The sequence below is a fragment of the Vitis vinifera genome, chromosome 11 (genome assembly GCF_030704535.1).
Source record: "Vitis vinifera cultivar Pinot Noir 40024 chromosome 11, ASM3070453v1".
Classification (NCBI taxonomy): Eukaryota; Viridiplantae; Streptophyta; class Magnoliopsida; order Vitales; family Vitaceae; genus Vitis; species Vitis vinifera.
Window position 1 is genome coordinate 9,826,305 of NC_081815.1, and position 72,089 is coordinate 9,898,393.

A 72,089-nucleotide genomic window follows, 5' to 3' on the forward strand; every position below is an offset into this window, starting at 1 on the left:
AATAAGACAAATTACTATAATATACAAAGATTAATTTATTCAACCTATCTAGGAATGTGATAAAATCAAACCAAAATTTGAGAAATCATTTAGGATGTCTAGATCATGTAAAAAAATAATTACAAAGCCAAAACACTTACGGATAAACCTAGAACTTGAAAAAAATTTCATCGCTACGAAACATAACTAGTGCAATAAGTCTAAAAAAAAAGAATTATTTCTCTCAATTAGAAAATCATTTCTGAGTGTCACGAGGTTCTAAAGTATTTTTCAAGAAGTCTATTTTAATATATATATATATATATATATAGAAGAAATAAAGAAACTCGAGCTAATTTAATTTTTTTTAAAGATTTCAAAGGTTCAGAATAGGGTTGAAATGGACATATTAGAAAACTAGTTTGTTTTTCTTACTTGGAGAAATGTTTTGAACCCAAATAAAACTTGTTACACATATTTAAGGAGTTGATAACATCATCCAAGCATGGGAAAATTTTTTAAAAACCTCTAACAGTTCAAATCCAATTTATTGTTTTGAAAGTTCAATGAATTAAAAAAAAGTGGCAATAGGATATTAAGCGTTTGAAAATCTTGAATGTAGATATTCACCAAATCCATATTTGATGTCCATGAAAGTATTCACGCTTCACTAACCTCATGTGATCATGATTAAATTCACCAAAGCCAGGAATCACTATATTATTATGAAGTTATGAATTTATTTCATGTGTAATAAGAATTGAAAATCATTGAAAGCGGGGCAAAAATGCATTACTAAATGAAGCATGGTAGCATGATTTTTTAAAATGAATTTTCAATCCTAAAGATGACTTAAGATGAATTTTAAGGGGATTGAAAATCAATTATTTTTAGAGACAATACAAAGTATTTTTAAAACACTAAAGTCACATAAAATCATAAAATGAAAACAAGAATCTAAACCTAAAAAAATATAAAAAATAAAAAAAATGTAAGTATGTGCATGTGCTGAAGTTGGTGGTGTCTTCCAAGATAATGCCACTTTCCTCTAAAAGAAAACCAAGTTGTTTAGCTCTCCACTCACTATCCACTATTAATCATTAAAATACTTGAATTTCCAACCATAAAGTTCTTCATATGCAATCACTTAAATCTCATGAATTCACTTGAATTTCCACCACCAAATTATCCATATACATAGCCACTTAAATCTCATGAATTCACTTGAACTTCCACCATTGAATTCTCCATGTCTATTTGAATATTTTAGCCATTAAAAATCATTTTTAAAACCATTGGAATCACTATGAATTTCAACCATAAAATCACCTATTGAAATCACACTTCTCCATTGAATTTTCAACATAAAAACTATTAACACACAATTGCACCAAATCATCATGAATCTCCACACAAAACTTTCAACATCAAACCTCCACTAGCAACCACCAAACTCACCATTGCACAGCCATACCTAAATTTCTTTAATGCATATGAATTTCATCCTCAAATTTTCATTGAAACTTCACCAAATTCTACTTGTGCTTGCTTCAAATCTTCACCATTTCATCAAGTCATGTATCAATCATGTCGTTAAAATATTCAGCTTCAATCTATATGCATGTGTGTTGCAAGTGATAATGCATCGAGTAGGAAAATTGTGTACTAGATTGCGTACTAAAGAGGAACCGCCACTACAACATGTTGAGGGGTGAGTGAGTGTCATGTATTGCACACTTAAAGGACATGAAATTACGCATCAAGTGTACACTAAATGAGTTGAAGCACACATTACAAACTCAAGTGAGAAACTGTGCAAATAGCGCACTTAAAATGCACAATTAAGAAGCTAAAAAAATATGTAAAAAGTGCATTCAAAATGTGCACAACAACACATTAAGGAGCTATAGATGTGTGCACAAAGAATAGTGTTCATATGCATGCACAAGGAGTAGAATGCACACTAAAGTGTGCATACTAAGGTGGTTGCAACAAGTGCCCAAAGAAAAATCCCATTGTCATGGCCAAAATGTGTAAACATAACTTCTTGTGCTAAGAGTCATGCACACTCAAAGAGCATAATAACACATGCAAAAGAATGAAGGGAAATGTATTTTATATGGTGTGCGATATCACATTGCAAAAAGAAACAAAAATCCGATGGTACAACTTCTTGTGCTAAGAGTCATGCGCACACTTAAAGAGCATAATAACACATGCAAAATAATGAAAGGAGAGATATCTTATATGGTGTGTGATATCACATTACAAAAAAAAACAAAATCTGGTGGTACACACAAGTAATGCATGTTGATGGTTTACATCAATTGGTGTATAATGGTGAGAATGAAGGTTGCATTGTGTGCAAAGCCATATGCACTAAGGAGATGTTGTGCACTAAAGAGAACCAAAGTGCTCTAAATGGAGCTTATGCACTGATGATTAGTTACACATAAGGATATAGCACACTAAAGATTGATGTGTAGACAAGGATACCAGAAATATTGAGGATAAAGAAAAACATAAAAGAAAATAGAGTAAACTCAAAGAAAAACAACCTAGAAAACAAACCATCAACAATCAAGCAAAACCTCATTTCATATGTTATTAATAGGTTTGATATAGATGAGAAAAGCAAAATTAGTTTAAAGTTAAAATGAAAATAAGATTTCTAAATGTCAAATAGCGGGGATGAAATAAAGCCAAAATATTCTCAAATAAAACTAGAAAAGCAATAAATGAACCAACTACAATAAGTCTAAAATCAACTTAGAAAACAACAAAATGAACATGTGGTCTCTAATATCCACACTCAACCAACAAGCAATTCTCAGCAAAAACAAATAAACGAGAAAGAAAAGAGAACTAAGTATGGGTTTCACAATGTAAAGTTTACCTCAAAGAGTTGTGAAGATGAATCTTTTCTTTCTACCTTTGGTTATCTACTTTCCTTAGAACCTTCTAACGACAAAATATTCTCTCTGGTTTTCTTCCTCACCCTCCTCCAAAAAAGATAAATGAGAGCCCAAAAATGATCCCTACAAATGGCCAAAAGAGCCTTTTTTTAAGATGAGAGTATGGATGTTGTCCTCATCTCCACCTAAACCCCAAAAGCCCTCTAAAACCTTTCTTAGGTTCGACCTAACCCAAAAAAACAAACAAAGGCCTTAGGCTAATACAAACGAGATTACTCTCCTATTGAGCCCTAAAGGCCACTAGAAGTCATGCTAGAATCCACAAAAACTCCCTAATGGTCTCCAAAAAAAAATATTCAAAAATCAAGAATGAATTGAATAATAGTGGACCACCAAGGAACAAGATGAATGACTAAACAAAATGATCCTAGGTACGTACTACAGGGGAGCACAAGAGGGGAGAAAAATGAACACGAGATGAAATGTGTTAGGAGAACAAAATAAAGGTGTGGACCCGCATCTTTCACGTGCGCCCCCACTCGATCGGCGAGACTCGCTTTTTATTCGTGAAAAATAATTTTTGGAAAAGTCGGAGTCGCCACTTATTTTATTTTTATTTTAAAGGGAAAATAAAACAAGAAAGAAAAACCCTAAAATGTGACTCCATAATTTTTGGAAAAAGCATGTCTTTGAAAAACCCGAGTCTAAGTCCGGGGATCAGGTTACCTATTGGGAAGGTACCTTTAAAAGGTAGCACCCCTCTAAGCCCTATAAAGGTCTCTACTAACTAAGTTAAGGGGAATGTGGTAATTAATAGGTTAATTATGGGTACCTAAGTAGGCTAGATGGTTTCAAAGAATAGCATGCCAAACAAGATCAAATCATAATAAAGGAAGGTTAGGATGCGTACCCAGACTGCTTCTCAAGCGCTATCATAAAACATCGATGGTTAATTTAAAAAATATATCATCCAGCATGTGCTTTATTAGAAATAATCAAACAATGAAACATGTATATCAGAACACTCAAGCATTATTAGACATAAGCATTATTTCATAATGACAAGCATATTCACAGAATTTAGAAGGTAGGTGATAGAGGACATAACCTAGATAGCATAGATAATTTGTAACGTGCTTCCTCAAGTTGTAAGGGGTTAGATAAATAATAAAATATAGAAATCCTAGCATGCTTGTTGTCTAATTAGCATAGCAGAAGTGATCAAAGTATACAAAATCATCAATTATCACATACATCTTGTATATAATTCCTAAAAAAAAAAAAAATAGATATGATTTCAATAAATGGCAAGGGTGACAGTAAAGATGAGTTTTAAAAAGATGATTTTATGTAGGGGTTTCACCAATTCCCCAATTGATATACACAAATATAGCTTGGAATTAAATGTTATCACTTTCATAAAAAAATAAAAATAAATAAAAATAAAAAATAAAAATTCATGGGTATTAAAAAAAACATTTTTTTTTTTGCTAGTTTTAATGAATTGTATTTATAAAATAAAGTTCTGATTTACTTAAATAAGAAGGCTTTAATTTCATGCAAAGAAAATATTTTTTTTTAAAAAAAGTTTGTTCACAAGAAAATAAATGTTTTCACTTTTATAAAGGAAATATTTCATAAGTATTAATAATAACAATAATAATAATAATAATCGATTCCATAGTTTTAATGAATTTTATTTATAAAAAGAAGCTTTAATTTATTAAATAAGAAGACTTTAATTCCATGCAAAGAAAATGTTTTTAAAAAGTTCATTCACAAGAAAATAAATGTAATCATCACTTTTATAAAGGAAATATTTCATAAGTATTAAAAATAATAATAATAATAATAATGATAATTGATTCCATAGTTTTAAAAAAAAAAAGTTTTAATTTATTTAAATAAAAAGACTTTAATTCCATGCAAGAAAACATTTTTAAAAAGTTCATTCACAAGAAAATAAATGTAATTATCACTTTTATCAAGGAAATATTTCATGAGTATAATAATAATAATAGTAATAATTGAGTTCATAGTTTTAATTAATCTTATAAAAGAAAGTTTCAATTTACTTAAATAAAAAAAGCTTTAATTCCATGCAAAGAAAATGTTTTATTGAAAAGAAAGTTTATTCACAAGAAAATAAATGTTATCACTTTTATAAAGGAAATATTTTATGAGTATTAATAATAACAATAATAATAATAATAATTGATTCCATAGTTTTAATGAATTTTATAAAAGGAAGTTTTAATTTATTTAAAAAAAGACTTTAATTCCATGTAAAGAAAATGCTTTCAAAAAAATCATTTACAAAAAAAAAAAAAAAGAAAAAGAATAATAATTAATTAATAATGGTAATAATAATAAAACCTTATAAAAAATATATTTGATGATTTAAAAAAAAAAAATTTTTATGTAAGAATATCTTTTATAATTTAAATTTTCCTTTAATAATTTTTTTTTTAACTTTATTTTATTTACAAGAGGATGATTTCCACAACTCTTTATTTAGAAAGCACAAAAATTTTTTTTATTATTTTTTTTTTAAACATAATAAATTTTTTTTAAAATAAGATAAACAATTATTTTATATTTTAATCCAAGAGAACAAAAAAAATATTTGAAATAATTTAAATATTACAACTTTTTATTTTTTATTTTTGAACAAAGCTATCATAAAAATTATCAAAACACTTAAAAATTCAAACTTTTTCATCATCATCAGGAATTATCCCAAAACTAAAAATTAAGCACAATATAAATTTTCATTAATATCCAAATTATTGAAAACTAAAAAAAAAACTTGCAAAATATTTCAACTTTTCATTAACATCACAAAATTATCCAAAACGAATAAAACATCTAATTTTTAAATTATCATCCCGAATCATCCAAGACAAATGCCTACAAAAAGTAACATGAGATTAGCAATAATAATAATGATAACTAAAATAAAATAAACAAAATAAATTCAAAAAACCAAAAAAAAAAAAGAAACACTAAAAATCCTGACTTGATTTATATTTTATTCAAACAATCATCAGGAATTATCCCAAGGCTAAAAAATAAGCACAATATAATTTTTCATTAATATCCAAATTATTAAAAATTAAAACAAACTTGCAAAATATTTCAACTTTTCATTAACATCACAAAATTATCCAAAACGAATAAAACATCCAATTTTTAAACTATCATCCCGAATCATCCAAGACAAATGCCTACAAAAAGTAACATGAGATTAGCAATAATGATAATGATAACTAAAATAAAATAAATAAAATAAATTCAAAAACAAAAAAAAAACTAAAAATCCTAACTTGATTTATATTTTATTCAAACAATCATTAACACATCTCATATAAATACATTAAATCCAACAAAACACTCACCGGAAGACATTAAATCCTATTATAACCGTCCATGATTTCATTCCCTTTCCTTTAACAAATAAATAAAAACATGCCAATAGCATCATTCACATCAGGACTGACCATATATTCATATTCGTTTGCATTTTAAATCCAACAAAACGAAGTCAAAGAACACTAACCTTGCTTACAACTACCCTCTTTCACGGTTGTGTCACTTTTTCTTCTCAGTCTAGTTGTGTCTGCTTCTTCGATTTGGCTCGTGTGTTCCTTCACCACAAAGAGTCCCCGAATCAACCCATGCGTCCTTTAGAAGTTCCACCCGGAAATGTGATCTCCATGTCTACAATTTTCTTCTGAATCTCGTTCAAAAAATCAACCAAAATTCCTCCAGAACTCTCTTTCTTCTTCCCTCCCTAAGATGTCTCCCCTCTATCTTCAAGCTCTCCTCTAAAAAAAAAATCCTCTCTCTCCTCAATTGTCTTTCTGATATTCCCTAAAAAAAAACCTAAAATCCCCTTCATCACGCCTCTCCTCCCTTTTTTGCATGTGAGTTGACTTTTCTTTCCTTCTATGAATTCCCCCTGCTCTCTTTCTTGCAAAATACAATCTGTCTATTCAATATGCCACCTCAATTCTTCCTAAAATATATCATCTCTTTTTCTTTTCCATTTAAAATATGCTTTGACCCAAAACACTACTGAATCCTCCTTCCATCATCACGTGATTCTTTTTCCAAAAGACAAATTACATTACCTTCTTTGCTGCTCATCATTTCTTTTTTCATACATAAGCTGAATCTTCCCCATAACATGGCTCCATTCATTTTTTCCATATGTCTACTCTTGGAACCTATATGGTAGCTACCCACTCCAAGCTTCACTTTCTATTGGTGGACTTCCTGCAAAATTTCAAAGTTAATAAAGTAATAGTAATAATAATATTAATAATAATGAAAACGTTTAAACAAAATTATTAAATTAAACTAAATAAGTAAAGACAAGTATATTGGAAAAGTGATAAAATAATAGGAAAATAAAATAAATGAAGAAATATACAAAATAATAAATAAAATAAAATAAACAAAAATGTAAAGGTAAAAAAAAAAGTCAAGCAATGTGATTTTACAAAAACGAGTCTTGCAAGTCATACAAGCCATGCAACCATGCAAACCATGCCCATGCAAAAAATGATCTAAATGGGCCTAAGGTGCCTAAAAGGGCCTATGGTGCCTAAATTGACTTAAGGTGCCTAAGTGGGCCTAAAGTGCTTAAGGTGCCTAAATGGGCCTAGAATGCCTAAATTGGCCTAAGGTGCCTAAATGGGCCTAAGGTGCCTAAATGGGCCTAGGGTGCCTAAATGGGCCTAGGGTGCCTAAATGGGCCTAAGGTGCCTAAAAGGGCCTATGGTGCCTAAATTGACTTAAGGTGCCTAAGTGGGCCTAAAGTGCCTAAATCGTCCTAGGGTGCCTAAGTGGGCTTAGAGTGGTGCTTAAGTAGGTCTAAGGTGCTAGGGTGTATCTAAGTGAACCTAAAGTGCCTAAGTGGGCTTAGGGTGACGCCAAATGGGTTAGGTGCGTCTAATGTGCTTAGGGTGTACTAAGTGGGCCTAGGGTGCCTAAATGGGCCTAAAGTGATCTAAGTGGGCCTAAAGTGTCTAAATGGGCCTAAAGTGATGCCTAATGAGCCAAGTGTACCTAAATGGGCCTAGGGTTACCTAAATGGGCCTAAAGTGATATAAGTGGGCCTAGGGTAACTAAGTGGGCCTAAAGTGTCTAAATGGGCCTAAAGTGATGCCTAATGGGTCAAGTGTACCTAAATGGGCCTAAGGTGGCTAAATGGGCCTAAAGTGATCTAAGTGGGCCTAGGGTAACTAAGTGGGCCTAAAGTGTCTAAATGGGCCTAGGGTAACTAAGTGAGCATAAAGTGGCTAAATGGGCCTAAAGTGATGCCTAATGGGCCAAGTGTACCTAAATGGGCCTAGGGTTACCTAAATGGGCCTAGGGTGCCTAAATGGGCCTAAAGTGATCTAAGTGGGCCTAGGGTTACCTAAATGGACCTAAAGTGATCTAAGTGGGCCTAGGGTAACTAAGTGGGCCTAAAGTGTCTAAATGGGCCTAAAGTGATGCCTAATGGGCCAAGTGTATCTAAATGGGCCTAAAGTGATGCCTAATGGGCCAAGTGTACCTAAATGGGCCTAGGGTTACCTAAATGGGCCTAGGGTGCCTAAAAGCTATCCTAAAAAAAAGCAAGAAAAGCCTAAGTCTAAGTTAAGGCTGCCAAGGGTCACAATAAGGGGTCAGATAATCCCTCAACCAAAGTCTCCGAGGTGGCTTAGAAAAGATAGGTTACACGAGTATTAATGGGCTACCAGGGAATTGCTATAAACGACATGTGCGAGGAAGACAAAATAGAGGGTCTACAAAAGGGTCTATACTTGGCCATTTAAAATATATCATAATATTTAGATTTTTGGATAATGGTGCAAATATATAAAATCAGAGTACAAACAAATGGGATCAAAGTATAAAAGAAAAAGATAAAATTCACACAAATGAAAAAAAAATGGGTCATAAAATGATGAGATCAAATTGAATACGTGATATATTGGAATTGGTGTCACTTCTCGATAGATACCAATTCAATATTGTAGCAAGACCCTTTGAGTAAAGTCAATTTAGGTTAGGTTTTTGTTTGTCTCTATCAATCAAATTTACATTTATATATTATCGTGTTAAGGGAAAAATACATTTAATAGTCTAATTTTTATTTGGTTTTACACTATCTATGGGGGGGTGTTTTCTTGCACATGTATACTTTGCAAAAAAAATAAAAAATAAAAAAGGAAAATAAACATTTGGATGTGTTCCATATTTCTTTATTTTCATTAAAAATGATAACTTATGGTAATCCATGGAGTGTGTACTTTTATTTTCTTAGGAACCAAAATTTGTTCTTGAATGCCTTATTTAGGATAGCTTCTTAGCACGTAGTTTAAGATTAAATACAATTCTCAAACATGTGTGTAAAATGTATTTCTTAATCTAATTTACTTATGTTTTCAATATATATATATATATATATATATATATATATATGAAATTTCCTATATTTTGTCAAATATAATTAATGTTTATACACAAATAGATTTTCATTTAATTAAAATTTTTAAATTTATTAAAACTATTATTACTTTTAACCAAAGCATTTTTAAATTACAATCTATCAACATAAAATCACCTAACTATTTGTTAGGAAGCAGAAACTATATAATATAATTAGAAATGAACCTCTAATACCAACATCACTACAAAAAAAAGAAAAAAAAAGTTTTTAATGACGAATCTTTAGTCACAACCACAAATATCATGACCAAAGATATCATTTTATCACAGCTAGGGTAAAATTGTGACTATATACATTAATCAATTCAGGGTGGAAAAAACATGTTTAGTCACAGTGATTTTATCAACCGTCACCAAAAGGATTGATGAGAAGGTATTTTAGTCACAGATTTCTTTGAAACCGTGACTATTTGTAAATTTAGGGAAGGGAATTTTGGCATCAATAATTTTAGTCATGGTAATTTTATCATTCATGACAAAAAGTGTAATGAAATGATGTTTTAGTTACAATTTTTTGTAAAACCATCACTATTTATATATATAGATTGTGACTTTTAATCACGTTATTGATTGACCATGACTGTATGGGAACCTATAGTCACAAATTTCACATTGACCGTGACCAAATGCATAGAGGTTTATTTTAAATATTTTGAACCTATGGTCACGGGATTCACACAATCCTGACCAAAGTCTATTATTTATTTTAAACGATTTTTGGGTTACCTATTATAATTTTTTAGAAAATCTAATGTATATATGTATGTATGTATGTATGTATGTATATCATAGAAATTATTATTAATAGTAGTAATAATAGTTCTTATTAATTATAAAAAGTTTAAAGTTATATTATTATATTTTTTGAAAGTTAAGAAACAAATTGGTGTGTTACATATTTTTCTTTAGTTAAAATTATTTAATTTCCTTGTTATGATTAATGTTTTAATAAGAAGTAAAATAAAGTTTAATATATTAGTTTAAAAATATGATGGCTCAATTTGATATTATTTGATAAAAAGTTTAAATACAAGTGAGTTAGCAAATTAAAAAACAATTTTGATTTTATATATGATAAATAATTCTTATTTTATTTAAATTATCAATAAAAGTGATAACTAAATTTTACTATTAACAATTAAGATCAAAATAATCTTCATAATAGGTTTATTAATAATAGGTTAATGATAATAGGTTTTATATTGTTAATAATAGGTTTTATATAAAGACATTAAGAATTTGATTGGCCATTGATATGTTTTTTTAATTAGGATGATAGTAAGACCAGTTATTATAAGAAGATTTTATTAAATTTTATCATCATTAATATTATCTATCAATTTATAGTAAGTCAATTAAAATTTATCTCACTATGTGGTTATTTCTTGTTTTAGTAAACTTAAATTTACTAAACATGTAACAAGAATAATGTTTTAGTTAACTATTAAAATTTTAAAATATAGAATTTGATAAATTTCTAATATAAGATTTTAAAATTTTTAAAATTTTAAAACTTGATAAGCTTGATAAAACTTGATAAAATTTTTAAAATAAAACTTTGAAAATAACAATTTTAAAATATAAAACTTGATAAATTTCTCATATATGTTATTATAAAATTTAAAATTTTAAAACTTGATAAAAAAATTTAAAATATAAACTTGATAATTTTAAAACTTGATAAAACTTAATAAAAATTTTAAAATAACACTTTGAGTAAAACATTGAACTTTCAAAATTAATTTTAAATTTTAAAAACTTAATAATTTTAAAACTTGAAAAACTTTCAAAATTAATAGTTCAATATAAAGTCCAATATAACATTGAACTTTCAATGTTACATTTTAGTATAACATTTTAACCATGAATATTTAAAATACACTGCATGCATAAATGTAAAACAAATTCCTAACTGCATCTATATATAAAGCCTTTGTACCCACATAACACTCATTAATAGTTGTACCACACAGCCAACAAAACAAAACCCACTTTCTCTCCCTCTCCAAAACCCACAGCCATACAAAAACAGGGCACCATTTCTCCCCCACATAACCTACCCACAACCCCCATTGCTTAGAGGAAGTCATTGCTGGAAAAAGCTTATGGAAGCCATGCCAAAGAAGCCCCATGGAAGCTATGGTCGGTAAAGCCGAAGCCACCTCCAAGAAACTCCCTTAAAAATCATTTCTCTCTAGGTTTTGGTGAGTTTTGGGATTTTTTTTGTTTTTTTTGTTTTTTTTTTTTTTTTTGTGGGGGGGTGGGGGTTTGTTAGTTGGTATTTTGGAAATGTTTGTGATTAGGTTTGAGATTCCATTGTTATTGGGTTTATTTCTTAGTTGGTGCTTTTGGAAAAAATGAAAATGATATATGTTGTGAGTGTTTGTGGAAATGATTATGGGTTTATCTCAAATGGAAATGTTTTGACAATAACCTCCCTCACCATTTTGATTTTATTCTCATTTAAACTTATATCTTCCATTGTTTGGTTGCCTAGAAAAAAAATAGGAAAATGAGTGAAAATCTACATTATTTGGAAACCCATTCTGTTATTTTCCTGTAACTTTTCATCCACCATTTGAGAAATAAAAAATAATATGCAACATGCCTTAATTGACATTTGACTCAATATCATTTTCCTTTAATTTTTCATTTTCCATAATTGAGGATAAACAATTTCAATTTGAAGTGAACATCAAGTTGCCAAAGAATTTTTATAATGATATATGGGGAAAAATAAGTATTGTTTTCCATAATTAAGTATTATTTTTATGGGAAAAATAATACATAAATTGATTTCTTATTTTTGTTTTGTTTTTTTTTTTAATTGGAATGTGATTTGGAATCATGATATGTATAGAAGTCCACACCACACATTCACATTATTGGAATCATAATTTGCATATACTTTCTATTTTTATTATAAACAAACAATAATAAATTATATATTAAATGTAAGAATTCTTTTATAAAACTATGAAATTATTTTACATTCTTAAAAATTAGTTTTAAAAATTTTTAAATTTGATGTAGTAAAAATGATTTGCTACCTTAATTTTTTAAAATTGTTTTTAAAAAAAATATTAATTTTTTAAGATAAGCCTTTCAAAGTTTATATTTTATGTTAAAATTATTATTTTTTTAAAAAAAAAAAAAAAAAAAGAAGAAGCTTATTTAAATAACACCTTCAAGATTAATTTTTTTTTTTAATTAGCATATGATGATATTAACATTTTTAATTATTTTCAAAAGTAAAAAATAAAAAATAAAAATTTTAAAAGTGATACAAGTAAAATTTATTCTCAAATTTATATATTTCTTTTTATGATTTAATTTATAAGTTGTGTCTTTTTTTATTTAAAATAAAGTAATTAGTTTTTAAAGTTTAAAGATAGTAAACTTATATAATATTTTTAATTAAATATGCTCTCAAATAATATCCTACTTCCAAAACAACTTCTCAACAAAAACCATTTTTTATTTTTTAAAAAAAACAATATCAAACCTATTCTAGAAAAAGAATAGGAATATTTAGAAAAAAAATTTCTTTTGTACCCAAATTAGAAAATTATGAAATTTCCAAATACTTACAAGTTTGTGCATATTGAAAATTTGAAAATACTTATAACTTTGTACACTTTTCATAATTCAATTTTAAATCAAAATTATTGAAGAAAAAAAAAGAATAATACCAAAATATAATCTTGATTCCTGAAACTACTTGGGGTGTAATAAAGAGTTAGGATTTTAAGTCCAAATTTTAATTTTGTTCACACTTAGGATTAGAATTTTTTATTTGATATTTTATTTAGACTAATTTTTTAGAGTGCATACTTATTATTCAATTCTGAATTTTTAAGCATGTTTATTGTATTCTGTTTCATCTTATTCATATCTTACCCTTTCGTTACTTCATGATCTAAGATATGTATATGTTGCATCTATTGTGAGGCCTTATCTATGATTTTATATTTTATTATTATTATCTGTGAACTAACCCTCATTGATTTTATGTAATAGAAATATTAGTAATTCGTTTCTATAAATTTTCAAATATGTTAGTCTCATTATGTGTTTTTGTCTATTTCTTTTCTAATATTATTTGTCATTAATTTTATCATTTACTCATTTTCATTTTGGAAAACCCTAGAAATCCCATTCAAGTATCTTTGCTTGACAAATGTCTCTTTTATCATGTACTAAAAACATATAAGTTGTAGAAGTGTGGATATGATTATTTATTGTGGTCATATTTAAGTTTTTAACCTATATGTTTTGTATATGATTGGTAGAATTGTCTGCAAATGATGCTTGAATTGTCCATTTGGACAATTTGGAAATACATATTATCTATGAAATCACATGCTTATGCTTTAGCATATTGATAAGTTTTGACAATTCTCTAGGTGCATATTTGGACAAGGTGACATATTGTTAGCAATTTAATTAAGCTAACTAATAGTATGTTTATACCTTAGCCAATTCGTGTACTTGGAGAACTATGGGAAAATGCTGCCGAAATTTTATCAAAATGAGACTAAGTATGTTAGTGATTGATTCGTAGGGATTATGTATTTCTAAATGGGATAGGAACCACTACCAAATATAAGAATTTGAGATGATAAAAAGCATATCACATTCATTATAAGTTGATATGAAGATTCATTGTTATGTGATTGAAGGGTTTAATTTGTGAAAGTATGAGAAAAATGACAATAGATAAGAGTTGGATGAAGAAGTCAAGAGTAAGTAGTGAATATCATAAAGGAGTTTTGGAGTTCTTAGACTTTGCCTTTAGCAATGCATCAGGAAAATAAATGTTCCCATGTCCTTGCATTCGTTGCAATAATTGTCTTATACAAAAGCGAGAAATCATGTATGATCATTTGTTGGACAATGGGATAGCTAGAAATTATGTGCGATGGTTGACGCATGGGGAATATGAGTTTTGCGAACCTACAAATACTAGCACTAATGAGTCTAATATGCATGATGAGATGTAAGAAATGTTAAATGAGGAATCTGAAAGAAGTCCATATGTGCATGAAGAGTTTGAAAAACCAAATGAGGATGCAAACAAATTTTATAATTTGTTAAGAGAAGAAGAACACGAACTATATCCAGGGTGTAAAAAAATTTACAAAGTTGTCTTTTATCATAAAATTATTTCATATGAAGTGTCTTAATGGATAAAGCAATAAGTCATTTACAATGTTGCTTGAATTGTTGAACGAGGCACTTTCTGAGGGTGAGACATTACCAAGTAACTATTATGAAGCAAAAAAAATACTTTGTGACCTTGACCTTCATTATATCAAGATTGATGCATGCCCCTAAGATTGCATATTGTATTAAAAAGAGCAATCAAATGCAAATGAGTGTGTTGTTCGTGGTGTTTCTAGATGGAAATTAAGTGATGATCATTCTACAGATGAATTCACTAAGTCATCAAAGAAAAAAAAAATTCTGCTAAGGTCTTGCGTTATTTTCCCTTAAAACCAAGGCTTCAAAAGTTATATATATCATCTAAGACAACTTTTCACATGAAATGGCATGTTGATGGTCGTATGGAAGGTGAGATGATGGGGCATCCAATGGACTCTTTGGCTTGGAAAAACTTCGATAATGTACACTCTTCATTTGCACTAAAACCTCGAAATGTTAGGCTCGGTTTAGCAAGTGATGGATTCAATCATTTTGGGAATATGTCAATTTCATACAACATGTGGCCTATGGTTCTTATTCCATATAACTTATCACCTTGGATGTGTATGAAATGGCATGTTGATGGTCACATGGAAGGTGAGATGATAAGGCATCCAATTGACTCTTTGGCTTGGAAAAACTTCGATAATGTACACTTTTCATTTACACTAAAACCTCGAAATGTTAGGCTCGGTTTAGCAAGTGATGGATTCAATCCTTTTGGGAATATGTCAATTTCATACAACATGTGGCCTATGGTTCTTATTCCATATAACTTATCACCTTGGATGTGTATGAAATGGCATGTTGATGGTCACATGGAAGGTGAGATGATAAGGCATCCAATTGACTCTTTGGCTTGGAAAAACTTCGATAATGTACACTCTTCATTTACACTAAAACCTCGAAATGTTAGGCTCGGTTTAGCAAGTGATGGATTCAATCCTTTTGGAAATATGTCAATTTCATACAATATGTGGCCTATGGTTCTTATTCCATATAACTTATCACCTTGGATGTGTATGAAACAGACATTCTTCATGTTGTCACTACTTATTCTTGGTCCAACTGCACCTGGGAATGACATTGACACATACTTACAACCATTGATAGATGAGCTGAATGACTTATGGGAGGTTGGAGTTGAAACATATGATGCTTCAACAAAACAAATTTTTTGTATGCGTGCAACTATATTATGGACCATCAATGATTTTCCTGCATATGTAAATCTTTCAGGTTGGAAGACTAAAGGGAAATTTGCTTGTCTTATTTGTAATAAGGATTGTTCTTCATATCTATTATAAAATGGACGGAAATGGTGTTACATGGTTCATTGTCGATTTTTGCCAATTGATCATAGATTTAGACATGATAAAAAGTCCTTTGATGGAAATGAAGAGCATAGAGCAGCACCTAAACAATTGTTTGGGGAAGATGTTCTACATCAATTAGATGGAATGGAACATATTACTTTAAAGAAGACATCAAAAAATAAGATGTCAGCAAAAAGAAAAATGAAACATGTTGAACTTGAGCACAATTGAAAAAAAAAACATTTTTTCCAATTGCCATATTGGAAAACCCTCATTTTGCGTCACAATTTGGATGTAATGCATATTGAAAAGAATATATGTGACAGTATAGTTGGCACCTTGTTAATTATCAATGGTAAATCGAAGGATAATTTCAATAGTCGTCTTGACTTGCTAGCTATGGGTATTAGAGATCAACTTCACCCCATACAAAGAGGGAATAGCATTATATTGTCCACCGCATGCTATTTACTAACTTTAAATGAAAAAAATGAATTTTGTAAATTTGTGAAAGAAATAAAGGTTCCAGATGGCTATGATTCTAACATCTCTCGATGTGTACAAGTGAATGAAAGAAAGATATTTGGATTGAAGCCTCATGATTGTCATGTTCTCATGCAACAACTCTTTCCACTTGCAATTCGAGAAATTCTACATAAGAATGTTTGTGCTATTATAGTTTAACTACGTAGTTTCTTCAAACAGTTGTGTTCTAAAGTGTTAAAGACTAATCAATTAGAGCACCTTAAGAATGACATAATAGTCACACTTTGCAAATTAAAAAGAATATTTCTTCCATCATTCTTTGATGTTATGGAGCATTTGCCTATTCATCTTGCAAGTGAGGCAAAGGTCGTTGGACTAGTGCAATATCGATGGATGTATCCTATCAAGCGATATGTTGTCATTCAATTAATCTTATGTATATTAGGTTTCATATAGTTCACGAAACAAATTTATCACGTTGTGGAATGACAGGTATTTACGTACATTAAAGTATTATGTACATAATAAGAGTCATCCAGAAGGTTCCATTGCAGAGGGGTACATAGCAGAAGAATGTACAACCTTTTTTTTAAGATATTTTCATAATTTTGAAACAAAGCATGACAATGAAGAAAGAAATTATGTCATTGAAACTAACATAACAAATGGAGGGTTAACCATTTTCAAATGCATGGGACATACAATAGGAAAGTCAACATCTCGTGTTCTTAGCACAGAAGAATAGTCTCAAGCACATTTATATGTGTTGACTAATTGTGAGGAAGTGACATCATTTATTGAGTAAAACACTTATTTGAATAAAACTTTATACTAATTCTCATGCAAAAATTTAATTTTGGTCTTTGTGAGCATTATAATTAATTTTTTCTTTTTTATCAAAGAGCATAAGCAATCTATAAGGTTAAGCCTCGTGTTCATGCACGAGATATAGATTTGATTCACACAAGAGAATTCATTAGTTGGTTTGAAGAACGTGTAAGTACATTCACTACATAAATTGTTCTATTATCTAATACACATGTATGTATTATTAACATCTTATATTTGAATCTATAGATTATACAAATGCGACTTGAAGGCCCAATTTCTGAACACATACTATCATTGTCTCGTGGACCAAGTACATCAGTTACATGTTATAGAGGATACATCATTAATGGGTTCAGATTTCACACAAGAGAACGAGAAAAGGGGAAAAAAAAACTCAAAATAGTGGAGTTGTTGTGACCGTAGAGGTATCAAGCTTTGCAAGTGCAAGAGATATTAACCCAATTCCTGGTCATGTTTCTTACTATGGTGTACTAACTAATGTAATTGAGTTACATTACCTTAGTGAAAATAGAGTTATTTTATTCAAGTGTGACTGGTGGGATGTAATCAATAGTGGAAAGAGGATAAAGAATGATGAATATAGGTTCACGTGTTTGAATTTTGAACATACTATATGCACAAATGAACCATTTGTGCTTGCATCTCAAGCAAAACAAGTCTTCTATTTTCAAAATTCAAATGAGGAAAATTGGCACACCGGTGTAGAGATACAAACTCAAGGGGTTAATTATATGAATAAAAAAGTATCTACTAAGGATCCAAAGCCATATCAATAGCCTATAACACTTCATAGCCAACATGATGTGCATGAGTTGGTCAAGAATGATTTAATAAATTGGGATAGAAATGATATTGCAGGAAAAACTGTCCAAACGGATGTCCCATTATCACGACAAGAAAACATTGTTGAAAGAGATAATGAACTTATTCATGGTGATGATATAGGTGATATTTAGCTAATAGTATTGGTAAGTACATAAATATACACTTACCAAATATATAAATTGTAATTTATTTCATATTATTTATGTAACTTATTTTATATTACTTTTTCTAATTTACTTTATTATATAGGAAATGTCACATCGAAGAGGAAGAGTACAAATAATGTCTCTAGAAGATGAATTAGACAATCTACAACAACTCTCAGACATATAGCCTGCTGCAACTACTACTCCTAGTAGTTCTGGTTTTTCTGATTCTTTAGATACTTCTGTTGTTGGTATGATTAAGAAGATTATGTTTAACTTTACATATGATAAATGTGTTTATATATATTTAATTTATTGAATGATAGGTTTTTAATGTTTAATTTTATATAAGATAAGTAAATTATGTTTCTTTTAATTTCATTATTACTCTTAATAGGTTCTTCCTCTAGCAAAAAGAAGACACGTGGCCCAACATGTAACTTTGATTTAGTTAGCTTGAAACCCGGGGAAAAAAAACTACACGATTCAATACCAAAGGGCAAGTTGTTTATGATGGAAAAGGGGAAAGATTGTCAAGCTATATGGGAACATTGGTATGATATCAGCACAATGTACCCATCCAAGTTCAAGAGTGGAATCATGTTAGTGAAGATGCGAAATAAAATATTTGGGCCTTAGTATTGGTATATGGTAGTTACTATTCAATCTAAATTGTAATGTTATTGTTTAAAAATGATACCTCTTATTTATACATGACATTTTAATGCAATACAGGAAAAATATGAACTAGAAGAAACATGTAAGAGCTACATTCTTCAATGTTGTGGAAATTTGTTTAGAAGCTACAGAAATAAAATGAAGGTCAAGTATTATAACCCTTATAATACAGATGAGGAGAGATTGCGCCATCGACCTCCACACTTATCGGATGATGATTGGAGGTGGCTCATCCACTTTTGGGGTACACCTGAGGCCAATGTAAAGATAATGATCTTTTCTTGATAGTGTATCTTATGATACTCATATTCACATAAAATGATATTTATTAGTTATATCATCCCTAATACTTCATGTATATAACTTTTATTATGTTTCTATTACCTATATAGGTGACTTACTATTTTTTAATTGATGTAGGATATCTCAAAAGAAAAAACAAGGCAAATAAGGCAAAGCAAGTGATAAAGCATACATTGGGATCAAAAAGTTATGCTCAAATTCGATATGAACAGGTTGAAAATTTATTATTAATATGATTTGTTTGTACATAAATAATTCATCATAAATAACTCAATTGTTTTACTTGTAAGAATAGGCATAAAAAAAGGATGATCGAAGTGAGCCTAATAGAATTGAGATATTTGCCTTGACATACACAAAAAAGATGGGATGCCTGTTGATGATCGTTCTAAGGAGATTATGGTAATGAAGTAAATAAATTTTATATACTTGTATTTCAATCATAGCCACATACTAAAATTATTTTAAAAGTCTAACAATTATTTTTGTTTTTTATAATTCCAAGATCAATTTCAACAATTACCATCCCAACCTGAGGGGACATCTTCTTCTGCATCTGCATCATCTAGAGCATCTACATCTATATCATCTACATCTATAGCATCTACATCTACAGATGAGATATATACTCAAGTCATAGGTCTAGAGAGGCATGGTCGTGTTCGAGGGTATGGATTTGGTTCTACTCTTACCTCAATCTTTGGTTCTACTAGTAGAAGGCGATCAAGAGCTATTCTTTCAACACAACTTGAAAACACTCAAGAGATGCTAATAGTTGCAGAGCAAAAGTTTACAATTGCAACTGAAGAACTCTCAAATGTGAAAGAGGAACTCTCACATGTGAGAGAAAAATAAAGGTTGATAGAAGTTCAAAGGAAGACACGAGAAGAAGTGAAAAAAGAGTTTGAAGAAAAAATGATGAAAATGCAAAGAAAAATGCAAGCACAAATTCAAGAACAGATGATGCAAATGATGCAACAATTTCAGCAAAGACAGTAAAAATTTGAAGATTATGCTACATCTTTATATGATAGATTCTCTTAACTTTTTTGAAGATTATGCTACTTACTTATATGATCAATTATCCTAACTTTTTTTGTTTTCTATGACTATTATGTGATGTTTGGTTGGTTGATTTGTTATATTATGTTAGAATGTGAAACTAAATTTGAATCTCTTTTGTTGTTTGTTTGTTTGGTTTTTTTTTTTTTTTTGTTATATTATGTTTTTGTTATTTAATGACTTATATTGATATATAAGTTTTTTATGAGCTTAGGATAATTGATTGTAATATATTGTACTATATTGAAATTTTGAAATTGTTTTAATTGCTTAATTGCATATACATGTCTAAAATGAGTTTGTTCAAGTTTATGACAGGTTTGGAAAATCTGAATTTATAAAAGACCAATGTCTAAATATAACAAATTTTAGTCACAATCATTAAAAAATTGTGACCACAAGTCTACTTTTAGTCACGGTCAGTAATGAATCGTGACCAAAATTTGGGGATAGGGAGGACATCATATGATTAATTTTAGTCACGGTCATTAATAGTCGTGACCATAAGTGTATATTTCATCATAATCACTAAATTAGTCATCACCATAACCCCGCATTTAGTCACAATCATTGAATTAACACCATGACCATAGACCTAACAATTAGTCACGGTCACTTAATTAATCGTGACCATAGACCTACATTTAGTCATGATTAATGAATTGACCGTGACCATAAGATACATTTAGTCACAGTAAGGAGATTGATCGTGACCATAAGATTACATTTAGTCATAGTCATTTAATTAACCATGACTATAGACCTACATTTAGTCATGATTAAGGAATTGACCATGACCACAAGTTTACATTTAATCTATAAGTTGACATTTAGTCACGGTAACTTACTTGACCATGACCATAAGCTTACATATAGTCACAGTCGCTAACTTGACCCGTGACTATAAGTGTGCATTTACTCACGGTTTATTACTTAATTATGACTATAGGTTAAATATATAGTCACGGTTTATTACCTGATAATGACTAAATCAACTAAAAAACAACAAAGCATTCATTACGTTTGGTCACAGTTTTTGTATGGTTGTCACAAAAAAAAAAAAAAAATCATAAGACTATTATGCTTAGTCACGGTTTCATAAAACTGTGACAATAGGTTTTGGTCACGGATATATAAGATTTGGTGACGGTTGGTGACTGTCACCTAAAATCCTATTTCTTGTAGTGCATGTTCAACTAAATCTTACCAACGTTTATCTTACGATGTCATGAATTACAATAAATAAATAATAAAATAGTTCCCAAAGTGTTATGGGATTGATTTCTTCACCATGCACCAAAAGCAATGAAAAAAGAAAAAAGAAACAATCTCTTAAGCATATCTAAGTTAAATTGGGATAATGGACTAATCTTTTTATCAATAATTGATTCTCATTTGAAATCTAGAAACAATAATATCAACTCCATTTTCTTATTGGATTCTCTTTGTTCAAACTCCCAATTCTCTAGTTTTTAACAATCGATTATAATAGCTCAATTTCAATGCTAAGATTTTTTTTTTAAAAAATGTGACCTCAATAAATAAATTTATAAATAAATAAGTAAAAGAAAAGGGTTAATATTTAATAAATATTTGGGACAATTACAATAAAGGATTTGTTAGAGATGATAATGGTTCTAAAGTCCTTATATATTTGTATAACATTGTCATCAAAATCTCTAAATTCTTGAAACATCCGTCATTACCTTAAAATTTAAAATAATTTTTTTACTACCATAGATTTTAAAAGTTTTGAATATTAAGGTTTCTTTTAAACATATATATTTAAAAAAAATATATAAAGTAATAATAATTTTTGTGAAACTAAGGTTTGGTTAATCTTGATTTTGATGATAACAAAACAAGGTTTAGAACTAATGATCATATTTCAAGTGTGATTAGGCAAGATGATTTCCAAAGTGGCAATCACAAAGACAAATCAAGCCAAGGAGAAATCATGAAGAAGAAGACCACCTCAAAGAGAAGAATTTTTCAAGACCAAAGCTTCTTAAGATCTCTTTGTAAGGTTGTTGGTGCACTAGGACTTTCATGCATTTCATTCTTTATTTATGCACCAAAATCATCCAAGAGTAATATTGTTTTAAATATCTTAAGAATTGGATGATTTCATGTTTTCAACTAAAACCTTGTGTTAAATGATTTTCAAACTTGTGTTAAAAGGTTTTAAGTTGAAAAAGGTTGAGTGTTGAGCCAAAAAAATGGCTCAACCGGTCGACCGGTTGTGCTCGTCTGGTCAAGGACCGGTTGAGGGAGGCCAAAAAGTTTCTCTCTCTCCCAGTGGCCTTCTCTTCCCGGTCAACGTTGAACCTCAACTGGTTGAGGTCCGGTCGAGGTCCGATTGAGGCCCAATGGTCACTTTTCCTAACGGCTAGTCAACCGGTCAACCCCTAACTCGACCGGTCGAACCCCCAACGGCTAGTTTGACTTTTTTCTTCTATAAAAATGCTACAATCTTCATTTTTTCAAGAGCTTAACCTTCCTAAATCATTCTTGAATATATTTGAGCCTTGGAAAAGTGTTTTTGAGTGCACCATTGTTTCATAACTTGCATATCTTTAGTGTACCATTCAATCCTAGTTTTTTTTGTATCTTTGAGCCTAAAGTTCTATTATTAGGATTTTTGTGTGATCAATCTTTGTATATCTTTGAGAGGAATTTTCTCAAGTGAGGTGTATCACTTGAGAGGTTGTTCAAAAGTGGGATAACTCTTGAGAAGTGTAAAGGGTGCTTGGAGCCAAAAGTCCAAGAGGGTGAATTGGAACCATAATCCAATTGTAAAGAGATTGGAAGCTTGGTTGAAGCTTCAAGATAGTGGAACCCTCACTCGGTTAGGAGGTTGAGAAGAGTGGACGTAGGCAAGGAAGTGCTGAACCACTACAAACTCTCGTGTTTGCACTCTCTCTTCCCTAACTCTTTTAAATTATATGCAATTGTGTTTATTTTGTTTATTATATATTTGCATATAATTGTCTCTTATTTTTGCATAGTTTAAATTTTTGAAAAAGAGACCATCACCCTATTTACCCCCCCCCCCCCCCCCCCTCCCCCAAGGGTGATTACCATAGTTTGGATTAGCCTCAAATTCCTAACAATTGGTATCAGAGCAAGGCTTCTTGTTAAGACTTAACCGTCTAAGAAGTAATGGCTATTCCATCAAGCTCATCCAAAATTGAAAGTTTTTCAACCACCCGACCTCCACTTTTCACGGGAACCAACTATCCCTAATGGAAAACTAAAATGACTTGGTTTATCCAATCTACTAGTCTTGATTTATGGGATGTCATTGAAGATGGTCCCCACATTCCTTCAAAATTAGAAAATTGAGTGATGGTTCCAAAACTTAAGCATGAATGGGATGAACTTGATAGAAAGAAAGTTTAATTAAATGCCAAAGTCGTTTTTATCTTACATTGTGCTATTGATAGAAATGAATTTAATCGTATTTGGCATTGTAAGTCGGCTAAAGAAATTTGGAAACTATTAGAAGTCACTTATGAGGTAAACGACCAAATTAAAGAGTCTAAAATCAATATCCTTATGCATGATTATGAATTATTTTCAATAAAGGATTTTGAATCTATTGTTGAGATGTTTTCTAGATTCATTGTGATTGTGAATGAACTTGAAGCCTTGGGAAAAACCTACACCAAAGTAGAGAAAGTCATGAAGATCTTAAGGTCTCTACCAAGGAAATGGGAAACAAAAGTGACGGCTATTCAAGAAGCGAAGGATCTCACCAAGCTCTCACTTGAAGAACTCATTGGGTCACTCATGACTTATGAGATAGAGTTGTACAATCATCAAAGAGTTGAAGAAAATGAGAAAAGTATAGCCTTTATGGCTATAACAAATGATGATGAAGAGGAAGAGAGTGAAAGTGAAAGTGAAAGTGATGAGGTAAACTCCAACTCTAACCATTTTGATTTTCAAGATGAGCTTCACAAATTATATTTTAATCTTGAAAAACTTGGTTCCAAAAATATCCCTCTCAAGAAAAAGATTTCTTGTCTTCTAAATGAGCTCAATGAGGATAATGAAAATTTTGAAAATATTGAGAAGACAAAAATCCCTTTTGAAAAGGAAAATAAGGAGCTAAAAATTCTCAAATGGCCAAAAGACTTTTGATATGATTTTGGCAAATCAAAAATTGTATTTTTGATAAAAAGAGGTTAGCCTACAAGCCTTTCAAAAATCAATTTTTTAAAAAAAAGGAAACCTCTAGTTTTTCGCCTTTAACTATTTGCGTTTTTTTTTGTGAAAGAAGAGGTCACTTTGGTGATATTTGAAAATCCCCTCATGTTCTTCAAAACTCTAAATTAGTTTGGATTCCAAAGGAAAGAAAGACTAACCCTCTAGGACCCAAAAAGATATGGGTACCAAAGGTTTCTTAAAATTGTTTTGTAGGGATCCATGCAAAAAGGAGGATATGCTTACCTTGGAAAGAACGCGTTGACAATATTGGTAACGGTATCCCTTCTAAAGCTAAATTTGCAATTGGTATCATTTTTGCTAACACTTGGTATATCTTTTGATAATATAACTTTTGGTATCACTTTGATAAAATTGGCATATTTGTTAAACCAAGGTTTTGGATTTAAAAAGAAGATTTTTATATACCTATGTAAAATTGAATGATCATATGCTTGTGTGCCCTAAAAGTTTTATTTAATTCATGTTAAATATCTTTTTAATGCATATGTTCTCCCAAATATTTTTTCCAAATCATACTTTAAATTGGGAATGCTCTAAAGATGAGCAAATCTTTTATTTGGAAACTATTCTCAAATGAAAAAGGGAGAGATTCATTTTTCATGAGAAATCATATCATGCTTATTGTTTATTGTTTCAAACTTTTGATAACATGTGATTCCCCTTATATACTTTATTGAAACTTTTTGTTGATGACAAAAAGGGGGAGAAGTAATGGTAAGTTGCTAACTTGGGAAAATATTTCAATATTGTTTTAGCAATCCTATTCATATTGATGCTATGTGTTTTATTGGTTATATTTGTCTGCATCATTTTTAATAATAATGTCTTGCCAAATTGCTAAATGTTCTTTATGCTATTTATGTTTGATTATATCATTTTGAGCATCCTTAATATACTCCTTGAAGTTTCTAAACTTGAAAATTTTCTAAATTCAAAGGAGCATATATTGAGAGGGAGCTTTTTAGCAACCTTGGTTTTGTCATCATCAAAAAGGAGGAGATTGTGAAACCAAGGTTTGGTTAATCTTGATTTTGATGATAACAAAATAAGGTTTAGAACTAATGATCATATTTCAAGTGTGATTAGGCAAGATGATTTCCAAAGTGGCAATCACAAAGACAAATCAAGCCAAGGAGAAATCATGAAGAAGAAGACCACCTCAAAGAGAAGAATTTTTCAAGACCAAAGCTTCTTAAGATCTCTTTGTAAGGTTGTTGGTGCACTAGGACTTTCATGCATTTCATTCTTTATTTATGCACCAAAATCATCCAAGAGTAATATTGTTTTAAATATCTTAAGAATTGGATGATTTCATGTTTTCAACTAAAACCTTGTGTTAAATGATTTTCAAACTTGTGTTAAAAGGTTTTAAGTTGAAAAAGGTTGAGTGTTGAGCAAAAAAAATGGCTCAACCGGTCGACCGGTTGTGCTCGTCCAGTCGAGGACCGGTTGAGGGAGGCCAAAAAGTTTCTCTCTCTCCCAGTGGCCTTCTCTTCCCAGTCAAGGTTGAACCTCAATCGGTTGAGGTCCGGTCGAGGTCCGGTTGAGGTCCAATTGAGGCCCAACGATCACTTTTCCTAACGGCTAGTCAACTGGTCGACCCCTAGCTCGACCGGTCGAACCCCCAACGGCTAGTTTGACTTTTTTCTTCTATAAAAAGGCTCCAATCTTCATTGTTTCAAGAGCTTAACCTTCCCAAATCATTCTTGAATATATTTGAGCCTTGGAAGAGTGTTTTTGAGTGCACCATTGTTTCATAACTTGCATATCTTTAGTGCACCATTCAATCCTAGTTTTTCTTGTATCTTTGAGCCTAAAGTTCTATTACTAGGATTTTTGTGTGATCAATCTTTGTATATCTTTGAGAGGAATTTTCTCAAGTGAGGGGTATCACTTGAGAGGTTGTTCAAGAGTGGGATAACTCTTGAGAAGTGTAAAGGATGCTTGGAGCCAAAAGTCCAAGAGGGTGAATTGGAACCATAATCCAATTGTAAAGAGATTGGAAGCTTGGTTGAAGCTTCAAGATAGTGGAACTCTCACTCGGTTAGGAGGTTGAGGAGAGTGGACGTAGGCAAGGAAGTGTCGAACCACTATAAACTCTCGTGTTTGCACTCTCTCTTCCCTAACTCTTTTAAATTATATGCAATTGTGTTTATTTTGTTTATTATATATTTGCATATAATTGTGTCTTATTTTTGCATAGTTTAAGTTTGTGAAAAAGAGACCATCACCCTATTTAACACCCCCCCCCCCCCCCCCCCCCCCTCCCTCCCTCCTCCTCTAGAGTGATTACCATAGTTTGGATTAGCCTCAAATTCCTAACAATTTTTATAACTTAAAAACTAAAAATTATTATATAAAAAATATAGGTTTCTTTTATATGAATTTAAAAAAAAAAAAAACTAAATGTGAGATAGTATAAAAAAATGAATACTTCATTTTAAAAATATTTTTAAAAATCATTATTTTTTTTAGTGTAAGTCTATAAAAGTTATTATTATTTTCATTTTTCAAATTTAATATTTTAAATTTTTATTTATTTTGATAATATTTACAAGTCAAATGAAAGATAAAAAATTAACTTTATTTTTTTTCTTCCGTTTTAAATTTTATCTTAAAAAATAACAATCTATTTTTATAATATTGGATTTTTTAAATTTTGAAAACAAATCATGCGTGAGATGTTCAGTTGAAGATTAAAGATTAACTAATTGGCTAAGATGATCTACATAGGGCAGAGATAATGGAGACTTTGTTTTCAAAAGGATTGAAGCAAGAGATATATACATGAGAGACAGGGATGAACAAAAGGGAAAGCATAAATTAATTAAGCAATAGATGACATGATACTTAATAAGGGCACTTTTGTCATCACATTTCATATCCTTCTTAGCAGTTATGCAAAATAGATGATCTTTAGGATCATTATGGAGTTCATCTACCCCTAAAATATAATTGTTTCTATATATTTTTCTTTCGGTCCATAATTTTCTCTCTCGCGATTTTATAATAAAGAATTATGAAGCATATATCTTAAACAATTTTCTATATGCTTTATATGAAAAATTAAAGAAGAGATTTTAACATTTTTCATTTTTTACCCTTTTTTTTTACTATAATAATAATAATGATGATAATAATAATAATAATAATAATAATAATAAGCGTTTTGAGAATCTATTTATGCAAAAATAAATAAACATATATTATTTAAAGTTTTCTACCTTTTAAATGTCTAAAAACCTAATCCATTCATTGTTTTCATTTAACAAAAGTTAATAAACTAAAAAAAAATGTCATCTTTCATTTTTATAATTTACTTTATTTAAAGATACTCTGTAACAACCTTATATTCTCACATTTGCCCTATTTCCTATTGAGAAAATAGTTATTTGACATGTGGATATATTAGTCACAAACATCAACGAGTTCTCCAGTGGCTGGGCTGGTTCCTACATTGGGCCTGTGAAGAAAGTCCGGCTCGATTGGGCTTTCCCTTCATGGGGCCAATCTACACCGGATGGGACTACCCCGGGTTTTGCAACCGCCCCGGCACAGGTCGAATGGCTGTTATAAGCACATCAAACAACAGCATGCTTCATATAGAAAAAAAAATTTTCCATCTCTGCAGAATAAAAGAAAAGAGAAGAAAGGGAGAAATTGTGAAGAAGAATTTAAATGTCCAAATAGGAGTTGTGGATGCACGTGAAGCAAAGAGGTGGTCACATGCCCAAAATAAAAAATAAAAAATAAAGGCAGAGAATGGGGGACCTCATGTAACCTCATAGAGAACATGGTCTCATCATCACAAAATCATCTTTATTTTATCTTTAAAATTGGTCAGTCCTCCCGTCAGATAAAACGGCCTTCAATTCACTGTGGAGTGGGGTTGGGTTGGGTTCGGTTCGGTTCGGTTGGTGGCCCAAAAAATATAAAGTGTTTTTATTGATTATTAAAATGTCTCCCATTCACATTTTGCTCTTATTATAATACCTTTCTTTTCCTTTTTGCATTAAGTCCTCATAACGGGGTATATTAAATGCCATCAGCTTTCCCTAGAATTACATGGACAAAGCTTTTATATTCATTTGTAGCCAGTATTCACTGTGAACTTGCTAAATCCTGTCTAATCTTGAACCACTTTTCCAAACTACTCATGCAAACTAAGAATATATGATCAGATTTAAAATCTTAATCCCGCATTTGGATTGTGACCAGGGGCATGACTTATACATTATTTTAAACTTATTTAACTTTTTATATAAATATTAAATGATTTAAAAATATATAAATTTTTTAATAATTTAAATTATATTTTATTTTCTTTCATAATTTTCATAATAAAATTAAACATAAAAAATATTTTTCTTAACATTTACGGCAACCAAATATAGCCGTAGAAAATGAAAATGTTGGTACAATGAAGAGCATAAATTCATTACTGTTATCCCTGAAATTATGTTGGGGTCCCATTTTAGTTTATAATGCAGAATTTGAGGAACTTTGCCACAAAGCGAAGGACATAAAATTTGTTTTAGAGGATTAAAAATGGACGGTCAAAGATTAAAGGAAGCATGATGGCAAAGGGAGAAGAGAATTCAAGTTTTAAAGGCTGACATAGATTTGGGTACCATTTTTGACATTAGTTCCTAATATTGGTCCCAAATTGTAACTAATTTTTCTTATGAGTCCCAAATGAAATTTCTTGACAAAACCCAATATTGGCATAAGATAACTTATCCAAGTAATATCATATTGGAGTCTAAATATATATATATATAATTAAGATTAAAAAAGAAAAAGAAAAGTAATATGTCATTACATCAAAATAACATGTTCATTGTACAAAAATTATCACAAAAAAGAACTTTATATGATTTTTTTTATAGGAGTTGGATTTCGATGTTCAAGTAAGTTGACCTGACCCAACTTGACCCAATAAGTTTTTGTGATGAATAATTCTTAAGAGTTATAAAACTATGTAAAAACTATCACTATTAATTTTTTTTCTTTTAACTCCCTCTCTTAAAAGCATTTTTTTTGTCCTGTTTTCTTCTTAAAAACAAAGATCAAAATACTTATGTTGTGAAAATAGAGTGATTCTCGTAGTTTTTTTTTTTTCTTTCAAGACTTGAAGGTAGAAAAGTTAACCGATGAAACAATTAATAAAAATTCTTGGAAATTTGTAAAGGTAACAAGAACCTTATTTTCCATCACTTTTCATATTGTAGAATTTTGCAACATGATATTTTAAATTTTTATAATAATGAAGTTTGCATCACACCCTATTCTTCACCTGAGTATGGGCCAAAAGTTGTCTAATAGGTCTACTTTCTAAGCCCATTCAAATCAGACTCCTCATATTGCCACCCTTCCAGTTTAAGCCGATAAAAATTAAAAAGGTTAGCCGTGTGTTACCCTTTTTCTCTAGAATTTATTACATTATAGACTTTAAATCATATAAAAAAAAATAATAATATGGATAAAGTGATGGTGGCACCTGCCCTACCCTTTTTGTGATACTATGACTCAGAAAACCTCAGGACTGTACAAGGGAGAAAATGCTAATAATTAACAACACCTCTGCTCCATTTTTCGGAAAGAAAAATTAGATTGCGACTGCAAAGAGAAAAACTTTTGCTTTTCTAAGGGAAAAGGGCAAAAAGGAAAAAATATATATATTATTTATTGGGGAGAGAAAAAAAAAATACAAAGATAGTATACAATATAGTAATATTATTTGGGTCACCATAGACCATCTTCCAGGGTTTTAAATTCAGGTGGTTTAACACTTTGAGAATGGATATAGGTATGATGAGTCTCTCAGTCTCTTATCTCTATCTGTTTGTGAGTTACAAGACATTGAAGTTGGGATGGTGAAGGACAGAAGTGAGAAAATTAAGGCTGATCAGTACACAATCTTGGAGCTTTTCCTGGGAAAAAGAAAGGTATCCATGATTTTTCTCTCTCTCTCTCTTTCTCTTGCTTTTTTTTTCTGTGTCTCTCTCAGAGTTATAGGTTGATGATGATCAGGTTAGGGTAGTGAAGATGAAAGATTATATGATATAATGAGGGTGTTTTGATGATAATAACATGGAGGTTGATGAACACTGCTACTGCTACAGAAATAATGGGGTGTGGCAGTGTTTACAGACTAGCTTGAAAAAGCAGTAGCCATATTTGATCATTCAAGATCTGGGTCGAAAACGATTGATATCTTTCTACTTTTTTTTTCTTTGAATCAGAATCAGATCTGATTATCGTTTCTCGTTTTGGGTTTTCTTACTCTTTCCTTCTCCATGATTCTGTATGGCAATATTCCTCACTTGAGACACCCACAATCATCAATGCTTTTGCTTTTTTTTTTTTCTTTTGTTTGTAATTAATTAATTTGTTTTAAAAATGTATGGGAAGAGGTTTAATGAGGAGGGCGTGATGAGAGATGGGTGCACTGGTTATTGCTCTTGGGGCTCTCTTTCTATCTCTATTTTTCCTGGAAAAATCCATGGCTCTTTCTCTGATTTCTGACTTTTGCTCAGACATTCTGTCTCTTGCTGTTCTCTATTATGATAGTCTCGAACCTGGATTTCGAGATCAGCCCCCAACCCCCACTCCTCTGCTACGTAGCTACATTGCTTCTAATGCTACCCCACCTCCATCGCCGTACACGTGGCGCATCCTGGGTCACTGTGCTCGGTCTCCCTTGTCTCTCTCACACCCCCTGCCCCTGAATCCTTCCCTGCCATTTCATCACATCGAACGGTCAGCAGAGGGCGAGACCATGCACCTCTCCCTCTGTTGGTTCCACACGGAATGGGCTTTCCCATGGCAGTATTACTGTTTTACCCCTAGTACCGGGTGAGAGTGAACCACATCCGGTCGGTCTCCCGTGCAAAGGTAAGAAACTGCCCAGACCCAAAAATGGAAATTCACCATCACATGTTGGCATGGAACTTTTTCTGTTACAATGGGTACGTAAAATCCGGGGTACTTGTTTGGGACAAATGACCAAAACACCCCTGACATGGGCGCAAGATGGGAACCACTTTCCCCGGTCCACCTCACAGGGAGTGGGAAACTTTGACCGAAGGGTCAAAGCATTGATAGAGGAAATCAGCTAGGCCTCCTCTTCACCTCACCGCCTAGGAATAGAGTCCAGTCCAGTCCACAACTACAAACGAATGAAGGGTAGGCGATTAAAAAGCCTGAGACTATAAGGTGTGAAACTCTGGAGAGTTTGGTGGCCGTCTCCATAAACCTCGGTACACTGCTCACTGCTGTGCTGCCAAATTAATAAATATAATTATATAAATAAAAGCCAAGTGATAAGGGAGGTGTGAGGAAACGAAAAAAGAAGAAAATATAATTTAAGGAAAAAGCAGAGGGGAGAGGGAGAGAAGTGGGAAAGTGAAGAAAGGGAAGGGGTAAGGGAGGGAAGAGAGGAAAAAGGACAGAGGTTGCTTGCGCAAATCTAGCTAAACTGGGGCAAGTAAGGTGGGAATGGGAATGGGGTTATTGTGCGGGTTAAAGCCAATCTCAATCTCATATTGCAAAAGCCGTACAAACCACCATTCCCTTGTTTCATGCACATTTACTTGGCCTCATTATGTTTAAAGACACCCACTGTCGCTATACATCCACTACACGCCTCGCCTTGTCTTCTCCTCTCCCTTCTTCCCATTTTAATTTTGCTTTTGTTTTTGTTATTTCATTTTATTTATTTTTTTTGGGGGTTTTCAAGATAGGACAAGAAAACCCATTAGGTTTTCTCTCGAAAAAAAAAGAAAAAAAGTAAGAAAGTGGGAGGAAAAATATTTTCGTACAACGCCCACCCCATGTTTACCTCTTCTTTGATTCATGTTCATTTTGACCAAAATGCACCCACATAATGGCTTTGAGCTGTTTTGAAGTAAGAAAACTGAGAACCCACCCAGTATTCTTCTATTTCTTTCGATGGTAGGGTTGCGGTGGTGGTGTTGGTGGCAGTGGCAGTGGCAGCAGCGGCGGAGGCAGCCCCTACAAACTTGCAGGTTGAAAATGTTGAGGGCTGCGGGTGTTGATGCTTGGAAAAGGAAAATGGAAGTAGAGATGAGATTGTCAACACATGGGATGCACAAGGTTTTCGATAGCATTTCTGAGGACTGCTCTGGCTATTGTAGGAACCCCATTTTACAGGTTATGTCCTTGCGACTCCAGCTCTTCTACTTCTTCGGATTTTAATGGTGGTGGGTGGTGGGTGGTGGTGGTGGTGGGTGGTGGTGGTGGTGGGTGGTGGTGGTGGTGGGTGATATTGGCGGGGACGGCTCAATCTATTATTGTCATATAATTGTTTTTTTCTCATTTTTTTTCCTCTTTGTAGCTATTCATGTTTACATGAAATGGGTATGCAAAGGTTCCTCTGTAACAGGATGGCCTCTTTCAATTACTTTCTAATGAATACTTGATTTGCTCTTTTGGTTTTATGTTTATGATCTTTGCTTTGGTTGCTTGAAGCAAAAGAGAAAAAAAAAGAAAAAAAAAAAGGGAAACGAAGAAGATAGCCACTATCCATTATTATTATTATTATTATTATTATGCAATAAATAGAGAGTAGAAACCCTTTAAGAGGGTTGGTGAGTTCAATTTATTTTGGTGGCCCAAAAAAAAGATGATGCAGACTTCAATGCTGAGCACGGTTTTCACTATTAATTCAAAAATACTGTCAGTGTTTGTTTCTTTTCCATCCCCTTTTTTAATATGTTTTTTCTTGGGAGTAGCGAGGGGGTTTGAGTATTGATGGAATGCGCCCAATTCAAACCCACTTGCCCTTGAAATCATGTGTATGCTCATACTCATTCATGTCATATATAGAAACATATGATAGATAGATAGATGAGAGAGCATTTGTCTCTTTTATGATAGGCATGTGTTTGTTATTCCGGTGAATGTGTTATGGGGAAGTGGTTAGTGTTCCCTTAGGTGGTTGGAGAGGCTGAGGTGACAAGGCAAACTGGAGCGGAGGGGAACACTGAAACTGCCGGCTTAGGGGGTCCCTAGGGTTAGGCACTGTCAATATATATACACAGAGACATGTGTGGAGAGAGAGAGAGAGAGAGAGAGTGTGTCTTATATTACTGACAAAGAAAAACAAAGACAAAGACAAGAAAGATGATGTGAGGAAGGAAGGGTGGTGGTGTGAAGTTGAACAAGGTCCATGGGGCAAGCGTCCTATCAAGAAGCAATGTGCACTGCAATTGGGGTTTGGTCTCTTCTGGTTTATGTTTGCACGTGATGGCTATGCCACCTCCTCTTTCTTTCAAAAGCTAAAGCTTCATGTGTTGGGGCCCGAGGGATGGTGGAGTAGGACCTGGGATTGAATGGGTGGCTTCGTGGAAAGGGGGGTTTACAATTTACAATGCTCTTTTTAAGTTTTGGCCTTTCTTCCAATTTATGTTATGCTTGATAATGTTTATTTTAAATTCCCCTCCTTTTCTGAATTTTGGTCCTCCAAATCCCACTTTGTCAAAAAGGCTGAACCCTTATATGGTTGGCGTCTGGACATCCTCTTTCTCCCATGTTGCCAGTTGCACTTTCTGATTACAAACCCTCCATTTTTCATTCGTAAAAACAAAGATAAAAATCGACAAAAGCAACCTCTAAATATTTTCCATTGCCCAGAAAAAGCTCTGCTCTAATGTTCCAAGGTTTGCATGTGTTTTTTCCTTTTCCCCACCCAATCCACGGCAGCAGCACAGCAATGACCAGGACGCACAGAGGCCACTTTATGCTTCCTGAAACTGTGGTTTTCGGACGAGCAAATGAACCAAATATTTCTAATCCTTTCGGACTGGATCTGCAAAGTAAATTACAAGAAACAACACCTTCCACGTCTCTGTGTTTTTCCTTTTTTCATGTTTTTAATGATATCACAGAAAGACGCCAAGCCCCTACATGTGGCTGCCTGCTTCTTGATGATAGAAAAAACAAAGGCATAGATTTCTTTGCCGTGGAAAACAAGGGATTAATTTTTCCTTACAGAAGGTGGGTCTTTTTTCTTGTAAAAAACAATCAATCAATGAAGGAATGCGGCTGTCACGAATAGCAAGCAAGATTATAAATTCTATCACATCTGATTGGGCCCACTGTATTTGAGCCATTCTGCCCAGGAGTCAGCAGAAAATTAATGGTAGAGGGAGGAGCGGGTACTTGCACTGAATCTATTTCAGATTACGGTTTGGTACAATGTCATAAACTCCTCCAGAGGACTGCACCTCCTTCTTCCGTCGGTGTTTTAACTTCAACCATCAGGAGGCAGATATTGAATTCCACAGTAAGAATACCATCGCTGTAAAGGAAATCTAGGACATTCCACTACCCAGAAACTTCGGTTCATACAAAGGAAAGTTTATGTCCTCCTTAGCATATTCTAGACTGAAAAAATGGACAAGGCGAAACAAAAAATGCGATGGGCTTCATAACGTTTATGTTTTAAATTACAATGGCCACCAAAACTACGTTATGGTTAAGTTTTATTTACATAACATTGAATTAGAGTTAAGTCCTTAATCATAATTGTTACTTGAACTACAATCGGAATAAGTTTCATTTATAAAGAATTTAGTTGTAATTAAGTTCTTATTCAAATTGTACGCCTAGACTAAACTAGATTAAGTTAAACAAAATCACCATAATTTTTCATAGATGTGATGGGCTTACCATCATTTGACCTTTTCATATGATAAAATTTCCTAACTCCTTTTGGACTAACTATTTACCTTCTCTTAACTCCTCATTCATAACCAAAACTGTAGAGTTGTTGTTTACGAAAAAAAATGACAAATAAATTGTTTTTTTTATTGTTGTCAAGACAAAATATATCCAAGTAACTTATAATCAAATTTATTTTGCTTATGTTAGATGCATTTTTGTAATAGATATACGGATGTATATGTACCTGTTTGTGTAGACCCACTACCTAAGCTCTGATGTTTTTGTCACCAAGGCTCGGCATCAAGATTGAACCTCTTGATTCCCTCCTTGACAATCCCTCTAATTTTCGTAAACAAAGTTGCTTGGAAAATTAGTTAAAAAGCTTAGCTTGATCTGTACTATACAGGAGAAAACCAAAAAAGTTGACTGATTCTGCAGATTGGAAACTTCTCTTCCACTCCTGTAAAAAGGGTACCCCGATGGATACATATCAAAAATTCCAAAGGCAAACAAACAACTGATAAACCTTAACCAATTTGAGAATCTTGAGATTTATCAAAGGTATTTTTGGGATCTAAACCAGTTGAAGATGGAATCAGGCTTAATCTTGAATGTTTAACAAAAGGAGGTGTTGGTTGGAAACTAGAGGAAGATGAAAGGTTGAGAAATCTAGAACATCCATATATATATATATATATATATATATATATATATTTGAAGAGGTATATGGTATTTAAGTCATTCAGTCTCTTTACTTTCAGATCTAAGCCATCAATCTCTCATCAACTCAAAAGTTGACGTAGGCATGACCATCCAAAGCTGAGAAAACAAGAATACAAAACCACAAATATTCATAGCCACCTTATATGTGACTATCTCTAACTATACTCTTTCTATTTTGAACAAGCAGCAACCTTATGGTGGTGTGCTATGTGTTAAACTGATGTAATTGCATGTGGCAATATCAAGGCTGCATCAAAGACCAGTTAAAATTCTGGTTGCTACAGGGTTGTCTCATAAGGTACCAGATAAAAGGATATGAATGAAAACACAACACCACATTATATTTAGTTATCTCTCATTGTAGTTATATCCTTTATTTAAATTAAAATAAGCAGCCATGACTTAGCGTTCCAATTTCTGTGCTACATGTAAACAGAACACCTTAGGCTTCACATTCTTAAACACACTTAGTCGAGCTGAAGTATGGGCCTGTGTGCTGTGCCTACAGTATCTTATTGATCTCCTTCTAAATCTCTCCTAAGCTGCCATCCAACTAAACACAGGATCCCAGCATATTGCTTCTACCTAATTGTTACAGAACATCCCATAGGATTCAAGGCATGGACTCTTTTTTTGCATAGAAGGAAATAAAGTCACATCATAGACAAGGCTTTATTAGACAAGGAAACAAAATCCACTTTAGTGCAGAGTGTAGGAACAACAATCTGCTTTTCACATTATGGAACTACACCTCTTGCTTCTAACAGCACACAAGACTTCCAGTGAAGGTGGAAAATCCTGAAATTGATCCCATATCTCATGGAATTACCAGCCTAACCAACATCAGAAAACCCATATACTTTAGATGACCAAAAGAAAATTTAACATAAACTTTTCTAAAATCTCCTTTCTGATATCATAAAATATGGCATTACATAGCTTTTTCCAAAGAGTTGGGTACAAGGAATGCTGAGCTGGCTAACAACAGAATCCATGAACATAGCATCTATATGTCTAACATATATCAGCTTGCTAATGTCTCCTACCACTAATAGGTTCACAAAATAATTCAATCTTTGCATCAAATTTGACCATTTGACCATTTGATCAATATAAGTCTCAATCATTAGGAATCCAACATGCATATTAAAATGAGGGAAAAATAGGGACCAGAAAATACCAGAAGCTTCTAGTTGATTTGGAAATATTACTTCATAAGAGACAAATCTCATTACTTGGCTTAACAAGTTATATTTTTTTTTTTTTGATAGATATTGGCTTAACAAGTTATATTATTAACAATATATCTGTTGAAGACACACTTTATCATATCTAGGCCCAAGCACAACAAATCCCTAGCAATAGTGCCTCACCTGCCACGGCACACAGCTTGTTGGAGAGGAGCGCCTTGTGCATTTTCTTTTTTCTTTCTAACACTTTTATTCTTGGTATTTCTGACTGTGTATTGAAATTTTATATAATTGCATTAGTTTTTTGTTTGATGCTTCTTTAAATGCTTATAATCTTGATTTCTTTTGTTGCTTGGGTTAAATTTTGGATCATAAATCAATAAAATTGACATGCACCCCAGGTTGTACCTTTGCTTCGGTGGGCGCTTTGGGTTGTGTCTTGTGCCTAAGCCTTTGGAGACTTTTGCACGTTAGGTGTACCTTGCACCTTTCAAAACCATGGGTAACATTTACGCTAATCAATTAAGGTCTTTCACATGGAAATGCTTATTTCAATTGTCTCTTTAAATTGTTCATGCCAGTCTAATTGCTTCAGTTATAACATCTTAGTAACAACAAATGGTTCATTAAGTGACCTCTAGCCACTGGCTGAGTTTTCAACATTTCAATAGTAACATTAAGTTAACACTTGACTTCATACACTCAACAACACCCAACAACCTGCTTATAGAAGGTAAAAAAGTTGACTTCAATGCATTGTTCGTAATCATGCCATTTCTTCATCCTTGAAATTTTTGTTGACTTCAATGCATTGTTTGTAATCATGCCATTTCTTCATCCTTGAAAATTTTCCATCTAGAAAATGACAAACACGATCGATATATTTTGGGAAGAGAAATAGCTGACAAAAGGGTGCAAGATCCACATTAACAGATAAATGAGGAAATCAAACAAAGAAAGTCAAAGGCATGTTAATTATCCAAATTAATACCTCTTACATAATAAGAAGCTCGGGATACTATTTGGCCTCAGGTAAAGAAAGAAAAAAAAAAAAAAAAACTAGTGGATTTGAGAAGGTTTATAACTTGCAGAAGCGTTTGTTGACATCAACGACAAACTTGAAGAGGCTTTGATTTACAATGGCACAACAGTATCAGAGGAAACAACAGTTGAATTTGGACAATGTGAAGGGCAGAAGGGAAACAAGTGGAGTTGATACACTTGTGATGGCCACAACAAAGTAGAACAAATCAAGATATCAAACTTCAGAAATAAAAACTGAGTAGAGCCCATTTCTGCCTTACAGCCTGTTGAGGTTGTTTTGAGTCCGTGGACTCTTTGGATAAAGCAAGAATGGGGACCCTTTGGTTGAAAAACAAGGGTTGAGCTCTTTTTCAGGGCTTTCCTATCAAGTATGTTATGTGCCTTTTTGAAGTCACTGAGAAAAGTTGAGGGCAGCAGAACTTAAAGTAGTCTGAAGAAGAAGAAACATTTGTGAAAGAAATGGAAACAAACAATACATGGCTATAAATTTCATTTTATTTTTTTGATAGGTAAATAAGAGGAATATATTAAAAGTGCTTACAAAATGGTGCAACAGAGTACACATGCAGAATACAACAAAGGCCATAGGGCACACTACACGGCCATAAATAGAAAAGATGAAATCAATTCCCAAAGGAAAAAAACATTGCCCCAAGGCGAAGGTGTTGTGGAATCTTATGTTTACGATGTTTAGGGTTACTTGGGTCCTTCAGCTCACGATTAAAGACACTCTCCTTGGCTGGTCCGATTCTTTTGTAGACAAGAAGCGTGGGAAGATTTGGCGGGCAGCCCCCCTTTGTTTATTTTGGACGATGTGGAAAGAAAGAAATAGGATAGCTTTTGATAATGAGGCTTTGTCGATCCAAAGATTAAAAACCTCCTTCGTTTGTAATCTTTTCTCTTGGACTACGTCTTGTTTAGATGGAGAGCCCCACTCCTTAATTAATTTTGTAGATTGGTTGGGCTCTAATTGAGGGTTGGTGAGTGTATGCTTCCTTGTGCTTTTTGTTTTTGGGGCTTCTCGTGTATACTTCCTGTATGCTTCGGGTTGCCTTTTTGCTTCCCTCTTTTTAATATAATTATTCTGTGTTTATGTATCAAAAAAAAAAATTCCCAGAGGAAAAAAACATACCAGAACTTGAAAGGAAGATCACATGATATTGCAGGAAACCAGAATTTCTTTAACATTAAAAAAACATAAAAATATAATAATAAGAAAACCATAAAATTAATAATAAGAAAATTAATTATTTGTCATTTTCCATAGTCTCTGATTTAATTTCTCTCTCTCTTTCTCTCTTTCTCTCATGCCTCCATAAAATATTTTTCAGCATCCCCATCACTATGACTAATAGGATCTCCCAAGGAATCATCACCATATCCAATTGCTCCATTATCATCTTGATCAGATCAGTGTTGATATCCACTCATTCTTCTTCTTCATTCATCAACTACAATGGTCTCTTTCCTTTATCCATCAATAGTAAAATAATGACTATATATATGAGCTGAGCCACCGTAATAACGAACAATTTATCTGTTTTTCCTTGTTTCTTTTCCTTTCCTTTCTTTTCTTTTCTTTTTTCCTTCTCTCATTTCAGTTTAAAGAGTTAATGAAATCCAGCTGAGCCCTTATTCTATAAAAGGTCTAATTGAAGCACCATACCCAAGACCCAAGACTTATAAAATATATACCAAGAACTTACAAAATCTCAACATCCATTAAATTGTGAGGCATAAGCCTCTTACAGAGATATATATCAAAAGCCAACAAAGACTCAAAATCCATAAAGACCCATTGAGTATTTTGGGCTTAAGCCTTGATAGCTTTTTAAATCCTTGTCAACACACAATCTACCTCAGGACACTACTTCTCTTACTTTCAGCCAAGAGGATATGCTACAGTGCTGACATTAGATATTACACAGCATCAATGGATGAATGGTTTGTGCAAGGAGAGTTGGTTTGGTGTTTGGTTGGAGGGATAACTTGATCCAATCAAAGTAGTATAGAATAAAAAAGAATTACAAAGCATGTGATCAGCAGCCAGAGTTCCTGGAGAAAAATAGTTTCAAAAAAAGAAAAAAAAAAAACATTGCTGGAGTAACAATAAGAAACTAAATAAGGTGCTCTGATACCAAACCATGGAAAAGAATTAAGAAAAAGGGAAAAGCAAGCTGCGTATCTTATCTACTGAACAAGCTCTTGGAAGCTTCCATGCAAAACATTGCCTCTGTTAAATGACCAGAATGGCCAAATTAATTCTCTATTTTTCTACTCAATCGTTGAAAATCAGCAACTAGAAAGAAAATGCAAAAATTTCCTTTGTTGAAGAAAAAATTATTACTGCATTCCATATAAGACAGAAAGAAATATGAAATCCGAAGAGGTCATCAAATTTCGTATGTTAACATAAGAATCACAGTCAGACAAAAAGGATCGACATTATAAATAAATATGCAAAAACCATGGCATCTAGAGATGGCATTGTAATTGCCGCCAAAAAGGCATATAGGTTTACGCAGCAAAGTTGCTGACATATATCCAAAGCACATTGAAAAGAAGAAAGCAATTTAGAAGATAGATAGAGAGATAGAAATCCTAATTAAGAAAACAAGTGAGGAAGATTCATGCAATATTAAGGAGTAAAAGCATATTATTTCCAGACCAATAAAGGTTTGTCATGCCATTGGAAGATTTAATAAATAAATAGTGTTTAATAACCCTATAATAAAACCATCTGAAAATTGAAATTCAATTATAAATAACAAAGAACTCCATTTTTACTTCCTCAACAACTGCTGAATCACTTCAGAAAATGACGACCAAACAACAAAGCATTGCTGATAATAAATTTCACATGGTGGATACATAATAAATGTGGATTGACCTGGACATGATTTAAAAGTAATAAAAATTATGAGATCATAAAACAAGGATTGATAGCCCATTGAAGAAGACATAATCACCTGCATCATTGCTTGACATTCTCCAAGTACCACTTATAGGTATCAACAAGCCCTTCCTTCAGTGCTATCTTTGGGACCCATCCCAATTCTGCTAGCTTCGAGCTGTCCATGAGCTTCCTCGGTGTCCCATCGGGCTTTGATGTATCCCAAACAAGCTCACCCTCAAACCCAACCACTTCCTTCACCAATTCAGCCAACTCCTTGATCGTCACCTCCTTTCCACTCCCCACATTCACATGCACCAACCCACTGTACTTGTCCATCAAAAACACCACTCCATCTGCCAAATCATCTACGTGCAAGAACTCCCTCAAGGGTGATCCGGTGCCCCAAACCACCACCTCCTTCGCACCTGATACCTTTGCCTCATGAAACCGCCTAATCAATGCCGGTAACACATGCGAATTCTCGGGGTGAAAATTGTCATACGGGCCGTACAAATTTGTGGGCATGCCAGAGATCGCATCAAAACCGTGTTGCAATCGATAGCCCTGGCACATCTTGATCCCGGCGATCTTCGCCACAGCGTACCATTCGTTGGTGGGCTCCAATGGACCCGTGAGCAATGCTTCTTCGGTGATTGGTTGCGGAGCAAACTTAGGGTAAATGCAAGAGGAACCCAAGAACAGTAGCTTCTTTACGCCGTGGCGATAGGATGAATCGATCACATTGGTCTGGATTTGGAGGTTGATGGCGATGAAATCTGCGGGATAGGTTTTGTTGGCGTGGATGCCACCGACCTTGGCAGCGGCGAGGATCACGAATTGGGGCTTTTCAGCAGCAAAGAAGGCATCGACATCAGTTTGGCGGGTGAGATCGAGCTCGGCGTGGGTTCGGAGGAGGAGATTGGTGAATCCAAGCTGCTGGAGCTTGCGGACGATGGCGGAGCCGACAAGACCACGGTGACCAGCGACGAAGACCTTAGCGGATTGGTTGGAAAGGAAAGAGTCCACAGTAGTTCCTGTGAGAGAAAGAAGACGGAATTAGGGCTTTGGTTGGAAGATCTGAAACATTAAGCCCACTTTGGTGGGTGAGAAATCGCGGGAAAGGATGGCATGTTGTTCAAGAATTAAAAACCCAAGATGCTGTAACATTGCAAGTTCTGAATTAATTTTTCCCGCAGTTTCCCAGTAACCAAACAGAAAGCAGAGAAAGAGAGAGATTGTACCGTGATTGGAGCTTCCCATTGTCGGAGGTTACAGTGGGAGAGAGAACGGGAGTGAGAACGAGAGTGAGATTGGGTGAGTCAACTTCTGACCTTCCAACTGCCATGCCCTTTTAGTTTTTAGTTTTTACGCTTATCCAACTGGGCTTCATCTTGGGCTTTCTGTCGCTCCCTTTTCTCTTCCAAAGCCCATCATATGACTATGAGGTTTACCGTTTAGCAGCTAAAATACAATAGTTTAGGATAATAAATCGATGTTTTTCTTATACTAGGTTTGGTACGGGAGCAAAATAAGGAAAATAATTTTCTAAGTGTGATTTATCATGAAAAATATAAAAAAATTAAATATAATTAAAATTATTTAAAAATTACGTATTTTCAAATTAGTTGATCTTTTATATTGAAAGAATTAAAATGAATTTAAAAAAACACATAAAATTGATTTATTAATTTTAAATTTATTTTCATTTATTTTCTATTTTTTTTTATTTCTTTCCTTCAAAAATTTCAAGAATCAAACATAACATAACTTTATTGAATAGATATTAACTATATTGGTTTTGGGGAAGTATTAAAAAAAAAAAAAGGAAAATAATAAGAAATTGATTTTTTATGTTTGAAATTTTGAATACCATGAAAATGGTGAAGAAAAAAAAAGTACTAACACTATGTTTGGTTTTGGTAAACTACTAAGGTTATTTGGTTTCAAATAAGTATTAAGAAAAAAAAATCTATTTTTTTTGTCATATTTGGTTTTACTATGTAAAATAAAAAGGAAAATAAAGTATAATTAAATTTAGCTAGAAGTATATACATTTTTAAACATGTGGACCCTGCATTTTGCTTGATGTGTTCCCACTCGATGGCGCAACTCGCTTTTTAATTGATTTGGTGAAAATATGATTTTTTGAAAAGACTTGGAGTCGCCACTTATTTTTGTTTTATTTTTTAAAGGGAAAAACAAAATAAGAAAGAAAAACTCTAAGTATGACTCCTAAAGGAAAAATAGGTCTGTGAAAAACCAAGTTTGGATTCGGTGGTCAGGTTACCCATTGGAAAGGTACGGTGGTGAGCCGTAACACCCCTCTAAGCCCCAAAAAACGGGTCTCTACTAAATAAGGTGAGGCAAGTGTGACAATTGATAAAGAAATCAATGGATACTAATAAAATGATCGAATAATAAAATAAATTATATATAAGAATATACTAAGTGGGAATGAGATCGTACCTTAGCAGCAAGTAATAGTGCATTATCATGGAAATGGGGTTAGCTCAAATATAAAATTATCACATGCATATCAAAGAGCAAGATAAAGATCAAACAATATTCATTAAGCATAACAATCGACAATCAAAAGAGAAAACTCATATGTAGGGCCTCCGCCAAAGCCCAAATGATTTTGCATGAATTAATTCCACAAATTCTGTTGTTTTGGAATTATGAAAATTGCATGTTCATGCTTATTTAAAAAAATCATGGAAAACAAAAGATTATTTGAAAATGAAAGAAAATTTATGAATTTAAAATATTTGAAAAATAGAGTGGAATTAAAACTATTTGAAAGAAAATAGAGTTTTGAAAATTAATTTGAAATTGAAGTCTCGAAAATTAAATTTAAAAATTGGGATTTTGAAAGAATTATTTAAAAATGAATAATAAAAAAATATATGAGATAATCATAGTTTGATATTTCTATTTTTTTTTAAAATATTATTATATAGATATATACGTCATAAATATTATAAAATATTAGGTTGGATGGTTCAAACATTGACATAAATTTACTTTCCACTAAGTTTGAATTAAAAAAACTTAATTCAAATCTCACTTAAATATTAAAAATAATTACCCAATCTCAGGTAAATCTCGTTCAAGTTGCACTCTATTAAAAATAAAAAATATGTTTTTTAAACCTAATTTATATTTTTTAGAATTAAAAAAAAAAAACAATTTAAACATATAGAACCTTAAATTTGCGAATGAGGTGAATCAAATTGATCATAGAACACGCTCTGGCCTGCGATTCTCAAACTTTGGGTTGTGCTTGAGTTAATGTGAATCAACTCAAGCCAAGGCACACAATAAATGTGACTCCTCATTGCCATTAGTAAAATATTTAAAATTTAGCTCTTGATCTAATATTTATATACTTCACCCAATTATTTACCCTAAACTGGATTTTGTGATACTTAGGGGTTGTTTGTTTGTTTATTTACTTAAATCTAAATAAAATCTAATTTAACTTAACTCGAAATATAATTTAATAATATTAAGTATTAAGTTGTTTGTTTTTTAATTATTTTTATTTCTATTAAATATAAAGTATTAATAAAGTAAGGGTTATGCTGGAATTGTATTTTGGTTGTTTCAAAAAGTTATTTTTAGTATTTAGTAAAAAGTTACATACTTTGTTTTTTTTTAATTGGTCCAATTTTTTTTTAAAAAAAAATTAAAAATAAATCATCAAAATTTTTAAAACAAATTACATTCGACATTAAGTTTAAAAACAAATATATATCTAGATGTAACCTAAAATAATTGATTCTTGATTTTAATTTTAGGTCTACTTTTATTATTTTCAAAGATAAAAAACATAAATGATTTTTTAAATTATTATAAGTATTAAATATTGGTATACAATAATGTCTTCCTTAAGCCCAAGGATGGGTTATCTAAATAATGATAGTTGAATGTAATAAAAAAATTTAGTTCATCCTTATTAGACATCAATTAGTGAATGGTCAAAGCTCAATATAAAAATTGGTATTAGAATCAACGGTCATGAGTTCACTTAGAAGCATCATATTGGAGTGCAATAATAGTGCTCCTAAATTCGGAAATAAGTCACTTAAATAATGGTAATTAAAAGGTTTTACCCATGCTCATTGGATACTAATTAATTAGTTTCCATGGACACCAATGGATAAGTTTCGATGATTATTTTAGTGTTCACAATTGAGATAAAATATTGATGTTGTTGGTAAATAAGTACAACTTTAAGTAGATGGACAAATGTAATTTAATTCTTATGACTAAATTTTTAGTGATATATTTTCCCTAACTACCAATTGGGCTAAATTAAGTGAAAGGCTTAAGTTGACAGAGACTGGTACTTTGCCAAACCCCAACAAGCCCAAAAGAGAGAGTTGGACACATTAGGTATTTCATTTAATATAGGGTTAATTTCATTGAGACCCCTCAAATTTAGCATAAATACATTAAGCCACCATAAATTTCAAATTTCATTAATTCACACCCTTGTAAATTTCTTCTGTTTATTAAATTTATTTTTTTAGAAAGACTTTAAGTAAAAGTATTTTAGATAGGATTGTTTAAGAATTCTTTAGCAATTAAATTTTATCATTTAAAAAATAAAATTTATATATGAAATTCATTTATAGGGGTGTTAACTAAAGAAATTTAAAACCTGGGGTGGTTTAGTGTATTTACACTAAACCCTAGGAATTTCAATGAAATTAGCCTTTTATTTAAGCTTTGCTTCTTGTAGTCGACAGATCTTTTAGATTTGGCTTTGTCTTGGAGACTACTTTTACGTTGAGTTGCTTCCCCCTTCTCTACTCTCTTTGGTAGAGAAAGACTCTTTGAGCTTACGCTTACTCTTTTATAAAATTTTGAGATATTTGATTTTTAAATAAAATAATCTTAGTTAGAACTTTATAGTACAAAAAGAATTTTTAGATGATAATTATAAAAAAGCTTTGCACAAATGGGCTTCATTTTAGGAAAAAACTACTTGATTTTACCTTGAGTTATGTGTAATAAAACATTTCAAAAATATTGGAGGGTTTGTTTGGAAAATTCATTTATGTTTTCTAGAATAAAAAACCCAGTTAATATCTTAAAATATTTTCAACTTGCTTTTTGTGTTTATAATTTTTTTTTCAAAATATTTTTATTTATAATATTTTATTTTACAATTTATTTAAAAACTGTTCCAAAAAAAAAAATGAAAACAATGAAAATCAATTAAAAGATGTCATTTGAAAATACTTTATTTTCAAAACAAGTTATTAACAAAATTGTTTTTTTTTAAGTGTAGAAAATAAAAAACAATTTTATGGTTTTAACTTCTAAGAACAAAAAAAAACTGATTTTAAGAATATTTTCTCAACAATCCATAATTTTTGGTTTAGAAAATAAATCTTCATTTCGCTTTAGACAAGAGATCTCATTAATTATTTATAGGATTCTTTTTGAAAGATTTGTTTGGAAGAAAAGCATCACCCTTTACTTCCTTTTCCTATAATCGTCGCTAAACACACTCTGAATTTTAATTTTTTTTAAATTTTTTATAAGAATCACTTAAAGTGATTATAATTGACTTTGGAATGATTATGAAAATTGTTTTTAAAAATATGGAGAATCGCTTTAATGATTTTTCCTAAAATCACATTTTTGTTATATATCCATTATAAAAAATACTAACAAAATATTTTTTAGTATTCAAATAATAAGGTCATATTTGGTTAAAATATTAAGAAAATAAAAAATATAAAAAATAATTTTCTCATGTTTGGTTCTACAATAGAAAATAATTCTACAGTACAAAATAAAATATAATTAAAATTAATTAAAAATATATGTACTTTTAAATTATTTAATTTTGTTATAATAAAGGAAAATAAATAAAATGAGTTTAAAGAATTATATAAAAATAATTTATTAAATTTAAATTTATTTTTTCGCTCAAATTTTTTGAGAACCACACGTCCCCTAAGCGATTCTATCGATAAAAGCGATAAACTACGATAATACTAGTTTAGCGATTGAACCAGAATCTTTCCTAGATAGATTCGGATGGGATGAGACCTTCCTTCATGTGGATTTCATATAAACCTACTATTCCCGCTTCGTTTTGTTTGACCTTTAAGGCAATTTCCGGGCCTTCAAACCAAATCCAATGCGCCGATGGCCTAAGTATAGGATAAGAATGGAGCATATAAAAAATTTGCTCAAAGCGGCCATCCACTATAAACAACATTATCAATTTGGAGGAATCCGCAGCCCAACAATGTGGGCAAACAACACTTGTTTATTTGAGCCTAAATTTAAGGGCATATGCCCTACCCAAATATACAAATGGGGGAATCCCTAAAACAATAAGGAGGCATGCCACTGAATAAAACCACAATTTGAATGCAATGAACTCCACCCAAGTGGGTGTAAGTACATTATTTTCCACAACATGGGTCCCTTACTCCCACTTTCAAAATCTTCATCTGCCTACCTTATATTATTGTTAGGAGGGAATCACCAAGGATATCAACGTGCAACAATTATATACGCATTGCTTTTTTATTTATTGCACTTTTTATGTTTCTTTTTACACTTTTGCCCATATTTTGTAGCATATAATTCCAAAAGGTAGGGGTATTGTGGGAAGTATGGGCATTATTTAGGTCCAATAATTAGGAGCCTTTTTCCTTAATTATTTTGCAGTGCCAACAAAAAAGTTGTATACTTGCAGTGGGCAGAGAGACTTTATGACTAAACTGAGTACAGCTTTCAGTGGCCAACTTGGAAGAACATCAAGAGTCAAGCATGCAAAAGAAACAAAAAGATAGTAGCACTGTGGGGATAGAATGACAGATTGGTGTTGTGTTGTTGTGTTGATGACCATAGGTTTTATAAATTATAGCAAAAAATTTGGGAAAGTCATGCATATGTTTAGAAGCTAAAAGATTTTTCTTTGTTCATATTTGAATTTTCAAATAAAATTGAAAATTATTTTGAGGAATTATTTACAAAAATTATTTTTTTTTAAAAATTGTTTTTGAAAATATTGCGAAACCAAACACTATTTTTCAAGTTTTTATTTATTTTTAATATTTAATGAATTTAACCTTCACTTTTCACTTCGCCTGTCACATGAAGTCGAACAATTAAAAGTGTAACTCGTTCTTATGCCAAAAACACCATTTTCATTTACATCACAAATTCATTTATCTTTGTAAGAAAGACTTGGTTAAAGGGGATGAAATAATATCATATTTGTGAATTCTTCCCCTCCCATGGTTTTGTTTGAAGAGTAATATATTTTTGACATAAATGCCTTTGATTATTTTAAGTATTTATAAAATGTTTTTTTTTTTAAAAATTACTTTTATAAGAAAACAATAAGAACATTTTTATCAAAACGAGGCTAAAAAAATGATGAAGGGTTAGATTTCAAAAATTGGGTTTTCATAACCCTTTTATCAAATAACCCTAAATATATGCATTTTCATTTTTTTTTAAATTGTATTTTTTGTTGTAAAATAAAATAATGAGAAAAAGAAAGAAGATAGAGAATAAACTGAAATCCTCAAAGAAAAGCATAATAAATAAAAAAACTAAATGAATTTTCATTAGAAGTCCCCCTTTTTATAGGGAGTCATAAAAAGATATACATTATTATGGATGATCATTCATAAGTTATCATAATGTTACAGAATCTCATATTTTATGACACTCTCCTTGGATGATCATAAGAATATGTCTCATTAAAACCTTACTATGAAAAACCCTATGGGAAAAACCTTAGTGAAGGGAAAAAAATACAATATTATTTTGGACTACTATAATTGCCTCGTTAAAAACCTTACTACTAAATCCTAGTAAAACAAAACCTGGATGAAGGGAAAAATAATACAACATAGTGATTTTATCAATTAGTTTCCCTTTACGTTGACATGATTATACTTTCTCTTATAGTTTAGCATGAAGATCTTTGAGTTGACGTATTCCAATTAGTTTCTTGAGTATTGTAGTTGGCAATGTCTTTGTTAATAAATCTACTAAATTGTCACTTGATCTTACTCCTGGAAAAAAAAATTCATCACTTTTATGGGGTTGATGAATGTAAAAGACTTGGGCAATATATGTTTGATTCTATCACCCTTAATGCATCATTTTTTAATCTATGCAATGCATGCAATGCTATCTTCGTATAACTTAGTAACATTACCTCTGATAGAGGGTGGTCCACATGTTTCCATTGCTTACTTGACTGATCTCCATGATATTGTCGTACCACCATAAGTAAATACATGCATTTGAGATCTTGTGGGGGTTTGAAAGATAGTCAACATCTACATATTCAAATAATTAAAGTTACGATCCTTTCAAATAACATAGATCCATGTTATCATAATACATGATTGACTCTATTCCAATGTCTTTGAGTTGGTACAAAACTATATCTCACAAGTAAGTTAACAAAGAATGCAATAGCTAGTCGTGTATAATTTGCAAGAGACATCAATGCATTGATAACATTGAAATATGTTACTTCTGGACCAAATAGTTATTAATTATCTTTTTTAAGATAGAAGGATCATTTTTCACTTCAAGTGAATGAACTATCATAAGAGAACTTAATGAATGTAATTTACCTATATAAAAGTGCTTCAAGACTTTTTTTTTTTTTTTTTTTTGTATATGTTGACTAATAAACTAATATTTAATTTGAAAAGTACTCGGTTTGTAGGCCGAGACAAAAATTTTGTTTTCCGGGATCTTTCATTTTAAATTTACATTTCAAATAGTCAACTATTCTTGTAAGCTTTTTAGGAGTTCAAACAAAATTCAAATATTCCACATATACTATAACAATTGCAAATATTTCACATAATGAATATGCATAGGCAAATAAGGTAATACACATATACTTCTCGTTTGAAACATTCAATGAGGTGATTATGTCATATGCCTTTGGATTGCTTAATCGATACAAAGATCTTTGTAGCTTAATTAAGTATATGCTACAATGTTTTGAATTAGTTGTTTCAGGCATTTGAAATCTTTAAGAGATTTTCACATATATGTCATTATTTAAATATCCATATAAATATGCAATAATGACATCCTTGAAACGCATATCCAGTCCTTCTAACACTGCTAAACAAATTAGATATCTAAATATGATTGCATCCATCATAAGAGAATATTGGTTTCCTCATAGTCAATACTAGGTCTTTATGAGAAACTTTGAGCTATGAGTCATACTTTATATCTCGTGATTTAATTTTTCTCATTTCAATTTCTTATAAATACTCATTTATATCCAACAAGCTTGAAAACTTCAAGTGTATGGACTACAAATCCAAATACTTCTCATTTTTCTAATGAGTCTAATTTTTTCAGGATATATTCTTTCCATTTTGGCCAATCTTTTCTGTGTTGTCGAATCATCCATAGTTTTTGGTTTAGGATCCTCATAATTTCTTATAATGTCAATGACTACTTGGAAAGAAAATATATTGTCAATGACAAGAATATTTTGATCCCATTTTTCTTCATATGCAAGTAGATAATTGAGATCTCATTATTATTAGGTATTTGTACCTTTTCAGGAGCTAATTGTATAATATATGCCTCTCATAGGGTTACTTGTTTAAACTATGCCTCTTCAGGGGTTGTTTGAGATTGATCGATCATTTTAATAACTCATTTTAGATGCAACATCTTCAAGAGTGCCATATTTTCATATATCTTTCCTTGTGTTTTCCTCTTCGAGGGAATGTGTTTGCCTCTTCATGGTTTACCATGCTTCATGTGTGTCTTAGACTCGTTATTTAATTGTCTTTCAGGGACATCAACTCATTATTTAATCGTCTTTCAAGGACATCAATTTTTACTAGAATATTCTTGGTTAGTGAAAATCATTTTGTTACTTTCTTTACATTAAGGAAAACATTTGGTAGTTGATTTGCAAGTCCTTGCAAATGAATAATCTTTTGAATTTCCAATTCACATTGATTAGTATGAGGATCAAGATGAGTCAAAGTCAATGTTTTCCAAATAATTTCACATCGTTCTTTTGGAATTGGCCCTTCTCTCCCTAACTATGGGAAAATTGTCTCATTAAAATGATAATCTGCATAATGTGTCTTTCTACCTTTCATGTGTATAATTAAGTAGACTAATCAGTAGATAAAAACTTTTGGTTTTTTTAATGTACGCTCATACGATTTTACAATGAATTAATGCATCATCGTTTACTCTGAGGGACCAAGTTGGTTTTACAAAATTCTTCTGGATCTAGCATAGTATAAAGTGTCATTCACATGGAATAAAATACTACTAGTGACGTAGTATAAGTTCTTTCGGAGCCTTTAATCAGGTTTTTATTACCTGATATAGTATCAACATTGTTTGTCATTAATGTTTTGTAATTAATGAGACAAGAGTTTCATTAAAATAACAAGTCATAAAACATGGCATAGAGATCTTGCCCTTATAAATTTGAAAAAATATTATCACAGAGAGAGTTAAAATCAACTAAAAAAATACTACTAATTGATGATGACCAACTTAATAAGTTGTGTAAAAGCAACAAGAACATATATAACATCACAAATATATATATATATATATATATATATATATATATATTTCTTAAATATCTCACACATTTGATTTCTAAGTATGGAGCAATTCATGTATAAAATAACAAAAAAGTATTTCAATAATTGAACTAATTGCAATGATAGATCAATATTTTTTTATCCAAATATTATTGTGATATAATCAATGTGCAAAAATTAATTCATAAATCAAAATTTCAAGAGAATATATCATGATGTAAAGCATCTAACAATTTTTTCATGTCTTAAAACTTTAATTGAAACATTACAAATCTATCTAAATGTATATGTAAAGATATAACATAATATATTAAAAATAATAGTTGAACCTATTGTAATTTCAAACTTATTCTTGAATAATGAAATTATTACATTAATAAAAATACCATATGTGGCAACATGCAATAATATATATTAGTTTATGTTAGAAAAATTAGGCTAATCCAACCTATGGGGGTGGGGGAGGGGGGGTGAATAGGATGATGGTCTATTTTTGAAAATTTAAACTATGTGAATGTAAGAGACAAATATATGCTAGTATATAATAAAACGATATAAAGACAATTGCATATAAAGTAAAAGAGTAGGGAAGAGAGAATGCAAACACAAGATTTTATAGTGGTTCGACACAACTTGGCCTACATCCACTCTTCTCTAGCTTCAATCCCAAGCTTGAGGTTCCACTAATTCAAGGCTTCCAAACCAAGCCTTCAAGCAATACAATTGGATTATGGTTCCAATTCACCATCTTGGACTTTTGGCTTTAAGCACCCTTTACACTTCTCAAGAGATACCCCACTCTTGAACAACCCCTTAAGTGATACCCCACACTTGAGAAACTCCCTCTCAAAGATTTATAAATAAATGATCTCACAAAATCTTAGTACAAAAAATTTAAGCTCAAATGATACAAGAAAACTAGGATTGAAAGTTGCACTAATGATATGCAAGTTTTAGAACAATCGCACACTCAAAACACTCTTTCAACGCTCAAATATATTCAAGAAAGGTTTGAGAAGGTTGAACTTTTAAACAATGAAGATTTGAAACCTTTTTATAGAAGAAAAAACCAAACTAGCCTTTGGGGGTTCGATCGGTCAAGCTAGAGGGTCGACCGATTGATAGCATTTAATGCTTGGCAGGTGACCGTTGGACATCGACCGGATCTCGACCGATTGAAGTGGGGGTCGACCGGTTCCTCATCCGGTTGAACAACCATTCTAGAAGAGAAAGTAGGTTTTTTGCACCCTTTGACCGATTGAGTTGGCGGTCGACCGGTTACTGTTCACACATTTGATCGGTTGAACTAGGGATCGACTTGCTCATAGACTGGTTGAGTTGGTGGTCGATCGGTTCCTTATCCAGTTCAACCAGTTGAGTCTTTTTTGGCTCAACAACCAACTTTTTCAACTTAAAACCTTTTAAAACAAGTTTGAAAAACATTTGACACAAGATTTTAATTGAAAACATGAAATCATCCAATTTTTAAAATATTTAAAACAAAATAACTCTTGAATGATTTTGGTGCATAAGTAAAGAAAGTAATGTATGAAAATCCTAGTGCACCAACAATCTTACAAAGAGATCTTATGAAGCTTGAGTCTTGAGAAACACTTCTCTTTGGGGTGGTCTTCTTTTTCATGATTTCTCCTTGGCTTGATTTGTCTTTGTGATTGCCACTTTGGAAATCATCTTGCCTAATCACACTTGAAATATAATCATTAGTTCTAAACCCTATTTTGTTATCATCAAAACCGAGATTAACCAAACCTTGGTTTCACAGTTTATATAATTCAAAATTTTTCAATCACAAAAACATGCCTTAAAGAAAATTGATATATAAAATCAAATTATTAATCATATGACCAAGCCATATATTTCATATGTATCCAAAACAAAATATGTTATCAAAACTTTCAATATATAATTTCAATATTAAATTCTCAACAAGTAAATCCAAACCTGTTTGAAATGAGAGGAATTCTTATGCATGTTTTTTAGAATATTAAAATTTGAAATCATATACAACCGAATAAAAAAAATTCATCTAGAATTTTCAAGTTTCTATATCAAAAACATATTTTACATTAAATATTAGAAAATAAAGATTAAGATTAATCCCAATTATTATATCATATCAAAAGATTATTGTGTATTAAACAACTAGAATAAAAAAAATATTTCAATGTATCACCTCTAACACAAGAATATTAAGTATAAATATCATACTTTCATGTAATCCAAAAATCTTAATCTATATGTAAATATTTCTACTAATGATGGTATAACTTCTACTAATAGGAGTTCATAAAAAAAATTATCAAGCACTTATCTATTTGTATAACTTGATATACAAAATATTGATCTTTTGATAATATGTAAATATTATCTATATGCTTGTTATCATAACTTCATACAATAATATATTTTATTAAAACTTTTAGTTACATGAATTTCATAAAGTTGTACAAAAATCTTAGTTAACAATTTTGTTCTCTATAGCTTTTAGCTATAAGAAAGTACATATTAACAACTTTGACATAACTTTTTATTAGTACAAAGAATATTAATTTTCTCATTTGCATAACTTTGGGTTATAAATAATAATAATTATGTAGCTTCTTGCTATGTAATATAAGTTTATAATAAAATATTTTAATATAGCTTATGACTATATGAGTTTTAACGATTATTAATTTGCTAACTTTTTCTTTATAACTTTAGGTTATGAATAATTAAATTTGAGTAATGTTATAATAACATTATACAATTGACAATTATGTTATGATATAACTTCCAGTTATACAACAAAATAAAAATTGTTTATGTATCTTCTAGCTACATAGTTGTTAATTGACAATTTTGTTTTGTATAACTTCTGGTTGTACAAGAAAATTAGAAATTGTGTGCATAGCTTTTGGCTATGAAACAATTGTTAATAAAAATTGTTTCCATAATTCCTGGTTATAAAAAATGTGTGAATACGAAATAAAAATTAAAAGCTAATATTTTTCATAATTCAGGCTATGATTATTTTGTTAGAAAAAAATGCAAATTTGTACATACCTTTAGGCTATGAACTATTCATTATGTAGATTTATACATAGTTTCAGGTCATGAATTATTCATTATATAGCTTCTGGCTATATAATGTTGTTTGGTATAACTTTCAGTTATATAATATAATTAAAAAGTAATTAGGGATCATATGCATAACTTCAGATTATGTATTTGTAATTTTGTAATTTATTCTATAACTTTTAGTTCTGAAGATTGTATATATTTTTCACAACTTTTGGTTATGAAATTTTTTTCCAAATAACTTCTAGTTATGAAATTTTTTTTATATAACTTCTGATTGTTAAATAATTAAAATTCTACAATTACAAGTTTTTTGCTTGATTATATGAAATATGATTTAGATAGCTTTTGACTATGAGATAAAGTAACTAAAATTTATAATAATAGAATACAATGCATATTGTTGATACCAGGTCAACTGAGGATGGATTCCTCCATTAGAAGTGGCAGTGAAAACTCCTGTTCCTATGCTGGAATTTGGGCTTTTTGTTTTCCTACACAAAATGTCCGAACAGGTTGTCCGGACACACCCTCTGAAGCCCAAGTCATACTTTGGGAATGAATAGAAACCCTAAGAGAGAGAGAGAGAGAGAAAGTAAGTGAGAGAACTCATAGTGTTGCCCCCCTTTGTTATGTTTTAGTAGGGTTTTTATAATGCTCATGGGGAGGAAGACACAGTAGTGTTGAGTTGGCCCTTGTAGTGATGATTACGCAGTAGTGACAAGGCAATCATTACAACTGCAAGGCAGCTGAGGGCTATTTCAGACGGCACATCATGACACAACTTGTCGTCCATTCAATCTTGTTGAAAGTATGGGACTGTACATGCCAGTCTACTGATGTAGATGTGAGGATGGGAAGAATCCCATAAGTCATTTTGGTGTCAACTAGCCATGGTCTCACATATCAGAGAGGATTTGAGGCTATCAGGGAGATGCGGTCCACTCAGTGGCCTAATAGATCCAGGTGGAAAATGTCCAGGTACCTCAAAGGTTGTCCGGTCAGAGATAGGAGGAGTGACACGTGGTCCAGCTGGGATGATGCCATGTGGACAGGCATGTAAAGGTACACATGGGAAGACACGTGGAAGAAAGCCCCCACAATGCCCCTTTCAGCATGTGCACTTGTGTCCATGCAAAGGTGGATGGGCTGAAATTGTCTATTGGAGTCCCCCAATGTGGGTGAGACACATGTCAATTTTTAAAAAAGGGGTTACTTCCACCGATGCATTTTGTCAAGCGGCATGTCGCTTCGGGGTGTGTTTCCTGACGGCTGTCTTTTAGGAGCCCTATGGTTTTGGTCTCCTATAAATAGGGGACCCCAGACCTTTTGGGATTCATTTGGACATTTTTTGCCTCCAAAGTTTTCTTTTCTCTTGCCATTATCCTTTATATTCTTCGCATCCTACAACTCCCATTACTGTTTTCCTATCATTGTACCATTCGCCTTCCCGACGGTTCCTATATTTTGCCTCACTACGACTCTGGTGGCCGCTTATCTTGTTGGTGACCCCGCTATTCCTCCTAGTTTTGGCCTAGGAGGGCTTAGTTTCTTCCAACAGTGTTCCTTCTGAGTTATGGTAAGCCTTTATTTCCTCATATTGGCTTTTTACTTTCACCGCCTATTTAGTTGCCATTGGAGATTATTTTGAGTTTGTGGTTTTGTGGGACACAATATGGACGTTGCAGCGTGTAGAATGTAGGGTTATTCTGGTACTTTCCTAGGGAAGAGAGACCACCGTCGACGATAGGTCCAGTGGCGTTTGTTCTCAATGGTTTGACTTTTGTTTGGTTCAAGACCCCTGTGGGGTATGGTTAAGGGGGAGACCCTTGGTTGGGGTTTGCCCTGTATGCTGAGCTAAGGGCTCTACCCAAGTATGAGCTTTAGGCCTGTGTTGGCTAACCACTGCACATCTGAGGTGCTTTCTATTAGCAAAAGGGTCAGGTGATTGCTTTCTAATAACCGGTTGTTGTGTCGTGTAGGTCTTACTTTGCCAGTTGCTTTAGTATGTTAGCACGAGAGGGTGTGACTTCCACCAGTGCGACTAGTAAGGGCAAAAAAGGTGTCCGTTCAAGAAAAGGCGTCAGACGCACGAACACGAAAAAGCCCACCGAACTTCTACTGATTAGGAGTTTAGGGAGGGTTTCTGCATTCCGCATGGGGTTGCTTTTCGCTTAATGGATGGTGGCCCTGTGTCAACTAAAAATGAGTCTTTCAATGCCACTGTTTTTAGTAAGGATCAATTCAATGTCAGGCTCCACTTTCATCTTCCATTACTCTTTAAATAGTTTCTTCACTTTACAAAGATTTCCCCAACCTTCCTTCATCCAAACGTGGTTATGAATCTAATGGCCTGGAGTATTTTAGATATGTTATTCCATTTGGATCTTTCTTTGCTAGAGGTCATGTTTGTTTATACTGTTAAGATGAGTAGGAAATGGATTTTCAGCTTGTCCGCTCTTATTCCGTCCATTCAGTTGGTGACCGGACTTCCTGATTCTACGAAGGGCACGACAAAGGGACACGTTGTTGTCTCGGGTCCTTGGGCTGGCTCATATGAGTATCCGAGTCAAGAATTCGAGCCACGTCATTCGTTGGCAATTCCGGGTAGAGTAGATCATAGAGCTCTTATCCTCTTAGTTTTAATTATGAGATTGCTACTGACGTATACTCCTTGATGCATTATAGGAAAGAAGAAAAGGGACTGGTTGGTAGAATGTGTGGAGAAGGTCTCTTTTGATTGGCTGAATAAGCTATTTGTCATTTCTTCCAGTGAGCGGCACCATCAGACCCTGTTGACTGATCGAAACTTGCTGGCAGTGGTCCAGGAGACGCAATCTTTCATTCTTTCCATTCTCCCCAGTCTTTTGCCTAGAGTTTTGGAGCTCGATGAACATCACACATTGAGGGACCTCCCTTTCTACGAAGAAGCGCAGGCAAAAAATGCTAAGTCTCGATAAGACCGACTTGAACATAGAGAAAAGAAACGCTAGGAGGGCACGTTGAGACAAGCTCCGGGCGGGAGTCACCCAACCACTAGCTCTACTGCCCTATCTCAAACTAAGGGAATGTTTGTCTCTTGATCTGTCGATGAGGCATTGAACATTTCTTCTTTTGCCTCCTCTCCTACGTCTTTCTCCAAGGTTGGTACCAATCAGGTCTCCATCGACTCACTTTCCATAGAAGCCCATTTAAACCAGGAGGTTGAGCCAGTGGTGCCTTGCATCATTCTTGAACCAGACCAAAAAAAAAAAGATGGCTATGAACCTAAGGGTCAGTTTCAAGGAGAGACAACATAAGGGCCTCTCTGAATCACTTCCAGCTGCACCTCCACTTGTTAAGAGGACTCGCCTAGAGGTTTCTCATGAGGAGCTGGTCTCGGATGCTCATACTACGTAGGTGCCCCTTCTGATACCGTCAGGTCCAAGCAAGAACTGGTTGTGAGTTCTTTTGCTGAGAAGAATGCTTGCCCGACGAAAGATGGGATCCCTGTAGGCCATACTTTGGGTGGCGATATTAATGAAAAAGACACCTCAATCAGTTCTCCTAGCTAGGATGAAATAAAAACGTTACTAAGGAAAGTTCCTTGTTTTACTACGCCCGAGCCCCCTGTGCCAAGCATAGATGCTCTCTTTCCGCTCCGTCATCATTTTGTTAACCTACCTGGCGACCCTCCCATAACTGTCATGCCTCGCCTCTCCCACGACACTCCGGAGTTTGTACTTCAATGTATTAATCCGATGCAGTAGTACATTGTCGAGAAAACGACGAAAGTGGTAAGGTTTGCTTCCTTTTTGTCCAAGTTTACTTAATGTCCGACATCTGACACCCGGTTCAATATTGTTTCAGGGGGTGGCTGCTATCCGCAACTTGATGCGGCAGCGAAGATCGCTCTACAAATGGCTGGAGGTCACAGAGAGCATGATGACATTTCTTACATAGCAGTTAGATGATGATAAAGAGCTTCGCACCCAGCTTGAGCGGGCAGAGACCGAGCTGGCTGCAGCTCAGAAAGCCATCATAGACGGGGGAAAGAGTGCTGAAGGAGAAAAAAAAATAAAGGAAGGTGGCGGAGGCCAAGGCTCGCCGGATGAGAGAGTAAAAGGAGATTGTAGAGGCCAAGTGCAAGGATGTTGAATATAAGAAGGACCAATTGAAAGAGTTGGGGAAACTTTGGGCGGTTTTCGAGGCTTAGAAGAAAGAGCTGGAGGAACTCCGGGTTGGGTTCACTACTGAAAAGAAGGAACTGGAGGAAGATTGCCAGAAACAAATAAACAAGATGTTCTTCTTTGGCTACCAGTGCTGCATGAGGAAGAATGTCATTACTCAAGATATCCCCAATTATTTTTCTGACGAAGATGATGCAATAGTTAGCAGCCCCACCCAAGGAGACAAAGATCCAGATGCAGTTGGTCTCTCTGATGGGCAGTGATTGTATTTTTGCACTTTTTCCTTCTTTCATCTTGCTTTGTCCGGATGTAAGGACACTTTTCAATTATCAATACATACTCATTTCATATTACTTATGTCTTTTTACTGAACCTTCTTTTTTTTCGTTCAATATATTGATAATATTGCTTCAAGTTAGATACAATCCACGGGTGGAGCAGGGGTGTTCCGTCTAGTGTTTGCAGGTGGTAAGCCCTCGAATTTTCAGTCTTAGATGAAACATAAGGTCCTTCCCAGTTTGCTTGGAGTTTTTCGACTCTTTTTTCGGCCGTATTCTCGAAGACCCTTCTGAGAACTAAAGTCTCAGCCCTAAAGGCACATGGTCGGGTCTTCCGATTGTAGTAGGCAATAACTTTTTGCTGATAGGATGCCATTCGGATAGCTGCATTCCCTCTTGCTTCGTCCGCCTAATCTAGGCGTCTTTTAAGTTCTTGAATTTCGTCTCTCTAGCCCTAGACAGGCGTCTGGCCTGTGGGCATGCCTATCTCCGTTGGGATAACTACATCCATCCCATAGGTGAGAGCAAAGGGAGTAGTTCATGTTGGTCGTCCGGGAGTCATTTGATAAGCCCATAGGACTCTAGGTAATTCATCCACCCATATTCCTTTGGTTTTTTCGAGTCTTTTCTTTAGCACAGAGAGTAGGGTTTTGTTTGTTGCCTCTTCTTGCCCATTGTTTTGAGGGTAACATGGAGTGGAGTACATATTTTTTATCTTTAGCTCCGAACAAAAGGTTTTAAAGGCAATGTTATCAAATTGTGATATGTTATTAGCTACAATCACTTGTGGGATTCCAAACCGACAGACGATGTTCTTCCAAACGAACTTGGAAACGTCTTTGTCTTTGATGTTGGCATAAGCTTTTGCCTCTATCCATTTGTTGAAGTAATCGATGGCTACAAGCAGGAATTTTTTCTAAGCGGCAACGACGGGCAAGGGCCAACTATGTCCATTCCCCATTACGCAAATAGCCAAGGGCTTGTGACCGGATTGAGGACTTCAGATGGCATGCGAGGAATGGGAGCATACCTTTGGCATCGATCACATATTTTGACATAATTCTCGGCTTCTTGTCTCATGGTAGGCTAATAATATCCTTGTGAGTGAGCACGATGCGCCAAAGTGTGCCCACCTATGTGGTTGCCGCACACACCTTCATGGAGCTCAGCCAATACGTATTGCGCTTCTGTATCATTTAAGCACTTGAGGTATGGACCTCCATAGAACCACCTGTAGAGGTTGTCCCCGATCAGAGTGAAGCGGGCAGCTTGTATCCGGACTTTGTGAGCTTGTTTACTTTCTTCAAGCAAGTCTCCTGTCCGAAAGTACATCTCGATCTCATGCATCCACCCAATGCCTGTTTCACTGGTATTACATATAGGTGTGGTAGCTATTAATGATGCGACTTGAAGGTAGACGGACAACAATATTGTTTTCTTTATAGGGAGGGTAGCAGCTATTCCAGCTAAGGCGTCAACTTGTACATTTTTTGTGTGAGAGATTCTCTCGATTGCCCACTTGTTTAATCTGTCCAAGGTAGCTCGTACCTTTGAAAGGTACCTATGTGTTCGTCCTTCGTTTCGTATTTCCCTTGAATATGCCTAACAACTAGTTGGGAATCACTTCATATTTCGAGCTTGGAAGATGATAAAGTGAGAGCAAGGTTTAGTTCGGCTAGGATTGCCTCGTACTCGGCTTTGTTATTAGATACTAGGAATTGAAAATGGATAGCCTGTTCCAATTGCTTTCTAGTTGGTGATTGTAAAAGTAGACCCATTTCGGACCCCAAGACCTGGGAGGCCCCATCGACGTGCAATATCCACCACCCTTTCTTGAGAGAGCCTGCACACTGTTGAAGTTTCTGAGAGGTTTTAGCTATGAAGTCAGCCATGACCTGCCCTTTCATTGACAATTTGGGTTGATATTTAATCCTGTACTCACTGAGTTAAATGACCCATCTTAGTATTCTCCCTGATAGGTCGGTTTGTGCAGAATGATTTTGAGTGGTTGATTTGTGAGTACAATTACTTGATGGGCTTGAAAATAAGGGCGGAGCTTTCGCATAGCACTTCTTAAGGCCAAGGTTGTTTACCCCATCTTTGAGTACCAAGTTTCTGCATCAACCATTGCTTTGCTTTTGTAGTAAACGGGTTTTTGCTCCTTTTCCTTCACGCAGCGCAATAGAACGACACTGACAACACAATCATATACTGCTAGATACATGTACAATTGCTCACCAAATTGAGGACTCCTCAAAATGGGTGGTTGTGTGAGATAACGTTTAATCTCTTCAAATGCTAGCTCATAGTCACTCGTCCATCCTGTCACGTTAATTCCTTTTAATATGAGGAAGAAAAACCTTAATTTGTTTGTAAATCGGGCTATGAAGCACCCTAGCGCGACCAGACGACCTGTGAGGCGTTGTAGTTCCTTTTTACAACTTGGGACGGATGTTTCCATGACAGGTTTGATTTGGTCCCGATTGACTTCTATTCCCCTTTGTGTAACAATGAATCCCAAGCATTTGCTTACGATGACTCCAAAGGCACATTTGGCTGGGTTAAGCTTCATGTTGTATCTTCTCATTAAGTGATTCTCTAAACCCTAGGCATGCTCGCTCCTGGTTCTACTATTCACTACAATGTCATCAATATATACCTCTACTCTATGTCCAATTAGTGGTTTGAAGATCTTTATTATCAGCCTTTGGTAAGTGGCTTTGGCGTTCTTGAGCCCAAACGACATGACTTTGTAGCAATACAGTCCATATGGTGTTACGAAGGCAATATTTTCTTCATCTGGTTGGTACATAGGAATTTGGCGGTACCCAAAAAAAGCATCTAAGAAGAAGAGCATTCCATACGCGGTAGTGGAATCCACTATTTAATCTATGCGGGGCAAATGAAAACTATCTTTTGGGTAAACGTCATTCAGGTTAGTGTAATCGACACAACCTCACTATTTTCCTTCCTTTTTTGGGACCTCGACCACGTTTGCCAACTAATCGGGATACTCAACTTCTCTGATAAACCCAACTGCCAGCAACTTGTCTACTTTGGCTTGACTAATCTTTTGTTTATCCGGATGGAAGCGTCAGACTTTCTGTCGAATAGATTGTGATGAGGGTATAATATTAAGTCGATGTGAAGTTATGGATGGGTGGATCCCGGGCATGTCAGAATGGGTCCATGCGAAGACGTCTTTGTTATACTAAAGTGTTATTTTGAGGTCTTGTATCTCTTCTAGTATTAGGAGTGAAAGCCTGTACTTCCTTCCCCCTTTCTCCCAGGCGAGGGGCCAGCTTCTACTTCCTTTACAACAAGTCTCAACTCCATCCAACAAACTACTAAGACTTGCATCCCCAAATCTTATCCAGGAGGTTAGTCCTCTGCATCTCTCCCAAATGCACCCTCTCAACTTTCCTTCTACGTCATCAATCAAAAGCTCAAAAGATTTGGACTCCACAACAAACCATCTTCTCCTACCCCTTGGTCCATCCATCATCCCTCAACAATTAAGCTTTCTTTCTAAAGTTATGAATTTATAAGCTACCATTACTGTATAAAAGTTTGAGTGAAATATGCACTTGCTCCATAATAATTTTCAGTTCCATTAAGCATTTGCAATGGGCTCCTAATATTTTATTAATCATCTATTTTATGACATCATTATATTTCATGATAAGACATGAAGCATCATCCTTTATCATTATGCTTGTAAGCACAAGCCAAACATGGAGTTTATAATGATGATAATTTCTCATGCTTAAGAAGAAAGATTCATATTTTGGGTGCTTTATAAATCTAATGGCGAGTGAGAAATAATTTGATAAATGTTATTTAAATTACTGAATGTTGTTTGAAGTGAAAAGTGTTGAATAGAAATTGCGCTACTAATATGCCTGAAGATTATATTGAATAACACAAAAGGGGGCACAACCCAAGCATGCTCAAAGTGTACAAGCTGCAACTGAACACTTATAAGAGAGAAGAGCAGCAAATACTGAAATAGATAACTAACAACCCCATGCTTTAGATCCCACCTAAGCTCTCCTTGAAATCCAAGAATTTTCTAATCCTATCCAGACTTTTTCCAAAAGCTTTTATTTTTGAAAATTTTTCCAACTACAAACTTATATTATTCTAATTAATTATTATCATTATGATAATTTCATTTAACAAAAATTCCTAAATAATTTTTTCCCCTCCAATACTATTAGAGAATTTTTACGATTTCCATCAATGCTAATTACCAAAATAATGATAATAATAGGTGTTGCAAATATATTTTTTGCTTGCCTACCAAAAAGAAAACAAATTAAATAAACCAATTTAAAAGGACTAAAATAACCTGCAAGTGATTGAAACATTCTATGAATTATACTTTCCTAAGAGACAATATGTCCCTTTGAATTCTATGTTGTCAAATGTCACTCTAGGAACATAAATTAACTTTCAATTTAAAAACAAAAACTTTCCTTCAATTTTTATAAATAATAAAATACAAATATATATCATCATTTATTATATATCATTGAATATATTAAATAAATAATAGTTTTAATATTAAACATATTTTTAAGTTGGACAAATTATTATCAAATGTCATCATCTTGTTGTTGAATAATATTTAACATAACATAATAATGAATATATACTTACAAAATTCATATTTCTTATCAATGCACGTGATATTATAGTCAAATATGACAAATTATATCTTACATATATCATTTTTTCAACAAAACAATTTCAAAATATCTATTAGTATTTCTTCTATCATTTCTTAGAGTTTTTCCTAAGCATGATTTTCCAAAAATATCTGAGTTTTAATCAATTTTCATTTCATCGATTTTTTTTTTGGTCAAAATATCCATCAATATTTCCTGATATATCTTCATATATCTATAAAATCCAAAGACTGACATATTCATGATTACCGATATTTTCATCATTGGTTACACACTTAACTTAAAATATGAAAGTGGTCTGCACCCAACGTAAGGACCTTCATAGATTAAGAGTTGAAATAAAAAGTATGTTTATCTTGTCTTAGAAACTCTCCAAGTTTAAGGCATGAAGATCAATAAGAGAGTATCCCTACCTAATAATGAAATCATGACCTATCCAAAGTTTGATACTTATAATACTATGACACTGTAGAAGAACAGGTCAATGAGACTAATTCATCCACAACAGACTCCTCTATCTCAAGAGTTCAAAGCACCTCAACAAACTCCACTTGTTTAGGAGTATAACTAACAGCTTTTCAATTTCTATTTAAAGTTCTTGTATACGTATAACAAATATACAATAGAAACTGAATCCTTCAGATTTTTCAACCTGCGTTTATTTTCTATATGGTATCAAAGCCACTAAAAGACTGACGTCTACTCCCTTCTAATCCTTAATGGCCTCCTCATCCTCTATAACCTCAAATCATTATATTGACCCTATTACTACTGTCCCATCCCTCTCCAATCTTCCATTTACTAAACTATCCTATATGGAAAGCTCAGGCTCAACCCTACTTTAGAGGTCAAGCTATTTTTGGCTACCTTAATGGCACAATCCCAACTCCACCTCAAGAAATTGATGCTCCTCATCCCAACACAGGTGCTATTATTAAAATTCCCAATCCTCAATATCTTCAATGGCTTCGTCATGATTCTTTAATCCTCTCCACCATTACTGCTTCGCTCACTGAAGATGTTCTCACTCAAGTCATGTCTTATACAACCTCTCAGGAGGTTTGGCTTGCATTAGAGCGAACCTTTCCTTCCATTTCTCATGCTAAAGCAATTTAGATTCGCACTCAGTTGGCAAATGCTCGAAAAGGTGCTTTGTCCGCTAATGCATATTTTCTTTCTATCAAGCGAATGGTCGATGAACTTGATCTTGCTGGACAACCACTTAAACCTGATGACATAATCACCTATGTGCTTGCAAGACTTGGCCAGGAATATGATTCATTGGCTTCAACAATTACTTCTCGCTCTGACCCTATCACCTTGAAGGGATTTTACTCACTACTTCTAATCTGTGAGACACGAATCCATCACAATAATAAGTCTCTTCCCGTTACTGCTTCCGTAAACATTGCCACTAAGCAACCTCAGCAACAAAACCAATTCATTTTTCACACGACTTCAAATTTTCAACAATCTCACCGTGGTCGCGATGGCTACCGTGGCAGAGGACGTGGTGGTCGTTTCACCTCACATGCTCAGGGTCCATCAAACTCCATTATATGTCAGGTATGCTTCAAACCGGGACATACTGCCAGAAAATGCTATCACCGTTTTAATATCTCTTATCAGGACCAACAAACTCCCAAAAATCAGCCACAAGCCATGGTTGCTGCGCATTATCAATATACTGATAATGAGTGGCATCCTGACACAAGAGCTATCCTTCATCTCACAAATGCTATGAACAATATTCATCTTCAGCATGAAGACTATGGCAGTCCAGATCATATCCAGGTGGGTAATGGTGCAGGTCTGAAAATAGTCCAAAGTGGAACTTCCAATCTCTTCTCTTCTTCCAAGTCTTTTATACTTAATCAAATTTTGTTTGTCCTAGATATTCAGAAAAATCTTCTCTCTATTCAGTGTTTTTGTCTAGACAATAATGTTTTCTTTGAATTTCATGCTTCTTTCTTCCTTGTGAAGGATTACTTGGGGAACCACCTGCATCGAGGACCACTCAGTAATGGTCTCTATAACTTCTCCACTTTTCTTGCTCGTCTTCAGTCACAAGCTTTATCTAGTGTTCGTGTATCTACCAATATCTAGCACCATCGTCTCGGTCATGCTTCCCTTCCCTTTCTCAATAAGGCTATTTTATTACCTATCCCAAATAAAAATACTTCTATTTGTTTTGAATGTCAGCTGGTTAAGAGCCATGTTATGCCCTTTAAAAATGTGCATGTTTCTGCTTTGAAACCATTGGAGTTAATATATTCAGATATTTGGGGGCCAACTCCTATTTTATCAACCTCTGGTGCACGTTATTACATTAGTTTTCTGGATGATGCTACTAAATTCTTATGGATTTTTCCTTTGAAACTCAAATCTAATGCATGTCAAACTTTTATACATTTTCAAGCTGCTGTAGAACGCCAATTTGATACAAAAATTAAGGCTCTCCAATCAGATTGGGGTGGTGAATATCGTAGCATAACTAAACATTTACAAAATCTGGGAATTAGTCATCGAATAACCTGTCCATATACCCATCAGCAAGCTAGTGCCATTGAAAGACGTCACAGACAAATTGTTGAAGTTGGTTTGGCATTACTTGCTCACTATAATTTACCTAAAATATTTTGGGAAGATGTCTTTTTAACTGCTGTTTTTATTATCAATAGATTACCAACTCCAATTTTACAGCATCGATCACCATATGAAATGGTCCATCATCACAAACCCGATTATAATTTTTTACGTGCCTTTGGTTGCGCTTGCTGGCCCTATTTACGTCCATATAATCGACATAAGATGGACTTTCGATCCAAAACCTGCATATTTATTAGGTATAGTGTTGGCCATCGAGGTTACAAGTGTTTAGATGTGTCCACGGGAAAAATCTTTGTCTCACGTCATGTTGTCTTTGACGAATCTCTTTATCCATATACAATTCCTGAGTCTATTGAGCCTACTCCAAAACCTACTCCTGTTGTTCTTCCACCAAATCTCAATCTATCACTCTCTAGCTCATCTGTTTCTGTAGGTATAAATGTTCAGTCTGCTGCACCAAGCCCTTTACATATGGCCTCGACATCTCATCCTCACACCGATCTTCATATTGTTTCGGGTTCTCTTGCTAGGGATGCTACTCTATCTCAGCATGAAGACCGTCTAGCACCTCCTCTCTTATCTTCTCCACCTTGCCCGCAGCATTAGAATATACACTCCATGATTACAAGAAGCAAAAACAACATCCACAAGCCAAAATTAGCATATGACTCCCATATTCGATATCCCATTCCCATATCACTTATGGCCACCATCCAACCACCAGAAAAAGAACCAACCTGCTATTCAACTACAGTTAAACATTCCAATTGGCGAGAGGCTATAAATAAAGAGTTCGATGCCTTGTTAGCTAATGGAACCTGGACTTTGGTTCCTAAACCTCCTTATGTCAATCTTATTGACTGCAAATGGGTGTACAAAATTAAAAGAAAAGCTAATGGTGGTATTGAACAATTTAAAGCATGCCTAGTCGCCAAAGGATTCCATCAACATGAGGGTGTTGATTTTGGAGAGACATTCAGCCTAGTGGTGAAACCTACCACTATAAGGATGGTTCTATCATTAGCAGTCTCTCATGGTTGGCATCTTCGACAAATTGATATACAGAATGCTTTCTTACATGGCGTCTTGCAAGAAGATGTCTATATGACTCAACCTCCAAGGTTCATTCATCCTCAATTGACGCACCATGTTTGTAAGTTGCAAAAATCGCTCTACGGTCTTCGTCAAGCACCACAAGCATGGTTTTCTCGCTTGACTGATCAGCTACAAGCCCTTGGTTTTATAGGAAGTCAGGTGGATCATTCACTTTATGTTTATCACCATGGCTCCACTCTTATTTATTTTTTAATTTATGTTGATGACATAATTATAACTAGTGCAGATATACATGCCATTAACAAAGTGATAAGCTTGTTGCAGGACAACTTTGTCGTAAAAGACATGGGTGAACTTAGTTTCTTTCTGGGCATTGAGGCCATCTGTAGTGATCATGGTTTGTATTTATCTCAACATCGCTACATTCTTGATCTTCTTATACGCAGTCAAATGGACAAAGCAAAGCCTTGTGTTACTCCAATGTCGACTTCCTAGCCCTTAATAAAATTTGTTGGCATACCTTTTCATGACCCTCATTTGTATCGAAGTATAGTTGGAGGGCTGCAATATCTGTCTTTTACTCGACCTGGCCTTGCTTTTGTAGTCCATAAAGTTAGCAAGTATATGCAAAATCCAATAGAGCCACATTGGGTAGCTGTCAAACGCATATTGCGTTATTTAAAGAACACCATTTCTCATGCTTTACTGATCCAACCAATTACTGATCTTAAGCTTCACACATTCAGCGATGCAGATTGGGCATCCGATCGTGATGATAGAAGGTCAATTGGTGCTTATTGTGTTTACTTGGGCAACAATCTCATTTCATGGGGCCGCAAACAACAGCAAACTGTTGCTTGTAGTAGCATAGAAGCCGAATATAAAGCTCTTGCCAATGCTGCTACAGAAATTCTTTGCTAACTGATCTTCATGTTCCAATTGCCCATTCTCCGATTCTCTGGTGCAACAACATAGGAGCTACTTATTTGACTAGTAATCCTCTATTTCATACTCACACAAATCATATTGAAATTGACTTTCACTATGTTTGTGATCAAGTTCTTCGTGGCCAACTTCATGTTCAATTTGTTTCTACCAAGGATCAGTATGTTGATGCACTTACGAAGTCGTTGACCTCTAGTAGATTTCTTCTTCTGCGTGACAATCTCAGGGTTCATTCCTTACCCTTTCGATTGAGGGGGCATGTAGAAGAACAAGTCAATGAGACCAATTCATCCGCAGCAGACTCATCTATCTCAGGAGTTCAAAGCACCTCAACAAACTCCACTTGTTTAGGAGTATAGCTAACAGGTTTTCAATTTCTATTTAAAGTCCTTGTATACATATAACAGATATACAATAGAAACTGAATCCTTTAGATTTTTATCAACCTGACTTTATTTTCTATAGACACTAAGCAAAGGATATTTAGTCCTAAGAGTTTTACATTTGTTAAACTTTTGTTGCCTCAAATGCTCAATAATTAATACATGCTTATATTCTTTGCTATGGATATCATGTCATTTGATTACTTTTTACTCTCATTTTTGCAAATAATTAGTAGATTAAGGTAGTGTTTGTTTTTTTGGCATTTTACTGAAAACAATTTGTTTTTAAAATTTAGGTTGTTTGTTTTTCTATTTTTTCATGACTGATTATAAACTTTTTACTAAATAGAAAAAATTAAAATATGTAGCTTTTTTTAAATAAATAAAAATAACATATTGATTTTTCTTTACTTTTTAATATGTAATAAAAATAAAATACTATAAAAACAAATAACATAATATTTAACACTATTAAGCATTAAGGTTTTATTTAGAATTAAAAACAAATACCACCTTAACCCAACAACATGAACTAAAAAATAATCTAGATATGGTAACTAATAGCATAGAAGGTAAAATAAGTAACACGTAGAGGTAGTTATTTCTTATAAACAAACTTATTAAAAGGAAAGAAAGGTATATACAATGTGGGATAAGACGAATATGAGTGCCATATATCTCATATTTGCCTCTTTGGATAATATGTTATGATAATAAAATATGTTTATTTTCATGATGTATGATATTTTATGCGGTTTATAAAGAATATTTTGTGGTGAGGCCAAGGCAGTTAAACGAATTGCTTTAGAATTATTTTATTAGCTTGAAATGAGTTATATAGGTGTTATCGCAACTTTTCATTCGATTCCCATGACCAAGTTCATCGCCGCCGCATGGCCGTTGCTTCCTGTAATGTCGTACAGCCTTTAGCCACTTTAGCATTACCAATGAAAACTGAGATAAATTCACGCGCCCGAGGAGATGTTTAAATGCCAATTGCTTTCGACAGCTCTTTGTGCGATCCACGAAATGCCATGTCAATTTGCGTCGGACGCGCCATCCCCAGCAGTGGGTTTCTCGCATTATCCCCAAAAATCGCCGGGCGAAACGCAACAAATACGTGCCGAGGAGGGGGAGCGTGGAAGCGCCACGTCGAATCTCATACGTGTGATGAATCACTAAGAGCACAAACCGTTTGTGTTTCTACTTCTAGAGCACGCCTGCCACGCCCTAGTTTTCTCCTATAAATACTCTCTTTCCGTTCCTTTCTTTTTCACACAAATCCTCATATCTCCTTCACACCGTCCAATTTTTTTCTTCCTCCGTTTGTTCTCTCTCCAAGAAGGCTTTGCTAGGGTTTCTTTGCTTTGGATCTTCCTCGCCATTAGCGTTTGTTTTCTTTAGTTTGTATTTCTCTGAAACGAAGAAACGTGAGTACAAAATCTGGGGTTTGTATTGGGGATATGGATATGGATATCCTCTTATTCTTGTTGTTTTTTCAGATTTGGGATTGTGGATTGTTGGATTCATTGAAGATTTATTGCTCTATTTGGGTTTATTGTTGTGTGCATGTGGGGTTTTCACCGATGGTTTTCGGGTGTTGGGATATTTTATCTTTTTGAAAGAATCTTTGTGTTTAGAATGATGAAAGAGATGATTAGCTTATTTGTATGTGGCTGTTTTTCTGATGCAGAAAGCGTGGATGTTGTAATGGAGACCAAAGGTGGCAAGAAGAAGTCTAGCAGTAGTAGTTCCTTACAATACGAAGTCCCCCTTGGTTACATCATTGAAGACGTTCGTCCAAACGGTGGCATCGAGAAGTTCCGATCTGCTGCTTACTCCAACGTAAGATCATTTAGTCCACATGTTTCATTTGGTTCAATCTTAAAGCATTTCGTTCTCTCATTCTGATATGTTGTTTTCCCTCCTTTGTTTTTCCGCAGTGCGTGAGGAAGCCATCCTGATACATTTTTGGCAAATGCCTTCTTCGGTAGAGTAGGATTTTCTTGCTTTCTTTTTTTCATTTTTGGAGTTTCAAGAATAAACACAAGTCTCTGGCATAGCTGTTGTTTGAATACGTCGTCGATCTCAAAGCAAATCTGTCAGCCATGGCCGTCTTGTACGGAACCACCAATGGGGACCCGCCTCCCCCATCCCCAATCGGATTCGAAGGATTCGAGAAACGCCTCCAGATCACTTTTTCAGAGGCACCCATTTTCATTGATCCTCGGGGACTCGGCCTCCGAGCCCTGACTCGCTCCCAACTGGACTTAATCCTTGACGCCGCTTGTTGCACTATTGTGAACCATTTATCCAATTCGGAGCTGGACTCGTACGTTCTCTCCGAGTCCAGTCTATTCGTTTATCCTAATAAGATCATCCTCAAGACTTGTGGGACGACAAAGTTGCTTTTGTCCATTCCACCGATTCTTCAACTCGCTGAGTCACTCCAGCTCACCGTTGTCTCTGTGAAGTACTCACGTGGCAGCTTTATTTTCCCAAATGCCCAACCTGCCCCTCATCGCTCTTTCTCAGAAGAGGTCGCGGCTCTCAATGTCTTCTTCGGAGATCTCTCCCCCAAGGCATATGTCATCGGCGATCCCGCCATTCCAAATCGCAACTGGCACATTTACTCGGCGTCGAAGGAGGTGCGCAGATCTCCGTTGGTGAGAGAAGAGGTGGCTGTGATCACTGTGGAGATGTGCATGACTGGCCTAGATAGGGACAAGGCCTCCGTGTTTTTCAAGAAATCGGGAGAGGAGGACTCGGCAAAGGAAATGACGAAACTGTCCGGAATAAGTGACGTGATGCCCACGCACGTGATATGTGATTTCGAGTTCGATCCGTGTGGGTACTCGATGAACGGTGTGGAAGGCGGAGCATTGTCGACCGTCCACGTCACCCCGGAGGAGGGGTTCAGCTATGCCAGCTATGAAGCCATGGGGTTCGACCCTGGGTCGGTGGGAATGAAGACGCTGATGAAGAGGGTGCTGGCGTGCTTCGGCCCATCCCAGTTCTCAGTGGCGGTCACGTGCCCCGCGGGGGACGACGAAAGGTGGGCCATGGAGGGGTGTGGTGAGGTGGAGGGATACGCGTGTCAAAATGTGGTGAAGCAGGAGCTTTCAAGCGGAGAAGGGTGCGTGGTGTACGTGACATATGAAGCGGAGGAGAAGGGGTGCGCGGTGAACTCACCGAAGTCGGTTCTGCAATGCTGGAAGGATGTGGA

The 72,089-nt window shown here is 33.6% G+C and overlaps 1 protein-coding gene, 1 long non-coding RNA gene and 1 other non-coding gene across 7 annotated transcripts in view; 2 read left to right on the forward strand and 1 right to left on the reverse strand.

Moving 5' to 3' along the window:
- Positions 1–30,088: 30,088 nt before the first annotated feature.
- LOC132254655 (uncharacterized) lies at positions 30,089–32,961 on the forward strand. Its single transcript, XR_009466956.1, has 2 exons — positions 30,089–30,449; positions 32,462–32,961. It is a non-coding gene; the product is annotated as an uncharacterized LOC132254655 (long non-coding RNA).
- A 4,672-nt stretch (positions 32,962–37,633) lies between these two features.
- Positions 37,634–42,504, reverse strand: LOC100267310 (putative GDP-L-fucose synthase 2). 5 transcript variants are annotated; one of them, XM_010658334.3, is made up of 3 exons: positions 42,285–42,410; positions 41,117–42,077; positions 37,634–37,958 (listed from the first exon to the last, which is right to left on the reverse strand). In XM_010658334.3, exons 1-2 carry the CDS (start codon positions 42,301–42,303, stop codon positions 41,122–41,124), a joined length of 975 nt encoding a protein of 324 aa, XP_010656636.1. In that variant the 5' UTR covers positions 42,304–42,410; the 3' UTR covers positions 37,634–37,958; positions 41,117–41,121. The 5 variants fall into 5 exon arrangements, with proteins under 5 accessions (XP_010656636.1, XP_010656638.1, XP_010656640.1 ...); XM_010658336.3 differs by having other exon boundaries at positions 37,634–38,004; XM_010658338.3 differs by lacking the exon at positions 37,634–37,958 and adding an exon at positions 39,850–40,202.
- Positions 42,505–70,119: 27,615 nt separating this feature from the next.
- LOC104877289 (S-adenosylmethionine decarboxylase proenzyme) overlaps positions 70,120–72,089 on the forward strand; it is a 2,133-nt gene continuing 163 nt past the window's right edge. The window contains exons 1-4 of the transcript XR_009466861.1: positions 70,120–70,293; positions 70,557–70,708; positions 70,807–70,832; positions 71,010–72,089. The exon at positions 71,010–72,089 is cut by the window's right edge and continues 163 nt beyond it. This is a non-coding gene — a transcript (S-adenosylmethionine decarboxylase proenzyme). The remainder of the gene's footprint in view (positions 70,294–70,556; positions 70,709–70,806; positions 70,833–71,009) is intronic.